Source organism: Callithrix jacchus, chromosome 1 (assembly GCF_049354715.1).
Source record: "Callithrix jacchus isolate 240 chromosome 1, calJac240_pri, whole genome shotgun sequence".
Classification (NCBI taxonomy): domain Eukaryota; kingdom Metazoa; phylum Chordata; class Mammalia; order Primates; family Cebidae; genus Callithrix; species Callithrix jacchus.
In genome coordinates this window covers 87,469,365-87,541,453 of record NC_133502.1, presented here as the reverse complement: position 1 = coordinate 87,541,453, position 72,089 = coordinate 87,469,365, and the positions used below count along the sequence as shown (strand labels likewise).

Below are 72,089 nucleotides of genomic sequence, written 5' to 3'. Positions count from 1 at the left end.
GGGAAATATTAATATATGCTCTTTGAGACAGATGGAGATAATAGGCTGCACTCTCCATTCCAGACAAGTTCTCATCCCTGAAAGAAGAATTCCAGGACAAGCGTAACATCTTGAATGATCTTACTGCAGGTTGCAGGAGAAAGTACTTGTGCAGTCTCTTCAAAGGGGCTCTAATGAATTTCCTGCAAAGACTCCTCCACTGTATCACTGCCAGAAGGAACATTTACTAATGGCTCTTCTCCAGATTGAGCCAGGCCATGCCTCCTCTGAGGGCTATGCGCTTTAGGCTAGTTGGTTAATGAACAAGCATTTAGTAAACATCTACCGTGTGTGGTGCAGTCTATATGCAATTCTGTGCTTTACTTCTGCAAAACCTACTCACACATCAAAACTTCAGTTCAAACCTTCCCTTCTTTGCCTTCAGTACTGATTCTAAATCAAGTTGACTTTTCCTATGAAGATGATCACCTGAACCATACTATTTGGCTTTTTAATATTTTGTCACTCTTTGATTATTTATTGATATCTAAGTGTAAACTTCACTTTCCTAGCATACTTGTAAGCATAAGGACTTTTTTTTCTCTTGTTATTTATTACACTTGAAGATTGTTATTTATTCTACTTGGAGACTTGGTGATTGATTTGTTGTCACTTAAATATACTATTTCCCAAAATATGTTTCAGAAAATGCTAGTCCTTAAAACATTTTGAGAAAGAGCAGAGGTGTTGGTAATCAATGTGGTTAAATCAGTTTGTGAAATGCTGTACACTGTTCTCTTCATTTTTAAAATACATGATGCAATTTTAAGATAATTAAGACCTTAAGACTTCATGCGTTAAAGAAAAAAATTTAACTAGGTAGGTGTTCCAGAAATTTAAACAATTCTTTCTTCAATGCAATCAGACATAGTCTTAATTGCATCTGAATTCAGATATTTGAATTAAGAATTATATATCAAAGGCGATGATTTAAATTTTGTTTTGTTTTTATAAGGACAGTCAAATATGTTATAGAACACCATTGAACATCTATTAAAACCACCATTCTACATAATAGTTTTGGGGAAACGCACATGTTATTGCAATGGCTATTGACAATAATATAATCAAGGTAGGTGCTATGTCATGGGAGATACTGTTTGTCTCATGGCGGTGGTGTTTGGAACTTACAGGAAGATGTTTAGTAACTTTGTGTAAGTAGTGGGTTAAGTTTTCTAACATGGCCTTTGAAACTATGATCTGAGAGATACAAGAAAAACAGGTGCAACATCCATCACCCTAATGATGTTCAGGGTTCCTTTAGTTGATCAGATTACCTGTCACATTCTTCTTCCTAAATAGGGAGGAACTGTCATGTGGTCAAACAGTCTAAATAACAGTTCCTATGCCAGAGCCTTCCAGTAAACTTAAAGGCATTAAACCAAACAGTTTCCATGTCACAGAACTGAAACTGCACACAAGTCCACAACATCATTTAGCCCCATTGGATACATTCTGTGGAATGTTATGCTTGAAAAGTCTAAAAGGGCCGGGTGTGGTGGCTCACGCCTATAATCCCAGCACTTTGGGAGGCCAAGGCGGGTGGATCGCGAGGTCAAGAGATCGAGACCATCCTGGTCAAAAAGATGCGGTGAAACCGCATCTCTACTAAAAATACAAAAATTAGCCGGGCATGGTGGTGCGCGCCTGTAGTTCCAGCTACTCGTGAGGCTGAGGCAGGAGAATTGCTTGAACCCAGAAGGCGGAAGTTGCGGTGAGCCAAGATCATGCCATTGCACTCCAGTCTGGGTAACAACAGCGAAACTCCGTCTCAAAGAAAAAAAAAAAGAAAAGTCTAAAAGGGAAAAATTACTCAATGGAAATAATGCTTCCATGTTGGTAAAGTTGTCAGATAAATTTTTACAGAGTTTAGGAAAACATTCAGTAAACCAAAGATTTTGCCAATTAATGGATAATATTTTAAGTTCCTGATGTGGTAGGTCAGTGAGTGGAAAAGTTGAATTAAATACTACATTTAATCAAATGATTTTCTGCTATACTACTTGGGCTGCTCATGCTATTGATGTCTACCATTTTTTGGCTTCTTATTTGAAAAAGAGCTTTAAACATTAAAATACTATAGAAGTAATACAAGGTGTTTGTAAACCCTACAGGTAGCTTTCTCTAGTGAAAATATTTTACGTAAACTTAATTATATAAATACAGAAACATCATTGATACAGAAGTGTTAACTGCTCTCTATACCTTAGAATTTTTCACGTATTCCCATAGTGTCCTTTTCCTGATTCAGGATCAATCTCCAAACCCCATATTGCATTTAGTTTTCAGGACTTCTAATTATCTTACAGTCTGGGATGCTTACTCAGTTATTTGTCTTACATGACCTTGAAATATATGAAAAGTATAATTTATTTGATTTTTAGCATTTTCTTAAAGTTGACTTTTTTTTCAGAGTTGGATTCAGATTATGCATATGTGACAGGTATACTCAGAAATGGTATTATGCCCTTCTCAATGTATCGTATGAAGAGGTACATGCATGATGATGATATGTCTTACTGTTAATGAGGTTAACTTGATAATTTTTGCCAGGTTTCCCTATTACAACATTTTTATTTTGCCTTTTGAAATTAGTAAATATTTTGTGGGGAGAGAACTAGAGACTGTGCAAATATTTTGTTTCTAATTATAACTTGATCTACTAATTTTAGCATTCATTGATGACTCTTGTCTGCAATGTGTGTGACTAAATTGTTTACTAAGTAGTGAATTTTTATCATTTCTCTTATATTTATTAATTTGAATTCTACTCTAAGAAAGAGATGTTTCTTTTATTCCATTTATTTACATATGCACTCAATTATTTCTTTCTATCAATATAGACTCATTTATTTTATTTGATGGGCTATAATTCACAGCTATCACTATTTAGTTTTTTCCTCAAATTAACCCAGTTTGGGCTATTGAGAGCTTCTTTACATTGGCTCCTGTGAACCCTGATCTTTTTTTTAAAAAAATTATGTCTTCATTTTCTTCCTTTCTGGCATTCTAAGATATTCCGGAATCATCTTATACTTCCTCAGCAATTGCCCAGTCCTGCAGTCAACCATTTTTTTTCCAGGATTCTTGTTTGTTTTTGTTAGAAAATTGCATTTAGAAACCAAAATCTAGGCATTTGGTGTTCTAACTGCTACTATTATTGCTGTTATGCCTTCGCTATAAATAGAACTTGAAAATATTTGTGTGTATACTAACATATACATACACGTGTCTACATCTATTTCTTATTTATTCATTTTATAATAAAAACCACAAATTTTGACAAGTACTTTCAATTCCAGTCCAACATCACAGAGTTCTTTCTAGCCTTCCCCTTTCCTTATTTGTAACTCCTTTCTCTGAAAGTGAGAAACTGTGTTGTTACCCACAGTCTACTTCTGTAAGACCCAATTATATAATGCATTTTTAGAATTACTAATATGAATACCAGTAAAAGCAAAATTTACTAATTAAAATGTATTATTATTTGTATGCAGTTACTTTTATCTCTATCCTTATGGTATCCTGTCAAAATACTCTTTTGGAAGTTACTTACTCTAGTTATTTTCCCCTGACCCCTTTAGTAGGGCTATATTATTAATGTATAATAGAGTAGGCTTATTCATTACTTTTTATTCCATTTTTGGTTCCTCTTGACACATCCAGCTTGAATTTATTAATATATTGGTTCTGTTTGTGAAATGTTGCTATCACCCTTAACTGTAGGACTATACTTAAAGGTATACTTAGAGTAATGTCTCTCTCTCCCCTTCTCTTCCTCTAACCCCCTTTCCCTTTTTCTTTTCACTCCATTTCCCCTTACTTCTCATTCGTTTATTATTTTTACTACTTGAATCACTTTATTCACAAACGAGTAGAGGTATTCATATTTTCTTATTTACTTTTTTTCTTACATGAAAGGCAATGCACTACAGGTATTCTTTTGCATTTTTGTATTTACACTTCAAATACATCCTGAAAATCTATCAGTTAATAAAAATCTTTTAAATTCATTCTTATAGCTGCAAATAGAGTACTAAATATTCTTAAGTGTCTATACATACAAACCAATAACTATTTTTATTCATTGATTTTGATGACTACTTAAACATTCAAATCAATATAAAATGCCACACAACTTGCTGCCTGCATTTTTATACCTTTCCTGGCTTCGTGAATTGGGCAAACATACATGTCTCTGTCTTAGACTCATGCACATGTTCTGGCTGGTGCTTATCACCCCCTTCCCATCTCTTCTTGCTTGAGTTGGCTTCTGCTTTATCTTGTGATCTCATATTTGGATCTGAGTCTGTGAGTCACTGACTCTCCAATCCTCTGTGTAGCTCTGGGCACCTTTCATCAGTATTGGTCCCACCCTGGCAGTAACATGACTCCCAGTCTGTGTTTCAGTTTCTTCGTGAACTCCTCCAGCCATGGTGATCTTACTTTTACACTAGGCCTAGTCTGCTTGGGTCCAATCCAGCTGATTCTACTCCAGCTTCTATCTTTTCTCTCTGACTTCTCTGCAGCACTCACACACTCTAAACAGGATACCTGGGATACTGTCCAACTTGCAGAATAAAGCTGGTCTTTAAAATTTATCACTTTTTTTCTAAAAAAAAAAAAAAAAAAGAGGATTACTTCTTTTTGACTATCTCTGTGCTATGCTTTTCCTTTGACTATTCATTTAGGACACTGTTGAAGGGGCTCCCTGACAAAATTTATCCATTTATAGTAAATGTTTCACTTCATGGAAACCTGCTGAAATGGAAAGTAGTTTGGAAATAAATGAAGCATAGACTATTTTTGAAAGCTGTGCATAGGCAGGTTCAGCAAATGTTGATAGCTTGGAAATTCCAGATACTTTAAAAGGAAGAGGGAAAATAAAAAGCTGTACTTCTTTGGTAGAAAGTTTTTAGTTTCCCACAGCTTACCTCATTTTTACAGATGCAAGTGTCCCAGCAAGTCTAATTTATCTGAAAAGAAAACTTTTCAGTTATTCAAATAACCCTGAACAGCACAAATCAAAATGCAGAAATAATATATCTACATTTAACATTCTTATTACTAAAATATTATGAGATCTTCTTTATTTCCTTTTTCTATCAACACATATAACAGTTTAGACATCAAATTTGAGCTATATAAAGAGCAGGGGACAGCCATTAGAAGAAATAAGTAAAAAACATATGCAGCAATATTTGTGATAAAGCAGGCCGTTTCATTATCCACACGTAGTTTGAGCCTCTTTACTACATTCTCATTTTTAGCAGAAATCAATTTGCCTTTTTCACATCAATAGAACATCTCCTAGATGAAGCGCTGAGGTGGGTATATAAAGGGTATCTGATTTTTTTCATCAATGCAAAGCTATTAAAGCCATAAATAGGAATTAACAGCATTCAACATTCACTGCAGAAGGACTTCTCTAGCCAATAGTACATAGAAAAAAAGAACAATTGTTCATTTAAGTCTTGCATTTATAGGTGGGAAGTGATCTTAAAATTGCAAGGTGGAAATCTAAGTTCTAAAGGTGAAAATGGCCCAATAGTGGTTAGAGCTGAATAACTCACTTTTCTCAGATCAGGTTTAATTTTGCTTGTACTATAAATGCATGCACAGATATTTGCTACTCTAAAAATACACTGTGTATATTTACTTACTACAGATGTCTGATGAGTCACTGCATATTATGTTTGAGATAGGTGAAAATTATTTGAATATCTAACAGAATTGCAACTAAAATAAACATAATATTTAAAAATAAACTACAGAGGTTAAATATGCTGAGACATTTTAAAGTTAGCATTGCCTGGTTGATGAACAGGGTATTCATGATCATCTGTCTGTTTCCCTCTGCATTTCTCATTGTTTGACATTCTTGTCTCAAACAGAGCAGATATTGGCTTGTTCTTACAAGCAGTTTCTTAGATATCCCATCTTATTTGCAGCCATCAACCATCAAGAGCTGGGGATCCTATTCATTATTAGTAGATAATCCTCTGCATTATACTTGGAGATCAGGAAATTTAGTGTCAAAAATGAAGTTCAAAGGGGGAGAGGTAAATGTAAATTGTGGAATTCGATTACATGGAGAATATGAATGGTCATCCAACTCAAAAGCATTTAACTCAGAGAAGAAATCTCACTACAACTCCCAGACGGATGAATGACCAACTTACAACTTCCCATTTTCACTTACTTATAAGGCGATTCATTCTACCATTCCATCGTTGGACATTCTGAACCATTAGAAAGTTCTTTAATTTTAGCTAATATGCCTCTTTGTGACTTCTTATGTTAATCCTGTATTTGCCCTCTGAAGCCACTAAACTAAACCTGATACTTTTTTTTTTTTGCAGGATAGATTGTAACTATTTGTTTAAAATATTCAATCATTAGCCATTCTTCAAATAATGTAACTATAAGATTATCTCTTCCTTTTCCAAGGTTTTGTAGCTATTTAGAGAAAAAGTGACTAAACAGGCCACTTAACATCCTTAACAACTCCAATTTAAAATACTGGCCTTGCCCACACTTTTGCCCAGGAAACCTATAATCTGCCTTCTATGGGCACTTCTGCCTCAGATCCACACCCTTTATCCACCAGTCCGATTCTTGAATACTTCCTGTCTCCTAACACAATGTGCTTCTCAAAGCCAGCTCTTCTGAAACATCAAGTTCACTTGGTCTCAAAAAACCCAGTTCTGACAAATCCTATCCCTAATCCAGCGCCGAAGAAGTCCAGCTTTGACAAGGATTCTAATTTCAGGAGGGTGGCTAGCCTAAATTCAGGTAAACAACCTAAATTAACACTGAGTTCTTAAGACTCCATAAACCATACTCAACAAAATTGATCAATTTAATTTGTTTTTGTTTTGTTTTTTATTGGGTGAGAACACTTTTGAAGGATCACATTTGCCATAAAAGTGAATATATATATATATATATTTTTTTTTTAAAAGCAACATTGTCTCCTACCAGGGCCATTAATCATCATCATGACTATACATGGTCATGGCATGGGTGCCCTTTTGACATCAACCTGACAGCTCCATGACTCCACGGAGCCAAGAGGAAGTATGCTGTTAAATTTAGGAGACTAATGTGGAGACTGACCTTGAGAGGTATGAAACTAAAGGCAGGGAGACCATCAAAAGGCCCTTGAAGTGAAAGACTGCCAGAGTAATTCTGGAGAGAAATAAAGCTTTGAACAATGGGAAATGTAGAACGTAAATTCCTTGAAGGCAAGGGTTTCTAGTTCTTTTGTTCATTTCTAAGTCCTAAGCACCTAGAATTGTGCCTGATACGTAGGAAGTTTAAGAATATTTGAAGAAAGAAGAAGGAAGGATAGAAAGAAGGAAGGACAATTGAAGACATATCAGAACTCATTGCCATATCTTGTAGACTCATTCATTAGAGTATTACTCCATGTTTCTATTTTGGTTACTTGAGTACTGTGTTGTTCCTTTCACTGAGAAATAAAGTATAGTAACAGTAACAGGTTTGTGTGAGAAATGTATAGTTGCATTGAGCATACTGACTGACCACTAGAAAAAGTCAGACATGCTAACTACTGGAAATATAATAATAAACAAAGCATTGTCCTTGCTTTCATAAACTTATAATCTTGGGTAGCCCAAATAAACAAATACATATATAAAATACATAGAGCTTATTAAATGAGGGCATCATTAAGATGCCAAGAAGATAGTTGAGTTAGTGGTCAACTAATACAGGTAGGTAGGTAGGTAGGTAGGTAGGTAGGTAGGTAGGTAGGTAGGCAGGTAGTCATGAAAAATGCTTCCAGTGTTAAAACTGATGCTAGGATTTGAAATGTTAAAAAGAAATCGTATGAAAGCTAGTAGAAGACAGCTCTGTGTAAAAAAAAAGTTTGTCATGATCTAGAACCTGAAAGGAGGCTAGTGTGTCTAGAGTATGTACAGTGCAAGGAAGTGCAGGCAGAACATTTTTAAAATGGGAGGGAACTGGGGGTTCTCAGTGAATAAAATATAAGAATAAAGCAAATGGCATCTGGAAAAACAGAAATTAGTTGTCAGAGATTGCAAGAGCAGAATTTAGGTTTTCAGATGCATAGCAGTTCCAAATGATGGCAAAGTTTAGGATGTGACCTTGAGGATACACATCTGAAGTGGAGACCTTGTGAAAGTTATCAAAAATGCAGAGGTCAAGGCATGTTAAAGACAGTTGTTAAGTGGATTGTCCTCATGGTCTTTGAGTTAGGTTAGGTATAATAGAAAGCAAAACTGCGCTCTATGACTGAACAGCTTAACTAACTTCTAAATGGGCAAAAAATTGCTTATTTAAAACATTGAAAATTTTTGGTTTATTCACATATACATGGGATAGTAAGAAATGTGTTATACTTTACCTAAAACTCTCATTTTTGCCAATAGCAACAAATAGTACATATTGTACCAGAAACAAATAATCCAGTCATTAAAATAATCTGAAGCAGTGATTCCTAAAATTGTTTGAGTATAAAAATCCTCTAGGATGATTGTTAAAAATGCATACTCTTGGGTCTAATTCCAGATTTACTGAATCACAATCTCCAGGAACAGTGTTTGGAAACTTTTATTTCTAAAAAAGTATCCTAAATAATTCTTAAAATCTAGCAAGACTGGGAAATGCTGATGTAGTAGAAATACATCATACTATGGGTCAGGAAACAGGGATTCCAGGTGCATTTCTCTGCTAACCAGCTTTAGGCTTTAGGTTCCATTGAATAGTCATCATTAAGTCCCAGTTTCTTCTTCTACTAAATAATTTTTTGTGGTCTTTCCATATACACTCATGTTGCTATCACTTCCACGGATATTTGTGTAGGAATTTTTCCATATACCACAAATCAAGTTATGATGTTTTAACATAAGGAAACATAAAAAACAAACAACAAATTACAAATACTTTGCTGAAGATTTCTTGAAACTGATGATGGCTCTTTTCTTTGTTTCTGATATTTTCACTTTACCCTACCCTTCTGGAAATAATCTAAGAGATTTTCAAACTCCCTTATTTTGAGTATCTTTTAAAATTTCAAATAAAATAGCTAATCAAAAGAAAAACAAACTCAATTAAATGAGCATTTCACAGTTAAATTATTTCTATTCAAAGGAAACCACAGTAGACTGCAAAAGAAATTTAATTTTTAACAATAACATTTTCTATTAAAATGTTTTATATTTTTTATTTCAAAGCCATGTTTGCAATTAGTTATATGATATAGTACAAATTCTTACACATCTGCTACAGTGTTTTCGAATCTGTGGGTTGCAATGTATGCATGAATTATGACTTAAAATATTTTTCTGATTAAATAGAACATAAAAAATAAAATATATCATATGTAATAGGTTAAGTATTATTTTGTGAAACTTTTGCTTCAATGTATATACTTATGCCTATATATATTTTTGTATATATTCTGAGATTTTATATAAAATTAATTTCTTATGTGGTCATACTACACTGTATAATATGTATTACTATCTAGCATTAATTACTTTGGAATATAAAATAAGGCCTGTGAATACTGTGCATATAAACATAAGAAAAGAATTTAGCTCAGGCTACAATGAAATATAAGCACTAACTGAGTGATCTCTGCACAATCCTGTTTATAAGTACCCACTTCATCCAGTTTGTGTAGCGCCTCCAGATATTCAGCTGGGAAGACCAATCAGCATTAATGCCTGGAATCAGAATTGAAATGAAGCACATACACCAGTGTCACAAGTGAAAGATTAACCCTATTCAAAATCATACTCAGTGCTATGTTTTCTACCTACATTATAGTCAGATTTGAAATGCCAAATGTATTTACTGTAAACACAGGAAAGAGTTCATGAGTTTCTGTTAAAGACAAAAATCAGTTTATTTTAATTGGCATAGAGAAAACCTGGGGATTTCAACGGTGTTTACTAATTTTCTTCAGTAAACCATGATTTTCAAAAGAGGAATTGACTAGAATATAACATATTTGGATGTTTATGAATTTGAGAAAAATCTTCATTTAGTTGAAAAAGTCTTGGCTTCTTTGTCATTTCTTTACCCAGAATCTGACACAATAGCTCCATGTCAGATCCAGAACACAGGACAAAAAAAGAAGTTGATGGGTCTCTAGTGATAACATGGAATTTGAAGTTCTTAAGAACTAAATGTTCATTGAAAAACTGAACTGCAATTTGCCAAGGTCAGAGACTGACATCTTCATAAATTAATGCTATCAGAAGCTGCTGGAATATTCACAATTGTCTCATTTGAAACCAGCAGAAATTCCAACAGAGGTCATGCTTATTATGCTGGGAGCACATCTGGACTCTCAATGCATGTAATGATAACACTCAAATAGACTTCTTTTTGTATGCTGAAAGGAAACATTCATGTATTTGTATGTTTAGTGTCTCTTTAGTTACTCTAAAGTATGTTTTCCTTTTTAAGTACTTAAGCTTACATACAATTTTTTCAGTAGTTTTTATATAGAAGTAACAAAAAATCTTAAAATAGAAGTTTCAATTTGATGGATATAGATTTGAATTGAAACTGGGCATTGGAATAAGAAATAATAAAAACACAATGAAGTGGTGTCAGAAGCTAAAGGAAAGAGTCAAACTAATTTTCTACTTACTTTGAAAACATGTTAACTTCAGAAAAGTTTATTCCTGGGTGAGCCCCAAGCACAGAAATTGATTGAAAATTATTAAATATTTATATGGCTTTTATCATTTGCCATTAGGTAATACATAAAGAATATTCCAAAACCATAATAAATATTATCATTTCAGGATATTCATTAAAACACTTCACTGCATTAAAAAAAATGGGAATGGGAATGGAAAAATGATGGCAACTGCTAAGAGACAAGACACATAACTGGGAAATAATAATAGGGAATTTTAATTTGGCTGTGATTTCTCTAATCATGTCTTTATCTACCAGTATTTATATAATCTTATTTAACTCCCTTCTTTTGACTTTAACTCTCTGCAAAAAAAAAAAAAAATGGTTGTTATCAAACCAAGCCCATCTTTCCCACTGCACACACACACACACAGTATGCCAATCACTGAGATGACCAGTTTGGCTGCAAAGGATTTATTCATGGGGTGGCAAAGCAAGGAGATGGGAAAACAAGTCTAATCTCTGCCCCCCAAAGATGGGGTTTAGGGATACTTATGGGATAGAGAAACAGGGTGATTTGAGGCACAGAAAAAAAATGATTGACAGTAAGATAAAGTGAGGTAGTCCATGCTCTGCACAAATGTAGTTCAGCTTCACGGTGCTTCGAAGGATGCATATTTGAAAATTCACAGCATTAGAATGATATAAGAGTGGAGCTGTCAGGTTGATGTCAAAAAGGCACCCATTGGACATTCGCACAGGCTCACTTGAAGGGTCAGTTGTCTCGCCCAGTTTGAACTGGAGAAGAGTTGACTCTAAATTTCTGAAAAACAACTTAGGCAGCTGTTACCATAATGATCCATACATCAGCTATATTATCTATACTGAGGTGGAAGAGTCTTTTTTTGAGAAAAACAGCTAAAAGCAAGCAAAGCAGGTTCAAGTTTGGAAACCCCAGTCAGATTTGCTTTTGTCTTCTTGGTTAGTCCCAGTTCATTATCACTAATTAGAGAGCTAAAGTTTCCCCAGCAAGGGGGTTTGAAGCCAGGAGTCCCCAATCCTTTTTAACCGCAAGCAACCGCATCATTTCCCTAAGATGCAAAGCAATACTGGGTTAGAGTTGTACTTACTAACAGTGTAAGGTTCAGCTTGGATAGTGTCTTCTAACAGGGCAGAGAAAACATTGCCTGTGGGTGGCTCCCATACCTGGCCAGAAAGGCCTGGGAGCCTCAGAGTGTCTTGCCACATAGGCCCTCAGTCCTGCCAGAGGCCATGAACATGCCTTCCACTGTCTTGGGGAGTAGCACTCAATGTACAATAAAATGGGAAAGAACAACTGAAATGATAACCACAAAGTTGTCACAAAATAAATTTAAAAATAAGCAGACAAACAAATCAAGCAGTACATGCCCTGAGAAAGCAACGTGAAGCACATCTGCACTTGCAGATACTCTCCATTGAGTCCTGAGTCCTGTTATCCCCGTTAGCATATAGAATGTCTGTCCCTACTCTTCATGCTAAAGACTTCAATTATTTTATTTTTCTCAGTATGAACAGTCTTTTCCCTTAAGTCACATTCTGGTGGATAGCTTTGTCTGACACCCCTTTTTCTCATCCCTAGATAGATCTCTTCTGCTTGTGAGGTGGCTGAGAAAAAAAAAATCTTTTTTTCAAGTCAGAGCTGTTAAAAGCAGACAGTGTTCCTTCTCTGGACTCTCCCCTGAAACCTGTAAATCTCTAAGCAACAATAGGCTTAGCTGACAGTCCTGATCTGAGATGTTTAAGAGGATTTTAGAAAAGATTTGTCTTTTGTTTGTTGTTTGCTGATATCTGGAATATGCAAAGAGTATTTATTTCTAGCCTTTCAAACAAAGAATTTCGGAGCTCACTTTGAGACTAGGACTGGTGATTGGGATGCTTCCAGCTCATCCCAATCATTGAATCATCATTAATATTACATTATAGAGCTTGCCAAATTGTGGTCTATCTCTCAGTACCAAGTAAATAAAGGGAAGTAAATGACCAATAATTTATCTTGCATTTGTTATAAGTCACTCAAATTACCCTGCACAAACAAATATGTTTCTATTACTATTATATGTCATACAAAGATAAAGGTATATGGAAATAATTACTTTTAAATGTACACATAAGTGCATTCGTGTTTCATATACATAATATTTCATCCATTGAAACAGTAACAGGCTGGGTGCAGTGGTTCATGCCTGTAATCCCAGCACTTTGGGTGGCCAAGGCAGGCGGATCACTTGAGGGCAGGAGTTCAAGACCAGCCTGGCCAACATGGTGAAATCTCATCTCTAGTAAAAATACAAAAAATTAACTGGGAGTGGTGACACACACCTGTAGTCAAAGTTACTCAGGAGGCTGAGGCAGGAGAATCACTTGAACTTGGGAGGCAGAGGTTGCAAGGAGCCAAGATCAAGCGACTGTACTCCAGCCTGCATGACAGAGCAAGACTCCATCTCAAACAATAAATAAATAATAAAAATAAAACAGATCTAAAACTTAAATGTCTCACACAGATGTCAAAAGATAAAATTAAAACACATTTAGTTATAGATCCAATTGAATGAGAATTCCCACTTATCAATAGCAGAACAGTGGGTTTTGAAAGGTGGGAACATATAAAATAAATATATTTTTTAAGGTGAATGGTAAACATCAGGTTGCTTCAGGTTACATTTTTGTAAGAGTTAAAGCAATGGGGACTTAATATGTTGACTCGGGTAGATTGGAGTCTTCTGTTTCCAGAAAAAAAAACAGTCTGTTTTGGGATCTGTCTGCTTCCTTAAAGTTTCATTTTGATGGTATGGCATTTAGCATGAGTGACTCCTTTCGGTTTGCTCTGGGCTGTTGGGCCCTAGTGCAGGAGTTCAATCCAAAACAGTGACTTCTCATAATTTTTGTTTTGCAGAGTTTAAAGTAGCTCATAACGTTATAAATGTGGGAAAATATAGCCAATGATTTTATACAAAGTTAGTTGAAATTTTCATCTCGAGGTATTATAATCTCTTTCTCCTCATTTGAGTTAAAATACTGAGTAGCAGCTATGAGTGGTGGCTCAAGCCTGTAATCCCAGCACTTTGGAGGGCCAAGGCAAATGGATGTTCTGAGACCAGCCTGACCAACATGGAGAAACCCCGTCTCTACCAAAAATTCAAAATTAGCTAGGCATGGTAGTGCATGCCTGTAGTCTCAGCTACTCAGGAGACCGAGGCAGGAGAACCACTTGAACCCGGGAGGCAGAGGTTGCAGTGAGCCGAGATCATGCCACTATACTCCGGCCTGGGCAAGAAGACTGAGACTTTGTCTCAAAATAAATAAATAATAAAAATAAAATAAAATAAAATTTTGAGTAACAACACTCAAACACCATAATTTCAAAGTATACAAATAGTGCAGCCCTTGAAGGGCCAGGGCCAACCTCTACTCTGCTTTCCCAGTTACTTCTGGAAGAAGCTGAAATTAGATCTCCCACACATTAGTAGGGTAGCTTTAGCTCCCCCACATTAGGGGAACTTGATCTCCCATACATTAGTGGGGGATGCCTGATTTCCCACACAGTAGTGGAAGTGCTTGAAACACTGTTGAGAAGGTTATAAAAATGGAATCCAATGCCAAGCCTGGCAGAAACACATAGCATAAATGATCAGTTATATTTGTGTCAATACTGGAAAGGAAAGTAATAATAGTCCTTGTGCCACATGTTTGTCATCTCTGGTGCAACCACTGATATTTATTTTGTCATTCAACTATCTATCATTCTGTTTTAAAATGGTTTATTGACCTCCAACTATATGAACTTCTGGGTTATAGCCTAGAAAATAAAAATCTATATCTCTAGCCAAAATGTATTAGAGAAACATTAAACCTGATAGTTTACAGTTCTCACTTCTAATTCCCGCTCTCACCTGTGTGTCCTCACTTTACATGCATTTTTTTTTTTAGATATCCTTTCTCTGCTCTATTACAGTTTTTTAAAGGAACATGTCCCTATACCATGTCTTACTCTGCTTCTTCTATATAATCACATACATACAAATACTTTTCTCTTAGCTTGTAAGTAATCACTGGTAAACTCCTGCATATGGTTTTTCTTAACTGTAAAGTGGTCACTGAGTTACCCAGTGTCCTTACAGACACTTAAAAGTAATTAACTCCACCTATTAAATTTGCCACATCTTCATCTACTTCTCAATCTCCAGACTTTTTTTTTTTGTTTAGTTTGTTTCTAAAATTTTTCGAATTGCTTCCTCACTAAATACCTAGTTGGCCAAAGTTCCCCTCATCTGATATCTTAGGTTGTATCATAGGAAGAATCCAATGATACAGCATATGATTAGAAAAATATATAAGGATTTTGTGTTTTTTTGTTTTGTTTTGTTTTGCTTAAGACTGAAGTTGCTTTTGAACTAGAAAAACACCATGTAGAATCAGTTCCCTATGCTCAAACATTATAAACTTCTTAGTCATCACCATCATATTTTCTTCCAAGCCTTGTCATTTCAGCATAATCAAGATGCTGCTAATATATGAATGGTTATCTCTTCTTGCTCAGTCTGTCTTTAAATCTGGATATTTTCTATAGATATGATTAAACTAAGTCAGTGTTTATGAACACTTGAACTCCAATGTCCTTTTGTTTTCCTAATATTTAAAAAATAATAATCTTTGAGATTGGGTATGGTGGCTCACACCTGTGATCCCAGCAGTTTTGGAGGCCAAGGCAGGCAGATGGCTTGAGGTCAGGAGTTGGAGACCAGCATGGCCAACATGGCGAAACGTCATCTCTACTAAAAATACAAAAGATTAGCTAGGCATGGTGGTGAGCACCTGTAATCCCTCCAATCCCCATGGTGGTGGGTGCCAGTAATCTCTACTTGGGAGGCTGAGGTAAGAGAATCACTTGAACCTGAGAGGTAGAGGCTACAGTGAGTTGAGATTGCGCCATTGTACTCCAGCTGAGCCACAGGAGTGAAACTCCATCAGAAAAGAAAGAAGGAAGGAACGAAGGAAGGAAGGAAGGAAGGAAGGAAGGAAGGAAGGAAGGAAGGAAGGAAGGAAGGAAGGAAGGAAGGAAGGGAGGGGAAAGAAAGGGAAAGGGAAAAGGAAAGGAAAGGAGAAAAGAAGGAAAGAGAAAGAAGGAAGGAAGGAGGGAAGGAAGGAAACATTAAGCTTGGCAAAGAATCAGTAAAAATTTTGATTTTAATAATCAAGGATTTTTAAACATTAATAGCTGAAAACAAAGTGATTGGTTACTCCAAAATTTATTTATTCAGTGAATATTTATTGGGAACCTATATTGTCCTAGATAGTATAAAGAGTTAAGCAAACCAAATACGGTCTCTGTTTCATGTAACTTGCAGACTATTAGATGAGATCAACAGGATATCATGTTAAATGCAACTCACAGATTAATGAAACAGATCATAAAAATATAATTATAAGTAAATTTTAACATTCTGAAACAAATGAACAGAGTGAAAGAATAAATAATTAAATGGTTAAGTCATCAAGGAAGAAAATGATGAAAACGATGTTTAAATTGAGATCTAAAGGACTGAAAAAGAAAGAAAAAGTTAGTCACACACAGAATGGAGGGAGAATATATTCTACTTAGATGGAGAAGAATGCTCAAAATCTTCAAGGTGAGAAACAATTTAGAGAGCCGTAAGAATTCAAAGAAATCAGCATGGTTAGACTATAGAGGACAAGGAGACAACAAAAATAGATGAGGCTTAAGAAGCAGACAAGAGTCAGGAGTCAGAAATTTTTCAGGAATTTGTAGGCCAAGGTAAACCATGATATTATTTTTGATTTTATTAGGAGTCTAATTGGAAGCCTTTGAAGCAGGCTCCTTCAAGGGCAGGAACAGGGACAAAAGGTCACACTGGACACTCTGTGTGCCATGGATTTGACAGGGTAATGATTAAGATCAATAAAGCAGTTACCACATAAACCAGATGGTAGATGGTAATAGTTTGGGTTAATATGTTATCAGAGGAGATGTTGAGAAAGATCCAGAAAATTTTAGAGGAAGGAATGAACAACTTGATTTGGGTTGAGTACTAGGTATGAGAATGATAAGGAAAAAGGAAGAATTAAAGAAGACATCTGGCTTAAACAATAAGATGTATGGTGGGACTAGCTGTTGAGATGCAGAAGTCTGGGAGAGGAACAGGATAGGGAGGCAGTGTTTTAAGATTTTCATTTTGAAAATATTATGTGAAACATCTGTGAGAGAGTCAAAAAGTCATGTCGTGTGAGATCTGACATATGAAGCTGGAACTCAGAGTAAAATTTTTGGATTGAGATATACATTTAGAAATCACTAACATCAAAAACATATTTAAGGTCATTGGGTTGAATGGAATATTTAGTGAAAATGTAAAGAGAGAATATAGGAAACCAGCACAACCTAAAGGTTTGCAATTTTAGGGTTTACAATTGTAATGGCAATAAATGTTATTATGCTCCTAAACTGTGCTGGGCACTTTATGTATTTTAAATATTTCAGTAGGGTGTGGATGGTCATGGAAGTGAGGAGACTTCATCTCTATTACACAGATGAAGCCAACTTCTCATAATAAGAATGGGGCTGGGAAGGGGGCTTATTTGATGAGATTGCATGTTTGGCTCCAAACACCATACTGTTTTAGCTACCAGTGAAAAAAAATTGCTATCTCATAAGAACAATGCGCATATCTATTTTTCTCACCACTGTATACCTAGGCTTTAATTAGTATCTGGCTAACAGTTGAATTTCAATAAATACTACTTGAATGAATTAATGTGCAGGCTTCCCTAGAAATAACATTTTATAAATATGATAGAACTTTTCCTCATCTCAGTTGAAGTGACAAAGCTAAAGATATGGATTATAGGTGCTATAATTTTTATTTTTTTGAGACAGAGTCTTTTTCTATAACCCAGGCTAGAATCCAGTGGTGCGATCATTGCTTGCTGCAACTTCTGCTTCTGGGTTCAAGCAATTCTCCTGCCTCAGCCTCCCGAGTAGCTGGGATTACAAGCATGCACCACCACACTTGGTTAATTTTTGTATTTTTAGTAGAGAAGGGGTTTCACCACAGTGGCCAGGCTGGTCTCAAACTCCTGACCTCAGGTGATCTGCCTGCCTCGGCCTCTCAAAGTGCTGGGATAACAGGAGTGAGTTACTGCACCTGACCAGGGGCTATTTTTACTAAAAGGGGCCAAATCATACCCAGAACTGAAACAGAAACTATATTTTTTGGCATATGATTCCACAAGGTGGAGTGAGATGAAAGTGGTTCTGAAACAAAGCCTGGATAAATCTGGAAGTTAAAGTTAGCTGAGGCTGACTGATAAAAGAGCAAAAGACAAGGCTGTAGTTGGAGCCACTTACACTTCCTGAGTTTGGACTAAAGTGGGAAGCCAAGAATGTAACTGGCTTTAACATTTTCCAAAAGATCGTGCCTAAAAGGATTACCCATGGAAGGTGAAGCAACCCCACAGAAAGGCTGTGCACAGTATACCACCAAAGCAAGGACTGAAAAGGACTCATTACCGGAAAAGAAGAGGGTATGGTCTCTGTCAGAAGACCGGTGTGGAATGGCCAAAGAACCACAAAGGTACCTACAGAGAGCAAAAGCCTGAAGACAGGATCTACCATTAGGGCCTCAATGCAAAAAACTGTAGCCCAGCCATGATTTTTCCTCTTTTCCTTTAATTCCACTTTCACATTGTCCTTGTTCCTGCCCTGAAAGTAGCTAGAAATAGCAGTTAATGGAGAGCAAAGAAGTGAAGTATGGAAGAAAATACACATGAGTTTCCCCCTTCCCCCTTCTTTTGAATTCCAAGCTAGTTAATCCCCATCTAAGGTATGGAGAGTGGTACCGCCCTGAGGAAGGGAGAAGGCATGAATTGAATGAGAACTTGAGGTTTTGAATTATATTGCAGCAGACCTTTAATATCCAAAAGTAAGGATTATTCATTAATGCCCAGAAGTAACTGTATATTAACGGTTCTTTTTGGGGTATTATCTAGGGGAATGCAAGAAAGAGCTGACGCAACGGGTTTCAGGAACAGTGGTAGGAGAAAAAATTAAATTACTTGTTTTTTGTACCATTTTGAAATTAGCTCATGAATAACTTAATTTTAATTAAAAATTATTCTACAACTCATTACTACCCTCATGATATGAATGGGACTGTAGAAATCAGATTGAGACAAATCACTACTGTACGTTACACATATTTAAGAATAAGGCCGGGCACAGTGGCTCAAGCCTGTAATCCCAGCACTTTGGGAGGCCGAGACGGGTGGATCACGAGGTCAAGAGATCAAGACCATCCTGGTCAACATGGTGAAACCCCATCTCTACTAAAAATACAAAAAATTAGCTGGGCATGGTGGCACGTGCCTGTAATCCCAACTACTCAGGAGGCTGAGGCAGGAGAATTGCCTGAACCCAGGAGGCGGAGGTTGCGGTGAGCCGAGATTGCGCCATTGCACTCCAGCCTGGGTAACAAGAGCAAAACTCCATCTCAAAAAAAAAAAAAAAAGAATAAGATGACCCTATACTTACAAGGTTGTTGAAAGAACTGTTTCATTGACAAAAAATCATGCATAAGGAAATGCTGAAAATATACAAAAAGATATCTTTTATTTTATTTTATTTTGATTATTAATATCAACATGGCTTTTTGAAGGCTGAGACCAATAATTAGAATGTGGAGTGGGATATACAAATTGTCTCAATGCAGCCCAGTAGATCTTTCTGTGAGAACTGAAATGCTCTATATCTGTACCATCCAGCACCTTAGCCATTAAGCCACATGTGACTAGTGACTGCTTGAAATGTGGATGAACTAATTTTTAAATATTTAATTTTAATTAACTTAAATTTAAGTAGACATACATGGCTAGTGGACAGCGCAGGTCCAGACTCCTTAAAGAATAATGCTAATCTACAAACATGTATCATAAAACAGCAGTATTATAGAACTAAGGAAAACATTTCCCTCATTAAAAAGTCTGTTTTGGACTCTTCTTTTGGCCAAGTATCCTGTGTGGATACTTTTTGCTTTCCACTACATTACTTTCTGTTAATGTTTAATGCACATGCTCTCTTTCATTTCTCTAGCTAGTGCTTTTATAGTGAAGGAAGGTGGGTATATCCCCTACTGATTCTAATTAAGATAAGTCATGCTGCTTTTGTTTGTGTCACAATTTTCCCTGTAGCTAGAATTAAATGATGCTGTCAAAGGACCATGCTAATGTTTGATGGCTTTTAATATTTTTGTCCATATCAAAAGACTAAATAAATGCAATCAATATTCCCGATTCCTAGCTCTCTAGTAATTATTCTAATAAAGAGATAGTCATGCCACCAAGCGTCAATACTTGTTCTTCATAGCCCTAATAAATCTGCTCCCAGAAAATAAACCACGTTCAGCTACGTCTTTATAGAGAATGTTAGCAAACACAAAGATCAGAATGTGATTAACCAACTCTTCAGCACATGGGACTAATAAAATATGGATTTTAAAATTCAAACACTTAATGAAAGTTACCCAGAAGTAAGAATCAAATTCTTAAAGGGGCCATGTATTATATTTGGGGTAGCTTTTCAGGCAAATAACTCAAATTGGGATTTTAAATAGCAGTGGCTATTCAAAAGAACTCATCCTATAAATGTCTACCTTATAAAATAAAAACTACAAAATAATAATAATACCCTAATGTAACAGTCCATTTAGTTTTGTTATAAAGGAATACCTGAGACTGGATAATTTATAAAGAAAATAGGTTTCTAAGGCTGTATGAGAAGCATGGCACTAATAACTGCTTCTGGTGAGGACTTGGGCTGCTTCCACTCATGGTGGATGACAAAAGGGAGTCAGTGTGTACAGAGATCACATGGCAAGAGGCAAAGCAAGAGAGAGTGTGGGAAGGTGCCATGCTCTTTTTATCTACCATCTCTTTCAGTAACTAGTAAAGCTGGAATTCACTCCTTATTTTGAGGATGGCACCAAGCATTCATGGGGGTTCTGCTTGTGATGCAAACACCTTCCATTAAGTCTCACCTCCAACACCTGTTCCATTAAGCCTCACCTCCAACGCTGGGGATCAAGTTTCAACATGAGATTTGGAGGGGTCAAACAAACCAAACTATAGCACCAAGAGTTATTGAGTATTGTAATATATACCCAAATATTCACTATGATCCCATGAAGTAGATACTGCTTTTATTTCCATTTGACAAATGAGGAAACTGTGGCTTCAGGAGGATGTTCAAGGTCATATATCCGGAACAAAAAGAGTGTGGTATTTGTCTAACTTCAAAACTAATCTTATTTATTAATTTTTTAAAAAGTATCCACCGCTATATCTTAAAACAAGTCATTGGCAAGGTTTACTGTTACTAAAGCAGTGCTACCTCCTATCTATCACACTACAATAATTTCAGCATTCTACAAACCTTTCTTGGTGAGTTTCAATTAGGTAGGCATGTTGGATAGTCTAACTTTGACTATTAGTTTTACTTGGTAAAATCTTTATTTAAGATTATATAAGTAAAGGAAGAATAAATAATTACAACATCCCAGTTATCCAAGAGTCATTTTTATTACACCACAAACACACAGAGAGCGACACAGACATACAATACAAACTGTTCCTTAAGTCTGAAAGTTCATACCCTATTTGCAGATCCATTTGCACAAGAAATGTTAACATAGGAAACAACTTCAGCATTAAATTATCAATTACTGATAAGGCATTATTTTACCAATGTTTACTTTTTTCTTCAGCTTTATTGATGTATAATTGATACATCAATTATTGTATATGCAGGTTATATTGTATTGCAGTTTATACAAAGAAATGTTTACAACTTTTATTTGTATAACCTGCATATACATTGTGATATTTTGGTATACTTATGCAATGTGAAAAAACTATCACAATCAAGCTAACTGTAATAACATATTCATCATATCAATGTTTAAAAGAGAGGAAAAGCACCTTGACATGCAGGGTGCTAAGACAGATTTATGAAATGGTGGGGTATAACTTTGCCTTGATGAATTCTTTACAATCCAGATAATTGAGGGAAAAAACTGAAAGGTACTGTATTAGGCCTCTTGGGCTGCTGTAACAATATGTCATATACTGGGTGGCTTAAACAACAGAAATTTATTCTTTATAGTTCTGGAGGCTGAGAAGTCCAAGATCAAGGTACTGGCCAACTCAATTTCCTGGTGACGTTATCTTGCTGGCTTGCAGATGGTACCTTCTTGTTTTTTTCTCACATGGAGAAAAGGAGAGCAAGAGCAAGCAAAAGAGACAGAGAGAAAGTGCTCTGGTGCCTTTTCTTTCTTTTGGATGAGTTAATTTCATCTAAATGTAATCATTAATACTTCTTGTATTAGGTTCTTCTTGCACTAGTATAAAGAAATACCTGAAACTGGATAATTTATAAGAAAAGTGGTTTAATTGGCTCACAGTTGTTCAGGCTACACAGGAAGCATGGTGCTAGCATCTGCTTCCAGGGAGGTCTCAGGAAGCTTTTACTCATGGAAGGCAAAGGGGGAGTTGTCAATTCACATGGCAAAAACAGGAGCAAGGCAGGGGAGGTGCTACAGACTTTTAAACAGCCAGATTTCAGGAGAACTCACACTTGTAAGAACACCACCAAAAGGATGGTACTAAACCATTCATTATAAATCTGTCTACCCTCATGATCCAATCACCTCTTACCAGACCTCATTTTCAATATTGGGGATTACAATTCCAACATGAGATTTGGCAGGGAAATATATACAAACGATATCATTCCAGCACTGGCCTCCATAATATCATTGCACATTCTTCTCACATTGCAAACTATAATCATGCCTTCCCAAGAGTCCCCCATAGTCTTAACTTATTCCATCACTAACTCAAAAATCTAAAGTCTCATCTGAGACAAGACAAATCCCTTCCACCTGTGAGCCTGTGAAATCCAAAACAAGTTAGTTACTTCCATAATACAATAAAGGTATAGGCATTGGGTGAACGTTATCAATCTAGAAGGGAGAAATCTGCCAAAACAAAGTGGCTACAGGCCCCATGCAAGTTTGAAACTCAGCAGGGCAGTCATTAAATCTTAAAGCTTCAAAATAATCTCCTCTGACCCCATGTCCTACATCCAGGGCACACTGGCACAAGGTGTAGACTCAAAAGGCCTTGGCCAGCTCTGCTCCTATGGCATTGTAAGGTACAACCCCCATGACTGCTCTCACAAGTTGTTCTGTGCCTGCAGGTTTTCCACACTGAAGGTGCAAATTGCCAGTGGATCTACCATTCTGGGGCCTGGATAACTGTGTTCTTCTTTCCACAGCTCCATTAGACAGTGCCTCAGTAGGGACTCTGTGTGGGGGCTCCAGCTCCACATTCACCCACCACACTGCTCTAGCAGAGGTCCCCCATGAGAGTTCTGCCCCTGCTTACACATACTCTGAAATCAGGTAGAGGCTGCCAAGCCTCCTTAACTGTTGCATTCTGTGTGCCTGCAGGCCTAACATCACGTGGAAACCATTTTTTATGGTTTTATGGCTTGAGCCCTCTCAAGTGGCAGCCTGAGCTGTACCTGGGGCGCTCTGAGTCAAGGCTGGAGCTGCAGCAGCCACAACGTGCAGAGTAGTGTCTTGAGGTTGCACAGGGCAGTGGGGCCATTCTCTGTAGGAGGAAGGAAACCATTCTTGCCTCCGAGGTTTCTGGGCGCATGATGGGAGGTGCTGCTAGGAAGGTCTCTGAAGTACCTTCCAGGCCTTTTCCCTATTTTCTTGAATATTAGCCCTTGTTTTATTTTTAGTTATGGAAATTTTGGCCAGCAAGTGGTTGCTTCACATCCCACTTGAATTCATCTCCTGAAAAAGCTTTTCTTTCTCTGCCACATGGCAGACAAGACATTTGGTGGGGACATATATCCAAACTACATAATAAATTCAACAGCTATTATTCAAAGATGGTTGTAAGAAATACTAAATATCTGCATGAAGTGCAAGGCAAAAACAGTCTCAACTCCAGTGTGCTGACAGCGTTTTTTTAACTACAGCATTTAAAAAAATGTTGTTTTGAGGCATTATTTTAAGAAGTGCGATAATTGTAACCCTATCTCTACTTTATTATTTTGCCTAAGATAGGAGGCAGATCAGTTTTAGAATATGATATTTAAGTTATTAAATAATTAGAGAATGGGCATAGGGTATGTGTTAGAGGGCATGGAGACTAAATACTTACAAAAATGTCACTTTTTAAAAAGAAAAAAGGGGTTGTTTTGGGGAAACAGAAAAACTAAGTACCCTACATGACTTACAGTAGTCTCCCCTTATCTGAGGTTTCTCTTTCCACGGTTTGAGTTACTTGCAGTCATCCCTAGCTAAAAAATATTACATGGAAAATCCCAGGAAAGAAAAACATTTCATAAGTTTTAAAGTGTGTCTATTCTGAGTATTATAATGAAATCTCTCACTATCTCCATCCTGATAGGAATATAAATTATCTTTGCCCGCTGCATCCATGCTGTTGACCCTACCCACCCATTGGTCACTCAGTGGCTATGTTAGTTATCAACTGGAAAAAACATGGTGCAATTGTCCCTCAGCATCCTTGGCGGATTGTATCAAGGACTCTTGAGGATATGCTCAAGGACCTTATATAAAATGTCATAGTATTTGCTTATTACCTAAACAGTATATCCTCCCATATACTTTAAATCACCTCTAGTGTACTAACCAAAGCCATGTGAATTCCATGTAAATAGTTGTTACAGTGTATTTTTTTAATTGTATTTTTATTTTAAAAATATTTTATCAGTGGCTGATTGAATCTACCAGTGTGGAACCCACCAATACAGAAGGAAAACCTTATATATATATATATATATATATATATATGTATATATACAGGGTTCATTACCATCCAAGGTTTCAGGCATTCACTGAGGATCTCGGAAGGTATCCCTACAAATAAAAGGGACTGCTGTACTTGCATTATTCTATTATTTTACTTCAAACTTCATAAACTTAGTCAAGAAATAATCTTTGATCTTAGAGTTTCCTAAATGCAAAGTGCTAGTAGTCCATGAAGTTTTCTTTTTTATTTCTAAAACTGTTTAATTACAGTAGAATTCTTTTTCTTGAGCAAGAGAAGCTTAAGGAACAATGATGAACAAGTTGTCAGAAAAGAGTGACCTATGTCCTTTGAGACTTTCTTCTATCTAGCAAGCAAGCAATTTTACTGTTCAGAAGCCCTCAGTCTTATAAAGAAGAACAGGTATCTATCTACCTTTTATTTTTCTAATCAAGCACTTATATACTTATTCTATATTTTTCTTTTAAGTATTATTGTAGTCTCACATTTCTTTTAAATTTGATCAGTTCCATATATTTTCCAATTCTTTGCCATTTTATTTTCATATATAGGCACATATTATTTTCCCAGTAATAATTTTATATGTAGATCATTAACAAACCATAGTGTGGAGAAAGTTTTACTGTTTGTGCTACCATCTTTAGAAAAGTTATAATGTCCATTTTCAAGTATCTAATCTTCACATATTATCATAAGTAAATTAAAATAAATACAAGTATATACTTTTGGTAGTAATCATTTTAATCACTCTTGTCTCAACTCCACTTTCAACTTAGAAATTACATTGTCTATATGTCATATTTGAAAGATTGGTGGAATCTCCATTAACAAAATCATAAGACAAATGTTTGCTACTGTGTAAGACAATCTTGATGACTGTTAACACCTTTTGGTTGGATGGATTTTTTCCACATTTTTTTCTTTCCTGTCCTCCAAACTTCCCTTTCTACCCCCTTCATCCCTTCTCCCTTCCTTGTTTTTTGAAACAGGTGTGCTTTAGTTGCCCAGAATGCAGTGCAACGATGGTATGATAGCTCACAGCAGCCTCAACCTTAATGTAAATTAAGAATGACATGGTCCTTCTTGAATCACTCAAACCCAGGAGGTGGAGGTTGCAGTAAGACGAGATTCTGGCATCGCACTCCAGCCTGGGCAGCAAGAGTGAAACTCTGTTTAAAAAAAAAAAAAAATGACCTAGTTCTTACAACTAAATTTATATTTGTATCTTTCCTACTTTTTAATAAAATAATTGAGAATACCTTTGGTGTTTGCAGTCTCTTAAGATCTTGCCTAACAAAATAAAAGTACATAAAAATTGAGTAACTGTATTTTCCCATTATTTGTACTGATCAATGAAAACCCCAAATCTGTGAGCCATATGTTTCTGCACATACTTATATGTTCTTGCTCCAGTGGTTTGGCAATTTTGGTTACCCTGAGAATTCTCTGGGACCTTGATAAATATGCAGATTCTTATTAGGTCATCTTGCTCCCAAGAGATTCTGGCATCAGTACCTAATCCTTAAGTTACTATGTAGGTTGACACCCTACAACAAGGAATGATTCATTCAATGAGATGTAAATACTTGTCCCCAGAAACTTTGGAACTAAGTATTCAGTTTCTTCAATAAACAGAGCACAGCTTGTTTCACAGGTTTTTGGGGGCTGACCTGAACAAATGGACTAAGTGTGACGTAGTCTACAGAGTTCCGAACAATTTACAAACTACGTTCCTGGCTGTTCACAAACTGGGAATTGACTGCATTCTTTGGAGAGCTACGTGTTTCCACTGGGGAGCCCCATGACAGGTGCTCGACCTCATTCTGTTGAATGTTTTATTAAACATAGGGGTGGGTTAAACCGCTAGGTTTTAAATAAGTACTTAGAGCTTTTCAACTTGCCCCAGACCTTATCATTCAGTGTATTATCATTAGCTTTGTGATTGCCATGTAAAGAGCAAAGTAACCGCTGGTGATTGCGTTCCCGAGCCGGAGAGGAAGACTGGTTTTTGCAGTGCCCAGGCCTGCACGGAAGCGCCCTGGCAGAACCCAGCTAAGGATACACTCTTTCTCCCGCGCGGACGGAGGGCTGAGCGCTCCCGGGGGAACTGTGTGTCAGCAGAGCCAGGAGATAGCAGGGCCAGGGGGCAGCTCCACCACAGGAGACAGGACACGCCTCATTCTGGGCAAATTCCCGGCCTCCTTTGGCTCTAAGCCAGCAGCCGCCGCCCGCCACCTACTCTCCTCCGCCGTCACCCCGGCCGCCCTGCCGGGCCCCGAACTCGCCCGCGCCAGGGCGCGCGGTCCCTCGGCCCGCGGGGCTGGAGGCGCGGTTGGGACAGCGACGGGACGCCTGCCGAGGCGCTCCCGGTCCCTGAAGAGGCCGGTACCAACTGGAGGGCTGAAGACAGCTGCCGTGAGGACTAGCCGGGCAGCCCCGGGGCCCTGAGGGCCCGACTTGAGAAGCTGGAGGCCATGTACCGCCGGGCCCTGCTGCAGCTGCACCTCGAGCAGCGGGGACCACGTCCGCATGAGGACAAGGAGGAGCAGCCTCTACGGGAACCCGACTCCGGCCTCCGCTCCCTGCACTCGGAGCCCTCGCGGCCCTGTCTGTAGCCGAGGCCGCAGCCAGAGAGGGGCGGGGCCTCCCTCAGGTCCTTCCTCCTTCGTTCCCAGCTCCCCGCCTCTCGCGCACACCCTGGCCCGCGCCCTGCCCGCGGATACCTAGGACAGCGGTGCCCTCCCACCCGGCCAGCGGACACTTCCGGGTGGTACTCAGCCATTGGCTTGGCGGAGGTCGAGTGGGTGTAAGGACCCTGGGGACTTCCCACAGGTACTCGTCCCCTGCCTCGTGCCCCGGCTAGTTTCCCTGGAGAGAGGCCTAGCCAACTACGGAAGGACGGATTTTAAAACTGCAAGAACTGGGTGCCAAGAAACACTTCCTACTCCCTGAACTTTTCTAGGTGTTGTGAGAACCTGTTGCATTTTTTTTTCTCTGTTTTGGTTCTGAAGGAGGAGTAATGAGCTTTTAGTTGGTTGAGTCTGTCCATTCTTCAGTCCCCTAAATCCAGTTATTCTCTCTTACATGGCCAACATTTAAGTTTGTTTTTATAAGTTGGTGTTACTTGAATGTCCAATAAAATACCCCATTTTTATAAAGATGATATTTATAACTTAAGTATTCATGCCTGTCCTGGCTGCAGTCCCCTTACATCTAATATATACTGATTTATTTGCCCCGCGAAGACTTTAAAGTATCTGCCTATAGCGTGATCTTTTGAAATGGTAAATAAATCTGTTGCATTAAAAATCATCTGAAAGGTTCCAACGAGTATTATTTGAAGGGTTACATTTTTACATTTTAAAAAAGATACCTGTATGAATATAATAATTTAAATCTGGCTTTGGTTGACCTTTGTAACTATCATGTTCTTTTCACTTTATGTAACAGTGATCTTTTAAAATAATCTAAGGATTAGTCTAACCATTATTTTAATCTTTAATGTTTAATTAGCTTAATTAGTAAATAGACAATTTACCTTAATTTGACTAAGGACTTTTAAGAAATTGTAAATTGTATATCAAAACTCCCCAAAGTGATTTAAGTCTCAATAGTTACTTCAATGGCACAAAAAAGTGACTGTCTTCAGCCCTCTGGTTGGGACCGGCCTCTTCAGGGAGCGGAGGCCAGAGTCGGGTTCCCGCAGAGGCTGCTCCTCCTTGTCCTCATGCGGACGTGGTCCCCGCTGCTCGAGGTGCAGCTGCAGCAGGGCCCGGCGGTACATGGCCTCCAGCTTCTCAAGTCGGGCCCTCAGGGCCCCGGGGCTGCCCGGCTAGTCCTCACGGCAGCTGTCTTCAGCCCTCGGGTTGGTACCGGCCTCTTCAGGGACCGGGAGCGCCTCTGCAGGCGTCCAGTCGCCGCCTCCACCCGGCAGCCGCAAAGCCTGACGGAAGAGGCCACATCGGTCCTGTCCCAACCGCTCCTCCAGCCCCGCGGGCCGAGGGACCGCGCGCCCTGGCGCGGGCGAGTTCGGGGCCCGGCAGGGCGGCCGGGGTGACGGCGGAGGAGGAGAGTAGGTGGCGGGCGGCGGCTGCTGGCTTAGAGCCCAAGGAGGCCGGGAATTTGCCCAGACTGAGGCGTGTCCTGTCTCCTGTGGTGGAGCTGCCCCCTGGGCATAAAATTGGGGCTTTTGCATAAATGTATTATTCTAGCCCACTTAAAATATAACTTCTGCCTGAATTCTACTATTCTTTGAGTTGTCTTATAATATCCAAAATTTGTACCATAATTTTTTCACTCAAGAAAATATGTAACAGTGATCTTTTAAAATAATCTAAGGATTACTCTAAACATTATTTTAATCGTTAATGTTTAATTAGCTTAATTAGTGAGTAGATAATTTACCTTATTTTGATTAAGGACTTTTAAGAAATTGTAAATTGTATATCAAAAACTCCCCAAAGTGATTTAAGTCTCAATAGTTACTTCAATGGCACAAAAAAGTGACTAGTTTTAGCTATAAACGTCCTAAAGTTACTTTTATTGCGCTTCGTTAATGAATAACACTTTTGCCAACTAAATAATGAAGAGGAATACCATTGTGCCTGATAAAAAATCATGGGTCTAAGAGTGTTTCAGTGATGGAAAACATTTCAGGGGAAAAATCATGAACAGAATTGTCAGGGGATTCAAATACATTATTGCATAGTCCAAAAGTTTTAAATATATATTACAAAATAATATGCCAGGGAGACAAGTTTTGTGATTTTTCTGGTTCTGGGTTTTAAAGACTGCATTTTGCTTAAAGATAATTAATATTCAGATGTGAATATTAGAATCTTCCCCTATGGTCAAAAAATAGAAGGAACTTGATGAGAAGAGTTAGGTAGTATATGAAAATAAATTCCATTCTCCTTCACTTCATTTCTAAGAGTGAAAGAAATACAGTGATGTACTGCCTAACTGACATTTAGCCAAGATGGACTGCTGATATGATGACGGTCCCACACGATTACAATACTGTATTTTTATTATGCCTTTTCTATGTGTAGATATATTTAAATACACAACTACCACTGCATTATTAATTGCCTGCAGTATTCAGTACAATAACATGTTTCCAAATTTGTAGCCTATCAGGAATAGGCTCTACCGTATAGCCCAGGTATGTAATACCATATACCTTCTAAGTTTGTGTAGGTACACTCTAATGTTCACATAACAAATACATTGCCTAGTGATGCATTTCTCAGAACATGTCCCATTGTTAAGAGACCCATGTTTCGGAGGCAGTAGGAATTGGAAAATGGAATCAAGTTTGTTCATCTCACTGCTATTAAATTGTAACTTTAGGCTTAAGTTGGTTAAGCTCGCCAAACCCTAGAATTCTCATTAGTAAAATGAACATAAGATCTACCTCAAAATGTTATGAAAATGTTATTGAGATAATATAAGCAAAATGCCCGCTTCAAAGTAAGTGCAATATCTGTGAGAATTATAATCCAAAGCATGAAAATAGCAGATGCATATTTTGCTTACACTTTCCCTTGCATTTTATATCTTGCTTCTATATGACTTTACAAGTATTAGCAAAGATACATAAATTTGGAATAAATGGACATTTTTTACTTTTTAGAAGCAAATAGAAGAGAGAAAACTCTATATAATAGGAATAATGAAATATAAGTTTAAAAAAATACCAGTTGTGGCAAATTTGGGGATATTTAACAACAAACCAAATTATTTAGTTTGCAGAGTTATTAAGCACTTTTTGTCTTAAAATTATGTACATATGAATGAATGCTAAAAATTGTAAATGCACTGGTGAAAACATTTTTGTCATGGGACGTAAGTGTGCATGCACACAGACATACACAAATAATGGTAACTTGAACATAATTCCTAAAAGGCATTGCAAATTCTGAAAACAAAATGCTCCATAAGATGGGTTAAAGCTAATGTCTATTTCAAGCTCCATGAATTTCCCACTGATAAGTGATAAAGCATCATTCAGTAATATGAGGTTTTGTAATATCACAATATATAGCAATTAAGAAATGGTTAAAGTTGATTTTAGAAAAGCCTCCCATAGAGGAGGCTTTAAAATCTAAAGTTGATTTTGTAAGAGGATATCATATAAAATGATATCAGGGTATTTAACAAATTCAATTAACAGTATATACTGAAAAATTATAAGCAGCATGCTCTTGATCCCAGTGCCAAAAGACCATTTTCTCTTTTGCTAGATTTTTAGCAAAGGGATAGATTTTTACTGTGAATTTGTCACAAAATGTTTGGAAAATCTCCATGAATGGCAAAATTTATTTATATTTCTATTTAGTGATGAATTGATAATTTAAAAATCCTAATTTTTTCTAATAAAACTTTTTGAGTATCTATGTATCATCAGATACGCAGGTAGTATATAATGTATTTATGCAATGGAAATATTAAAAATCAAGGAAAACAGACTATACTCACATCTGACTTTATAAGAATTATGCTCAAATTTCTAGTTTTAATTATTAAATTAAGGTGATTATAATACCTCAATTATCAGAATTAAACTACATTGTGTTTAATCCACAGCAGATAGTGCTTTGTATAAAATTCATACTGAGAATCTATTTAATTGTCGGTATAGTTTTTGTGTATTTCTTAAAAATTTATTAGTAAGGAAGTATGTTTTTAAACCAACATTCTCAAACATCTATTGTGCTTGAGAGAGAAGAATAGTGAATTTGTTGCTTCTTAATTATTGCCTGAATGATAAGTATTCTACTCTAAAAATTGAGTTATTTGAGGGAGGAAGTTTAACAACAATCTATCTCATATTCACCAGGGTCTCTATAATGTTTTCTATTTTTTTCTATTTGTACTGGATTCCTGAAATGTCAGGTAGAAAATACTCAGATGTAAAATCAAAAGATACATACATATGTGCATATACACTCAGACACACACACACACATGAATTTTCAACGCATTTTCCTTTTCCATTGGTGTAAAAGTGATCATATATATTTAAAAGCTTTAAAAAGTCATTTAATTATGGTATTTAATAAGCTAATCTTATTCTTGATAATTGGGTAAAGCCTAACATTTCCTTAAATCATTTAAGTCTCTTATCCAATACATTATTTATCCGTATTAGAATTGATAAACAATTTCCTTGGCCTTTCATTTTTCCTTATTTTCTTACTTTAATTTTATTACTTTAATTGTTATCATTTTAAAGCATATAACCTCCATTGTATTTTAAACTTAATGGCTCTGCCATTAGTTATGGTGAAGATTCTGTGGCTATAACAAACCCAACAATTCAGTAGGTATAAAAAAACAAATATTTTTTCTTTAACAAAATACTCTAATTAGAGTGCTTCAGGATGTCAGGAAGCTGTGCCCAGGTAATCATTTGAGGTCTCAGACTCCTTTTACGGTATGCCTCTGCCTTGCCATTGCTTCATCTAGGTAGTAGAAACAGATTACCATACTCAGGTTTCAGTTTATAAGAATGGTAACTAGAACTAGGAGGCAGCAAACCCAGATTTGAAAATGACATAAATCTCTCTGCTCACATTTCATCTGTACAGCATCATTGAATCACCACTTAACTTCTAAGGAGGCTAAAAAATGTATTTAAGTTGCATAATCTTTGGCCTAGCTGTAATTTCATTACAATGGAAGAATGGGAGAACAGATTTTTTATGAATAACCACCTTAAATTGAGGCTGTCATCTATTTAAAATTTTAAAATATTTTATGTCTTAGTATAGTATTTTTGAAACTACATAATATAGTTAAAAATAGAAATATAATGTGCTTTCCTTGCAGACTGAAAAAAGTCTGACTTTTTATTCACTATTCTTATGAATACAAAATTAGATGTTGCTTTAACTTTATATTTAAAATAAGCAAGGAAATATAGCTGGTAAATTTTGTATAGGACATTGCTATAAGTATGAACAGTGTGTAAGAATTATATATATTATAAAAATATGGGTTTAGAGCCTATAAGTAGTAAGCATTATTCTATTCTATGTGTAAATATAAATACAGAACTTGAGGGAAAATATATTTTATTCATCTTATCTATTATGTACCACAATTCTACAAGTTTTAGAGCTGAAAGAGACCTTACAGGGTTTTAGCCCAGCATCCTTTAGACATTTTTCTTGTCAGCAACTTAACTTTGAAGAGACTCACATTTTACATAACATGCTAATTGAGCATTCTTCATTCATTTATCAAGAATAGTTAATCAAAATTGAATGTGAATGCTCAATAATTAAAAGTCTAATAGAACCATTTAACTCTAAAACTTAAACATCTGGCTTATGAGTTGATTGAAAATCAATTTGTTGGTCAACCCTAAAAAAAATGTAAATTTTACTAAAGACTGATCTATAAAGAAGGTTTTGACCTCTTCACTTGCCCTCTTGCTTCAGTTATTCCAAGAGTATAACTAAAACACTTAAATATACTTGATGATAAAATAATATAGTTTCTACCTATTCATTTGTGCTATCCTCAGTATCAGCCTGTTAATTACAATTTCTCTAAACATAACTAATTTCTATATGTTAACTTTCACTGTGCTACATTTCAGGATTCAACCAATTCCAAGATTAAATTTGGTCTTCAAAAGTTCTGAAGGCTTTATTGGCTGATAGCAGAATACTATTACAATCCTATTATATTTAAACTTTTAAAATACTTCAAATAGCTTGCAATTATCACATATTAATGTTAATGATACTAAGTTCTATTAATATATCATTTGCTGATGCTTCACATTTCTAAGTACGTTGTTTAAAATAAAAGAAAAGGCATATGCTTAGAAATAGAATGAGCATAAAAACAAATTGTTGAAGAAGGCTGGTTCAAAACAGAAAGGAGATAATATAGGATAACAAAATAGGATATCTTAATCAGATAGGGCCGCTATAACAAAATATTATAAACATGGTGGCTTATAAGCAAGAGAAATTTATTTCTCATTGTTTTGGTGGCTGGAAGTATGAGATGAGCATGCCAGTATGCTGGAGTTCCGGTGATGGCCCTCTACCTGGTTGCAGACTGCAGACTGTTTTTACCTTCAAATGTCTGAAAGAGAGAGCTCTGGTCTCTTAATTCCATGTATGGTCACTAATCTCATTCTTAGGGCTCTACTCTCATGACCTAGTTATCTCCTAAGGGTTACATCTCCAAATACCATCGCATGGGAATAGGGTTTCAACATACGAACTTTGATGGCGCCATAAACACTTAGTCCACTGTGTAAGGTAATGCTGAGGAAATGTACCGGGGTTTTCTTTACTCCAAAATATCTTCATTGAAATGCTGTCTTAATTTTCCCATTAAGATACCAACATATATGCAATACAATTACACTATCTTATATGGCTAAACTAAGAAAATATTAAAATCTATCTCAGCAGCTATCTATGAAAATCTATATCCCCATATCTTTAAACCTGCACCGTAAACTAATGTTCTTGGATAGTGGCCAGAACTAACATATTTTCAGTTGTCCAAGCCAGACAGCTGGGACTATCGATACCACTATCTTGTATATTCTTTTAAAAATTCTACGTGTTTGTGTATGTGTGCATGCCTGGATATGAGTGATCGCTTGTGCAAACACACAAGAATTTATACACACTGTGTAGATTCCCCCCACACCCACGAGCAGAAAATATTACTTGGACATTATTCCAAATCAGGACCTTCCTAGGTACTTCATTCCTCTTATTCGTTTGGACTAGCTTTTGCTCTTAGTAGTAATGCTACATTAAATATGTATGTGTTTCTTTTTTCGTATTTGTACAAATGTCTCTGCAATACATTTATATAAATGTGTTTTTATTTTTAAAAGCTTGTGAATCTTTAATGCCAAAGAGACTACCAAACGTCTCTCTGCAGAGTTTGTACCAATTACATTTCACCCCAAATCTTCAAGACCTCCAGTTCCGCTATTCTTGCCACTTGGTTTAGTACCAAATGTTCATCTTTGCCTATATGACAGATGGAAAACTTAAATCATGTTGTAAGTTTTAAATTACATGTCTTCTATGACAACTGAGATTAGGCTAGGATGATCATTTGGTAAACTTTTAGAAGTTAAGATTCATGTAGATTATACTTAAGGAAATTTATATTTCTTTTAATGTGAACTTATTTTTTGTAAGAGTGATATGTAAATTTTTTTCTAAAATCTTCTGAATTTATGCTGTTTTTAATCTATAAATATCAACGTGGTCACATTTTCAGTCTTTCATTACTTGTGGATTTTTGTCATAGTTATCGTTACATATATACTACATATATATATATATATATCTTTAAATATTTGATTTAATCTGGAATTATTTTGATGTCAATTTTGGTATAGGGATCCAAATGTATTTTTATTTTGGAACGATACCTGTTGATCATCATTAATTTATCCTTTCCTTAACAAAATGTAATGTTGCCTTAGTCATATGCTTATTTTCTGGGTGTAATTATTTATTATTTCTGTTTATTTTGTTCTATAAATCTATTCATGTGGCTGTACCATATTGCTTAATCAGTATAACTTTATAAAATATTTTATTGTATAGTAATGTTAATGTCCCTCAGTACTCTTGATTAGTAAACTTTTCTTAATTTTGCATGTTTTTAAATGAACGCTTTACAATATTTTAAAACAAAATGTCTTAAGGTGGGTGTGGTGGCCCATGCCTATAATCTCAGCACGTTGAGAGGCCAAAACAAGAGCATTGCTTGAACAAAGGAGTTTGAGAACAGCCTGGGGCACATAGTGAGACCCTATCTCTACAGAAAAAAATTTAAAAATTAGCTGGGCATGGTGGTATGCACCTGTGCTCTCAGCTATTCAGGAGGCTGAGGTGGGAGAACTGCTTGAGCCTGGGAGGTTGAGGCTGCAGTGAGCTGTGATGGCACCACTACACTCTAGCCTGGGTCACAGAGTGAAACCCTTTTTCAAACACACAAACAAAACTCCAAGTCTTGTTGATATTTTTATCTGGATTCAATTAAATGTAAAGAAAGATTTAGAGACAACTGACATTCATAGTGGTGAATCTATCCATTCAAAAACAGGTTTTGTTTCTTTATTTGTTCAAGTCTTCTTTTCTTCCTCTCACAACCTTGTGAAATTTTCTTCATATGGATCATGAGCATTTTAATTAATTTTATGACTAAATATTCTAACATTCTTGTTGCTAATACAAATGGTGTCTTTTCTCTATTACAGCTTCTAATTCATTGTTTAAATATAGCACCATAGAAGGAAACTATTTTAAACATGCACATTCAGTCAAATTGCTGAATTCTCTTATTGTTTCAGGTAATTATTTAAATTATCTTTAATTTTTTTCAGGCCTATAATTACAACTTTTTCCAGTATAAATGTTTTACTTTATTTTTTTCCAGGTTTTAGACCTTTTTGTTCTGTGATCTTATGATTGGCATTTTCAATTTCACTGGCTCACATGTCCAGAAAAAAATAAAATTAAGTAATGGTGGTGAATAACAAAAAATTTTTCTGACATTAATAGGAAAGCTTTTGGCTTTCTCTATTAAGAATGATGTGATTGCTCTGTTATTTCCTAATTTTGTAGTCTTTATAGTTATTCCATAAAAGGGCTTTTTTGTTTTATTTTGTTTTTTCTTACAGAATAGTTTAAATAGTAATGGAGTATATATTTTGGTAAATTTCATATGTGGGGCATTTGGGATAGGCAGATTGATTACTCTGGGAGACACGGAGTAGATCTTTCAAAACTTACCTACTTATTTGATGGAAATTTTCCTCTTTACAAACTTGGCTTAAGTTGACTAAAGACAGCAATGTACAAGTAGGCCCTCTTTATCTGCAGGTTGCACATCCATGAATTCAAAAAACACAAATTGAAAATATTTGGAGAAAATAATAAAAAAACAATGAAACTAATACAAATAAAAACAATACAGTATAATATCTATTTACATAGCATTTACATTGTACTAGGAAGTAATTTAGAGATGATTTAAAGTATACAGGAGGATATGTGTAGGTTAAATGCAAATAGTACGTCATTTTACATAAGGAACTTGAGCATCACAGATTTTGGTATCCTGGCATGCGGGTGGGGAAGTCCTGCAACCAGTCCCCTGTGGATGTTGGAGAACAATTGTATGTTCTTCAATCAAGAGAGAAGTTCTCCCTCTATGTTGCTAAACTCAGTAGTGCCCTGGGCAGTTTTCATGTGATCTTAGGAATGGTAGCACAGAGAGATGAAAGAAAACTTACTTCTTAAAAACATCATTGCAGCTTTGTTTATGCCTGGAGTTTATTCTACCTGGACTTCCAGTTATGTGACAGAATACATTTCCTTATTGTTTAAGCTAATCTGAGTTAGGGAATTTTCTTAATATGAGTCAAAATGGAGTATTATATAGCAATGAGAATGAACACTAGAATGACACAACAAAATACAAGTGTTTCACAAACACAAAGTTGAAGAAAATAAGCCAGACACAAAATAACTATACTGTTATTTAATTTATAGAGTACAAAACAGTTCACACTTATCTATGATATGAAAAATCAGGATAGTAGATGTTCTTTGGTAGTCAGAGACACTGACAAGAAAGGTGGATAAGAGTGATTTCCAAAAAAAAAAAAAAAAGAACCTACGGAAGAAAAAGTATGTCTGAGACGTATCTTATTATAATGTATTGGTAACTATTCATTATCTTTTGGTGCAGGGCTAGGTGAGAAGACCAAAGGAATGGGATGGAGCACTCAGAACTAGGCCCACATATATTTGAAAGTTTAATTTATAAAAGAATTGGCTTTGAGGTTTAGAGGAATAAAGATGGACTTGTCAATAGAAGTGCTTTAAAACTATATTATTCTTACAGAAAAATTATTTTTGCCCTTTACCTCATATCAAATACATAATTTTTAACTTGTAGATTAAAGTCTTAAATTTGAAGGATAATATTTGATAAAATTCTAGAAAACAATATTGGAGAATATCTTTATGATCCAAAATAATAAAACATTCCTTAAACAATACATATCTGAAACCAAGAGGATATGAATTCAACCAATAAAAATAAATTATTTCCTCAAAATCCACCACAAATTAAGTGCCATGTGAACTAGAAGATCATTGAAAAATATAAAATGGGCAAAAAGCTATTATATAGAAATGTTGAGAACTAGTGTAATCAAATAAAAAAATAGAAAGTCATCCCAGTACAGAAAAAGACAAAAGAATTAACAAGTCTCTTATATTAGAGGATAACTAAATAGCCAATAAACCTCTATAAAAAGTTTCAAATTAATATTCATATAACACTAAACTTAGGTATCCCATCTCTTGTAGTGGATAACTTAAATACTCAGCATTTGCCTAATGACTGAAGATAAAACAGAACCTAAATGTCATTCTGATATGGTTTGGCAGTGTCCCCACCTGAATTCTATCTTGAATTGTAACACCCACAATTCCCATGTGCCCTGGGAGAGACCCAGTGGAAGAAGGTAATTGAATCATGGAACCAGGTCTTTCTCATGCTGTTCTCACAATCAATAGTGAATAAGTCTCAGGAGATCTGATAGTTTAAAAAGAGGAGTTCCCCTGCACATACTCTTTCTTTTTGCCTGCCACCATCCATGTAAGATGTGACTTGCTCTTCCTTGCCTCCCCAGCCATGTGGAACTGTAAATCCATTAAATTCTTTTCTTCCCAGTCTCAGGTATGTCTTTATCAGCAGCATGAAAATGGACTAATACACATTCTGAACATTTTTTCTAATGGTTATCAAATCCTATAATTTTTGACTCAAAAAATGTATATACTTTGGGGTTTTCTTTTCTGTAAGGTGAGCATTGAGGAAGACCAATTTATTTTAGTTCAGAGGATAAACTGAGGTATATGCTACCGACCAATAATCTTTAGGTCAGGGAGGGCCTGGCATGGGGGCTTATGCCTTTAACCCCAGCACTTTGGGAGGCAGAGGCAGGAGGATTGCTTGATCTCATGAGTTCCAGACCAGCCTGAGCAACACAGGGAGATCCTGTCTCTACAAAATACTAAAAAAGTAGCTGGGTGTGGTTGTGCACACCTGTAGTCTCAGCTACTGAACAGGCTGAGGTGGAAGGACAGCTTGAGCCTGGCAGATTGAGGCTGTAGTGAGCAGTGATCACACCATGGCACTCCTACCTGGGTAACACAGCAAGACCCTGTCTCAAAAAAAAATTTTTTTTAAAGGTGGGCAGGCAGGTATGTTGGGGCTCAAGTGAAAAAAATTTAGATCTTCTATTTACATTTATTTTTATCTTATTCATTTAAAATGAATTCTTTCTCTTTATGTTCTTAGTATAGTAAATGATAGACACATTTTGGTATTGTTACCCACACAACAGGTGGTTTTGGCATCCTGATGATCACAACCAAGGAGGATTTAGCAAGGAGATTTTATAATTTGCAACAAGTAAGAAAACACCAGGGAGAGCTTCCAAATCAGTGCCTCCCAGAGCAGAGAAGGGCAGTCAGGATTTTATGAGCATAGTGTAATATGGCATGATCTGACTGGATAATGCAATGAAGTGATTCTGGTAGACATGAATGACTGGATTCTGCTAGAGTTGGATGCCATATGATTGGATCCTAAATCCTGCCCTACAGTGTCTGCTTCTTAATTCAATTATTAATTCAGTTCCTGCTCTTTGGTTAGAGCACTTAGATTCTTCCTGTCCTCGACCCGCTGCCTGCGTGCTTGGGTTCATCTAGGCATGCTCACCTTACATACCTTAAGCCTGAGGGTCTATAGCAACTGAAAAACAATTCTGAGCTTTGTTACCTAAAAGCTAAATAAGATTGGTTTAATGTGGCTACAGTATGTGCTCACAAATATTTTATAGAGTCAAAAGAACGCTACACTGGGAATTAGAAAGCTCAGGTGATATGTTTTTCATTTATTAGGGTTAGACCTTAGGAATGTTATTTAATCTCTTTATACAACTTTTTAGTATAAGAATTGGAAAACAATGTATCCCAAATATATATACAATTAGGTTTGTTATGAGACTTAAATTAGATATTATATCTGTACTCGTACTTTGGTTTTTAAAGTATAATACCAAGGAAAGAAAATTATTATTTCTAAGGGATAATTTATTCATGTCCCTTGGTTTTTAGGACAGACAGTATCAGTCATTATAATTATATTGGATTTTTTGTTTGATTTGTCTTCCTGACTGTTTCTTAAGGTTGAGAATGAATTTCTCAGAATTTTTGGGTGAATATTTCTTTGCTCAGCCTTTTGTGTATTTCAGGTGAGAACCTAGGGCAAGTTTGTGTCTGTCAAGTACAAGAAGGCTACCAAATTAACTTGCAAATCTCAAAGGTTATATTATTGAATCTATGCACTTCACAACATTTTCTGAGAAGAATAAAAGTACTTTTATGCTTTTAATAAAGCACATCAGTAATATTAATATTTCTAAGACTTGAAAACATCTGACTGTGAAGTCGATTATGTACTCAAGCAGAAAGCTGTAATCAAAAAGGTTTCGGAATCCACTTTCTTCTACAGTGTTTTTAAAAATATTATTGATCCAGATGTTGAATTTCTTTAAAAAATGCAAAATAATTCGTTCTGAGGACTCCCTTTAACTAAAAAGGAGTTTTCACATTTTTACAAAACCAATATCTCTCTTGATAAATTCTTATAAATTATTCTTCTGAAGCTGAGGTTTAGCAGTCTAAAAGCAAAGCCAAATGAAAATAAAATGTCCAAGATATAACTACCAGATATCAAACCTTTGCCTTCCACATTCAGTCTCATCCTCTTTACCCTACTCTGCATTGATATATTACTGACCGCCCTTGCTTCTTGAGTTCCAGGGCAGGGTTGACTTCTGGTTAGTTGAGGCCATTTGGAAGACTGAACAGAGATGTAACGGCCCAATGGGTTCACCTTGCCTGCTGCCTAAATAGTACCGATTTATCAAAGACACGGAAACTGCAATGGAAAAGAGTAATTCACGCAGAGCCAGCTGTGTGGGAGACCGGATTTTATTATTACTCAAATAAGTCTCCCTGAGCATTCAGGGATCAGACTTTTTAAAGATAATTTGGCAGGTAGGGGCTTGGAAAGTGGGAGTGCTGATTGGTCAGGTTGGAAATGAAATCATAGGGGGTTGAAGTTAGGTTTTCTTAATGTCTTCTATTCCTAGGTGCGACGGCAGAACTGATTGAGTCAGATTACCAATCTGGGTGGTGTCAGCTGATCCATGGAATACAGGGTCTGCAAGTTATCTCAAGTACACATCTTAAATTTTACAATAATGATTTTTTCCCCAGGAGCAATTTGAGAAGGTCCAGACTCTTGAAGCCAGAGGCTGCATGATCCCTAAATTGTAATTTCTAATCTTGTAGCTAATTTGTTAGTCCTGCAAAGGCAGACTGGATCTCAGGCAAGAAGCGGGTATTTTGGGAAAATTCTGTTGTCAATTTTGTTTCAGAGTCAAGCCATGAACTGAATTTGTTCCCATAGTTTAGCCTACACCCAGGAATGAAAAGGACAGCTTAACAGTTAGAAGTAACATAGAATCGGTTCGGTGTGACTTCTTTCACTCTCATAATTTCCTCAGTTGTAATTTTGAAAAGGCATTTTCAAAGACAGGAAGGTAAGAGTGTTAAGCTGGGTTTGCCCTGGGTTGGCTATGCTATTCTACCAAAGGTCCCAGCACCTGCAAATCTGCCTTGTCTATGAAGCCCTCTGTCTCCAGATTCTGATAAAGGCTCTAGCCCCTTAACATTTCTAGCCAAAGAGTTGCAAATTTCTTCACTGCAGATAATATTGGCTTTGGGATACTGCTCTACCTTTTCTGGTTTCCCTAAATCCTACCCAATTATTTGTAAATAGCCCTTTATTAAGCTATTTTAAAATAGCTCACTTTGAGCGTGCCATATGCTTCCTCTGGAGAAATTGATTGATTCAATATATAAACAGTGACGACTGATAGTGACATTTGTTGGTATGCTTTAATTTATATTATATTTAATTAATTTGGAATATTTCATTGAACAGAAGGATAATCTCAGACTTTGATCTCCTTTGAGTAATCCAGCTTTATGCTTTCTTGATTTAACTAACTCCAAATATATATATTTAAACTTAGGTTTTGATAATTGGAAATACACTAAGATACTACTTTTTAAGTTAAAAAAAAGCATATTTAAAGTGATTCAATGCTATTCTACAGATTTATTTCATTTTTAAATAATTTCAACCTTTTTTTAGATTTGGAGGTCTATATGCAGGTTTGTTACCTGGCTATATTGTGTTATGCTGAGGTTTGGGGTATGACAGATCCTATCACCAAGGCACTGAGCATAGTATCCGGTAGTGTTTTAACCTTTATCCCCCTCCCTTTCTCTCTCCTTCTTCTAGTAGTCCCAGTTTTTGTTAATGGGTATTATTTTAATAAATCATGCACAAAATTCATGACCATTGGTAATACCATCTATAAGACCATTTATTTCAATGCAGAGATACAGACCTATAACATAAAATAGGAAATCAGGGAGAAAATATTAACTTTCCTAACTAGGAAGAAAAGTTATTTTGGATGATTCTTAAAAGACAGGAAAAGGGTCAAGTAGGTGGGTCTCATCAAATGTTTCTTGAAGCCTAAGGGAACATGAGTAAGAGATATGAATAGAGATGTATAGGGGATGCTCTAGGATTAAAGAGACTGTTATATGACTGAAATAAAAGATATATAGGATCTTATGTGAGATACATAAGGTAGACTGGGTCAAAGAGTAGAAGGCCATAAATTCCAAAATTTTATCATTCAATGGAGAAAAATCAAAGTTTCTTGAGCAGGTGATTAACTTAGAATTGTATATAAACAAAGGTGCCATGATCAGATGTAGTTTTAAGAAAGATTACAAAGGCAGCAGATAAAAATAATTCAAGATGATCAAAGTAAGTAATTTAAAACATTTGTTTAAAGAGATTGAAATAATGCATTGAGTGTTAAATGTGTGAAAAGAAAATAAAGTTTGGGACCCCAAAATCACTAAGCCAAAGAAAAATGTCAAGCTGGGAACTGTACCAGGCAAACCTGCCTCCTATTTTATTTCTAAATAAGATAGCTAAAATGATAAAAAGCTACCTAATTCCCTCACAATTAGTCCACAGGAAAATTCCTCATGGGCCTCAGATCTTTGCCCTAAAACAGTTCTGCTGGATTTTACCCTGGCAAGGTAAATTGTTAGCTTATCCTCACAGATGCTGGGCAAAGGACAGAACTCAGTCATCCTTCTGCTCACCTGAGACAAACGCCTATCTGAGTGATTCCTCTGCCCTACTGTTTAGGCAGAAATGCAGATTCACTGAGCCTGACTAAGGCATAAATGACTATTCCTCCACCTTCCTCACACATATAAATTGTGTATTCAGTAAAAGGCTGATCAAAGGCTCAAAATAATGCAACTATTTGTCTCTTATGTACCTATGACCTGGAAGCCTCTGCTTGGTTTGGTCGAGAAAGGAGTTGTCCTCTCTTTCTGGACTGAACCAATGTACACCTTATAACATATTGATTGATATGTCATCTCCCCAAAATGTATAAAATCAAGCTATGCCCAACAACCTTAGACACAGGTCACCAGGACCACATGAGGCGGTATCACTGATGCATCCTTAAGCTTGGCAAAATAAACTTTCTAAATTGATTGAGATCTGTCGCAAATATTTTGGGTTCCCACAGGTCATAAAATCTGTGGATATATTATTTCATTGTATGTATTCAACATTCACCAAAGAAAACTAAATTCAATTACTTTTAACTCTACCAGCTCTACACTGGAGGAAAGGAGAAAGAAGCTGGAGATGAAAATACCAGGAAAGGAAACAGAACAATAGTTCAGTTAAGAGGTAATAAGGCCTGAATACATCTAAAACTGTTGGAAAACAGTAGGTTTCTTAATTCGTTTTCTCTGAAAGCAGTGCCTAAAGCAAGGGGGTAGATAAGATGACACAATCATGGGGTAAACGTACTCAGTTATAAGAGATAAAAGCCAAATAATGAATGAGCACAAAATGTATATCTAAAGAACAATCAAACCCAAGTAAGGACGTTGGAAAGAGTAGGGTAGAAATGTAAGGGAATATCTAGGAAATCGTAATTCTTAAAGACCCAGGGAAGATAGATTTGATGAAAGAATGAACAATTTAATACTACAAAGAGATTAAGCAAAATATGATAGAATCCAATAAGAAAATGGTTCAATTCTTCAACCATCCCTATATCCATGGTCTCTGTAAAGTAACTTTGCAATCCCGCCTCTAAAGAGGTGAAGCCGTTTTCCCTACTCCTTGTTGTGACTTGCTTCTACCAATTAAATGCAGAGAAATGATGATGCCCCAGTTGGTGTCTAAGCCTCAAGAGACCATGCACACTTCTACTCTTTATTGGAGTCCTGTCCTCACCATATGAACAAGCTTATATGGCTAGCATGCTGGATGAAAGAAGTGTAAACTGATCACTTCTGCTGTGCCAACCAATAACCAACCAACTATCCTCAAGCAGCCAGTACCTAGACAACCAGTCAATTGATCACATAGATAAAAGCAAGCCCTGCAGAGATCAGCTCTGTAAGGCACTGTTCAGAAGACCTAACCACTGATAATTAAACTCGTGAGCATGTTTATTTGAAGTCATTATGTTTTGGTGATGTTTATTATGCAGCAATATATAAATGATACAGGGAATGTTATTTTCAGGGGCAGGTTCAATGAAATGATGTAAGATGTAAGGCAAGCTAATAGATATAAATTCTTAAGGAATTACCAGAAATTGGAAAAAGAATATTTTAAAATAAATATCTCTTTGAAGACAAAAACAGAGTTGTAAATGGTGTTGAAGGAATAATAATTGTTACTGTTGTGTATATAAATTATTAATTTTCTATGACTAGATTTGCCTATGTTTTAAGGAGATGAGAACAATGCAATGGAGATTGAAATAACACAGTCTCGGGAATGGGTGAACTCATATGCACAAATAATTAGAATAGGCTGGTAAAAGAAGAGGTTAAATTATTCTTAAAGGAGAAATAAGGAAAAAGGGATAATTAATAATTTAGAAAAAAAATGAGTTTAAACGAGATAGACTTGGTGAAGTCATTTCTCCTCAATAAAGGAGTAAAATCATGAATTAGTTAGCTGACTTTCTGTTTTAAAAGTGCAAATACCAGTGAAAATTATTTAAAATGTAGTCAACTGGGGGATAAATAAAAAGGATGGCCCAATAATCCTGAAAGTTCAGGATAGTCTGAAAAAAAAATTACTAACAGAAAAAAAATCATATTGGGCCTGAGGATATAAAGCATGAAAAAGACAGCCCTGAAGAAAACAATTCTCTCTTTTTTCATATCAGGCTTAACATCAGGATTGTTAAGCTGATGAGAAAGAATTCTGGGTTTTCTGTAGGGAAGACAAACTATCCCTATCTCTGCAAGATGCTGATCAGAGAGGGTGTACATTTCACAAAAAGACTGGATTTTTAAGAGTCTTATGATTTCCTCTCTTTATTGTGGAGTAAGAAAAATCAGCTGAACTTAGTAACTTTACATATAGCATAGTAACATCAACTCACAGTACTGTTGAGAAAATAAAATGAAATGCATGAACATGAAGGTGCACTGAAAATCTACAACTCCATAAAAATGAAAAGGACTTGCTAAGCTAAGGGAAAAAAATAAAAATAGCTTTTATTAAAACTGATTTTTAAATTATACAAGAAATAAGCCTTATATTGTTTAAAAATAACTGGTTCTCTCTCAAGATGATCAAAGCAGTTAATCTAAAACACTTCTCTAAAGGATTAAAATAATATCTTGAGTGTTACATGGTATAAAATGTGGATATACTTTTTAATTGTATATATTCACCAAGGAAAACTACATTCAATTACTTCTAACTCCACCAAACCTACATAGCTCACTGTTTCTATCATGTACAATTTATACGAGCTATTTTTCTTATAACCTTTTGTGCCACTTGAAAGTAAGTCTCTCATGATGAGAATTATTTGCTCGATTGATCTACACGGATATTGGTGAAGCATAAAGTCCAGTTGACACATAATTTTTAAAGATGGATGTGTTCCTCCTGCTGTCTTAAGCAGGAAAAGAAATAACATAGTTTGCCTTAATAGTCTGTAGTTTAGTATTATGGAAAACAGGTCTCAGTAAATATGACAAGAGATGGAAAATATTTTTTTAAATCCATTATTCTATTAACAAAAGCAGCAATCATTAATATGTGAAATGTATGTTGAGTACTTGCTCTGGGATAAGCATTGTGGTTAGTGTTAGTATCCACAAAATAGTCTGTCACTACCTGAATCTCAGAAATAATTGAATGAAGGTAAATTATATATAGATAGATACTTAAAATACAGACACACACACACACACACTTTAAATCCAGCGTAATTTACTATTTTTTGTTTTGTTTTGTTTCATAAAATGTCTTTTCATGTTCTGGCATGATTAATTGAGAGGACGAAAAGAAATAAGAAGACTACACTTAAAGAGGCAACTGAGTCATAGTATAGGCATGCCATGATGAGACACTGCTTTTGGGCCTTTCCAGTTTACATGCACAAAACTCTTCCTCCATTTAATTCTCCTGATGTATACAAATTTTCACCAACTCATTTAATTTTAGAGATAATGTAAAAGTAAAGATTCATAAATTCAACTCTGAATGGAAACATTATTTTTCTCTTCTTCCAAAAATATATTCTGAAAAAAAAAACAGATCAGTTTTCCTAGAGATGTACTTAATTGTTTGGCAATAATCTGTGGTCCTTCAAAAATAGGACTAATTATCATGAAGGCAGGGAGGCTTAGATGGCAGTTTGTAATTTCTAGCAGGTTTCTACTTGCAGCATTTTAAAGTTGTTGCAGCAGGAGGTAAAGTACAAAGTCATTCTTATTTGAATAGAAATATTAAAAATGCTATATTGTAAAATCACTAGAATTCAGAGGAAATGAATACATCTCCCTTCGGTTTTTATTATTTAAACTTTCCGTGTATTTCACATCATGGTAATTTGTGGTTTGCTTCCTCTACAACTCTTTTAAATGTACTCATGACTTAGATTGTTATGTACTTATTAATATGTCTAATACTACACTGGCCAATACAGTAGCCACTAGCCAGATGGGGCTTTTTAGTATTTGAAATATAGCTAGTCTGAATTCAGGTGTGCTGTAAGTACAAAATACACAGAAGATTTAAAATACTTAGGAAGAAAAAGAAAAATATCACATTAATCATGTAATATTAATTATATGTTGAAATTACCTTTGGGGATATATTGGATTAAAAATATATTAATATAATTAAGTTTATCTGTTTCTTTTACTTTCTTAATGTGGCTACAAGAATATTTAAAAGCATACATGTGGCCTGCCTTATGTTTCTACTGAACAGTGCTTTCTAGTAAGTACAGAATACATTGGGATTGTTTTTTTATGCTTAAAACACCACTTCTGTTAATAGAGCTTTAGATTAAAATGGTTTTTTTAAAAAAGTCACATAGCTTAGGTACACAGTGAACTTTTCATCTACTAAAACTATGAGCTATATTTTAAGAGAGCTGCTAAGTAGCTCAACACTGTCTTGCAGTTTACTTTATATACTAAAAATGTATATATCCAATTTACTTGCAAAAGTCTTTACAAAGATTACCATAAAGATAATTAAATGCAGCAGTTACCAAAATGTTAAATAGAAACAAAACAAGATAGACAGAAAATAGGTATCATTATGAAACAAAATGTTTATTGCAATTGATCAGTCAATTAACTCAAAGTTTCTTACAAGGAGAAAAGAAAGACACAAACATCATCTTGGTTTATGGTACAGTAAAACCAAAATTTAAATTCATCCATTATTGGAAACTATAGTGCTTATAAGGCTTTCCCTAAATTTTCATGTATAGTAGGAAAAAAATGGCAGAGAAATCCTGGAGAGGTGATGGAAATCAGGATACCTGAAGAACATACTGCCACTATATCCACTTACCACACTGACAGCCCTGCATGGTCTCAACAGATTTGAATATTTGATCTAAAATAATGGTGATGTGAGTAGTAGTAATAAAAATCCCCTTCATGCTGGGTAAGGTGGCTCATGCCTGTAATCCCAGCACTTTGGAAAGTAGAGGCAGGAGGATTTCTTGAGCCCAGGAGTTTGAAACCAGGCTGGGCAACCTAAAAAGATCTTCTTCATAAAAAGAGTTAAAACAAACAAACAAAAAAAACTGAACCCCCTTCATCAAATTCCAAAGAACATTTAAAGAATCAGTGATGAGAATATGCAACGATATTAAGAGTGATAAATAATAAAATATAGCAATGAAGTTAAAAATATAATGTGAGGGCAATTAAAAATTGTGCAGTTTTAAGGAAAATCTGAAGGATACATGAACAGATCAGTATAAGAAATTTAAAAAATTATGACTGCTTTTTATCAAATCTGAAAAAAATATAAAAGTGAGCAGAAGGAAGAAAAAAAGATGTTGGAAATGATGTAGGAGAGATAGCTGAGAACCAGATCTGCCTCGTAAACTATAGGAAGTTTTAATTTTAGTCTAATATGATATCAAGCCATTGGTTTTGAGCACTGAAAATACATAATGTAATTTTCTTTTTTAAACCAACAGTCTGACTGCTCTCTGGCAAATAAGCAGTAGAGGACCAAGATAAAAAATCAAGATGATGCCTTTAGACATAGACATAGAGATATATCATGCATACTTACATAGATACAGAAGTTTGAGGCTCAGGGAATAGATCAGGGTAGATATGTAAATTTGTGCATCAGCATGTAGAGGGTAGAAGAAATCTTCTAGGGAGTAAATACAAATATAAAAGAGAAGGGGCCCTGAACTCTCAAATATTTTTATTTTGCCTAGAGATGCCAAAACCAGAAAAGTTAGAAGATACATCTTGTGAGATAGAACAAAAACCAGGAGTGTGATACTTCATGAATGTCAAGATCCTGTAAGAGGAATGGGGAATTATCAATGTGCCAAATACTATGAAGAAGCTAAGAAGAGAACACAGAAGCAGCCATGATATGTCATCACAGAGGTCATTGGTAACATTGACAAAAAATTATCTCACTGGCTCAGGTGAAAAGAAAGATTGGAAGTGAGACAATGGACCCTGGATGCCACAATTATGAACAACTTTAAAGAACTTTCTAACTACCTGAGAAACAACAGCAACAAAATAAGGTACTATTTTATGGTGGATAAAGGGTCAAAGGAAAATTACTTTTGTGTTGTGTTGTTTTGTTTTGCTTTTTAAAATGATGAGAATGACACAATGATGAGGGACAGACTGATGATCCTGGAGGAAGAGCTTATGAATAGAAAACTAAAGTTCTTCAAAAGAGGGCATTGGAAAAAGAGTATGGAAACCTGTACATAGAGTGGATTGGCCTCAGGAGGAAGCAGGGACATTTCAGTCTTTGACCTAAGAAGGAGAGCAGGTAGTATGTAAAGAAATACAAGTGGGTAGGCAGATTTATTGGAGGGACTCTGAAGTCATTCATTATTTCCCGTATTTTCTTGACAAAGTGTGAAGAAAAATCATCAGCTGAGAAGAAAGGAAGTGGTCTCTCTCATTACAAAAACAATGAAGTCATCGACTTTAATGAAGAGCAGAGGTCTGACTGCTTTGAAGGCTGAAAACTACATTTTCCTTCCAAGTAAACTTGAAGCTGTGTACATGATTCTAAATGACTGAAGGATTATCTATAACCCAGATGCTTGATAGTTTTGTGTCACTTCCTACTGTAGGGTTTAGGGGTGGTCTGTGGAAGCTGGAATATACACCAAGTGACTTTACTCACACTTTTCTTATTTTTTTTAATCATTGGTATTCATAGCAAATTTGGAGGACAATCAAGAGATAGTTCATATAAAGGTAGGCTGAGGTTTAAAATCAAAAAGGTTAATATTTATGTTTTCCTGAACAATGTTTATGTACAAATTGAACAAAGAATCTATTTCTGTCTATAGACATAAAAGATAAAAGAGAAAAGTCAAATAGAGTAGGCTAGATTCATAGCATCTATTTTATTTCCTTGCAGCTACAGAAATCTGATTTCCAAAGACAAAGATGAACACTGCTACTTGAATTGTGATGATTATATCTTGATGCAATTTACTTTTAAGGATAGTTCCACCTTGAAATGACAATTTCAGACTGAATTACAGCCTGTGTGGTAGAATGGTCATGCCTTACCTGCTGGAAATTAAGATGGTATTAAATTCTTGTCTTAGGACTCTGGTGAATCTTTAAACATCAGTGTTATCTGAGGAAAACTACAGAGTTCTGTTAAAAAAAAAAAAAAAAAAAACCTGGGTGGGGCGCGGTGGCTCACGCCTGGAATCCCAGCACTTTGGGAGGCCGAGGCGGGTGGATCACGAGGTCAAGAGATTGAGATCATCCTGGTCAACATGGTGAAACCCCATCTCTACTAAAAATACAAAAAAATAGCTGGGCGTGGTGGCGCGTGCCTGTAATCCCAGCTACTCAGGAGGCTGAGGCAGGAGAATTGCCTGAACCCAGGAGGCAGAGGTTGCAGTGAGCCAAGATCGCGCCATTGCACTCCAGCCTGGGTAACGAGCGAAACTCCGTCTCAATAAAAAAAAATAAAAAAAAAAACTAAACTGCATTATTTTTTGCAAGATTTCATATTGCTCAGTTTAGTGAATTGGTATTAAAGATCTGTTCTTGGTTCGGTGCAGTGGCTCACGTCTACAATCTCAGCACTTTGGGAGGCCAAGGGGGGCAGATTGTCTGAGCTCAGGAGCTTGCCACCAGCCTGGCCAACATGGTGAAACCCCATCTCTACTAAATTACACAAAATTAGCCAGGCGTGGCGTCATGCACCTATAGTCCCAGCTACTCGTAGGCTGAGGCAGGAGAATTGCTTGAACCTGGGAGGTGAACAGGTTGCAGTGAGCCGAGATTGTGCCACTGAACTCTATCCATCAATTCATCTTATCTTCCAATTGTTCTAACTCAGTTGAAGATATCAGTACATTTTGACACCAGAAACCTCAGATAATTATTATTATCAGCTAGATTAATGTTTGAGTTCAAAATAAATTTAGGTAAGTTTTTCTAAGTAAAAATTTGCAGTGAGTGCACAAACCATATGTGTACCGCTTCATGAGTTTTACTATACCCATACACCTGTTGCATGACTCAAATGGCTATCAACTTATAGAACATCACCATCCTTCCAGAAAGTTCTCTGATGCTTTCCTCCATGTTAATTTGTGCATCATTCCATGAGGCAGCCAATGTTCTAATTTTTTCACCATGGATTAACTTCCATGTAGATAAATTATTTTGTTTAAGTCCCATTTTTGGCCTTTTTTAAGGAATAAATTTCAGAATTAACTTGTCAGTTTCTAAAAAAGTTTAACTTTGATTCATATATTGAATCTATACATAAACTTATAGATCTCACAGTCCATGAGAATGAGCTATCATTTGAGACATTTTAAATGTATTTTAATAAAATTTTATATTTTTAAATAGCAATTACATGTTTTCTTAGAAATTTCTCAAGTGCTTTACACTTGATAGTGATGATATATGATAGATATGGTGATGATGAAGAATAATTATTATACTCTGTGTTTCCTACTTGTATTCAGAATTTAACTTTTTTGGAGTATATTGATGTTACGTATTTAGGCATATTGTTAAACTTATTTCTACATTATTTTCTATAATGATTTTGATGCTTCAAAGTAGCAATTCTAGCATCTAGAATTATTATTATGTGGATAATAATTCTTATACTGTTTAACAATTCTAATAATTTTATTTTATTCTTTCTTTACCGTGGTAAGACTTCCAAACATATGTTAAATAGAAGCAATTATAATGTACGTCTTTACCATATTTTGTTTTAAAAGGTCTGCTTTTAGGAAGATAACACTTTCTCTAAGCTCTTTTTCATTATTGCTAGTTTATACTTTGTGAAAACTTTCATAATGAATTGGTATTGAATTGTATTATTTTTTATAAAGATTGAGATGATCATTCAATATTCTTCTTTAATTTGCTAAGAAGCTAAAAAACCACTACATATTAAACCACCCTTGTATTACTGAATTGATCATGGTGTACTATATTTCCTATGTAATGAATTTAGCTCTCTAAAACCTTGACATTTGCATCTATGCTCATGAGTAAGCTTGGCATGCCGTCTATTGCTTTAATGAAATGTATCATTTTATGTTAAAATCTGCTTTTACTTTCTCATGCTCCCTTCATACTCCACTTAAACTGGTCTCCTAATTTCAATTAGTTTATACTTGTCAGCACTTCAGAGTTAAAGAAATAATCCTTTGATTTTATCAATTTAACCCATCATAATGGATTTGGAATCTCTTTAGTTAGTTTGACCTTTTTCTTAGAAATAATGACCTTTTGTGGATACTAAAGAAACCTAGAACAGACCAAGACAAAGCTTTCTTATTTACTTGGGGAATTTTAATAAATTCTATATAGGACCCATAAAATGTTGGAGGACTCTATAAAACACAACTTGGCTCTTTAAGCAATCTCAACACAGGTACAGTTTGACTAAGATGTGTTTAAATACAACACAAAAACAAACAACATGTTTTCTATAATTTTCAGTATGGTAGGAGGTTTATATATTCATCTTTTCTAATGTCTTATTTTTATTCAGGTGTCTGAGGCCAGCAGAATGCCTAAGATGTATTCTAGTGTTTCTAATTATATTTCTGTTCTACACAACTATTACTTTTGTGAGGAGTATAATTTTACTCCCCTTCCCTGCCCTGAAATTCAATATGTTAACTTTAATTTTGCTTGGTTAGTTGTAAAAAAGAATGACAGGAAACATTTTTCTTTACGATTCCTGACTACTGACTCTTTCCTCCACTGCATTATTTGAGGGTAGTAAAATAGTGCCATCTATATATAGTGACAAACTAATAAATAGAAATTTTATTTATTATCAATCCATGCATTTTCATTGCAGATTGACTATGAAATAGGAAGCCACATATATTTCTAAGGAGAAATATGCCTCATAATTAGCAGTGACAAAAATATTACTTCTATTATGTAGCTAACTATACCAATTTTAAAGGTTCATTTTAGAAGATATTATTAATTACCATTAGTGTTTAGCTGACCTCTGTTAAAAATGAAGAGTCTAAATTTCATTTTAGCTTTCGTAATTCTAAGAAATTTTTTGAAATAATGTTCTATTTTTCCCACAAATTTAGTCCTGACTCTCCTTACCTTGGTGATATTTCAGTAACATTGCTTCAGCATTGTTATTTATAGGTATATGCCATTGTAATATTATTTACTTGTTTTGTTTCCATGTGAAACTTTATTGTCTCTGTGAAAAAAAAAACATAAAATGCAGGACCAAATCTTATCTTCTTTTCTTATTCCAAACTCCTTGTACTATACATGTGACTTACATAGGAATCACGAAGTGTGAACTCAATATATTGTGTCTGTGTGGTTCAGTGTTCTACTATGAAAGTTAAATCTGGTAATCAGTTAAATGTAGTCATTTCATCCAGTGCCAGGTACTGTGTTAGGTATTAGGAGTGCTGCTATCAATAAACCAACAGGTGCTACTAGTAATATATTTACGAAATGTGTTTGTATTAGTTTCTTCTTGCTGCTGTAACAAACTACCACAAACCTGGGGACTTAACACAAATTTATCTTATAGTTCTTGATGTTAGAAGTATGAAATGTGTGTCAGTGTATTAAAATTGAGTGGGTGGGAGGAATGTGTTTCTTCTGAAGGCTGTAGGGCAGGGGTCCCCAACTCCGGCCACATATAAGAGGTGAGTGGCAGGCCAGCCAGCATTAATGCCTGAGCTCTAGCTCCTGTCAGATCAGTAGCAGCATTTGATTCTCATAGGAGTGTGAACCCTATTGTGAATTGCACATGTGAGGGATCTAGGTTGCACGCTCCACATAACAATCTAAGTAATGCCTGATGATCTGAGGTGGAACTGTTTCAACCAGAAACCATACCCCCACCCCCGTTTGTGGAAAAGTTGTCTTCCATGAAACTTGTCCATGGTGCAGAAAAGTCTGGAGACTGCTGATCGAGGTAATAATTCATTTCTTTGACTTTTTCAGCACCTAGAGGCAGCTCAGTTTCTTGGATCATAGTGACCCAAGAGCTCAATAGCCACTCAATAGCTAATGGAGTCTTTCTTATGCTATAAAACTTTGACATTGACTCTCCTGCTCTTTTCTTTTATACATAAGGAACCTTGATTTTACATTGGGTCAGAATAATCTTAGTTATTACCAGAATAAGCTCCTTATTTTAAGGTCATCTGATTGGTTACCTTAATTCCAGCTGCAGCCTTAAATACCCCTTGCTATGTAACATAATGTATTTACAGGTTCCAGGGATTAAAAGATGGACATCTGTTGGGGGGCATTATTCTACCTACCCTCCTACTTGATTCTAAGCACCATACCAAGTTTTAGACCTTTGAAATAAGAACTGAAAGTATCACCTATACATTATACATTTTTTTGTCTGAAACTTCTTTTTCGCTTATTCATTAGATAAAAGTTTTGAAAACTGATTTTGCTTTATTTGTTTGGATAGTTAGCTATATAGTTCTCCACTTGATTTTGCAAAAGTTAAAATAACACAGATTTAAACTCTTAGGCAAACATAAGAGTTCCAGTTTTAGAATTATATTAATTTTAGAAACAAAAGACAAAAAGAGATGCTTATGAATATTAATTAAGTAGGTTCTAAAATAAATTATAAGTCAATATGATTTCAAAACCTAATGATTCAGCTTCTGTCAAAGACATATTAAAAATGACAGCACAATTTAACACTACTATGTTTACTTTAATTCTTTATGACCTTATTTATTTAACTTTTCAGGGTCAACAAAAAGAATTAAGTATTTGATTTGAGTGTATGAATTTTTGACTTCAAGATTCCTGACTCCAACTCTGTCAAGACCTCCTGACCTTACAGCCTGAAGTGATTTGATTTAGTCAGCAGACAGGATGGTCATTGTTTCATATATAAGCAAAAGCCATTTTTTTTAATCTTTCAAGGTAGATTTAAAATGTATTGACATGATGAAAATAGAATTTAGACTGAATATCATGAAATGATTAAGAGTATATTTATGTTGTGATAAAAATTACCATTTTCATTGATACTGAGCCAGGATAACTTGCAGAATGAGTACCCAATAGGTCTTAGGAGTTCCATCTTGTTTATCTTCAAGATCTCTGAATATATTTTACCTAACTCAATGGCTTGGAGGATGTATTACATGAGGCCTAAATGCTTAAAGGCATAGGTCAATGAATTATAATGCATAAAAGAATTTTTATTTTATGTTGGACATAAATTTGGAGCAAGAGTAATTATAGTAAAAGCTTGCTGTTTAAATTCTTAAGCAAATAAGGAAGCTTTGGAGCATCAGGAGTTTAGATGCTTCTTAAAGCTGTGTTTATTGCCATTGCTATTTCTGATATGACACAAAATTCACATTTGTCATTTCTTCCTATATAATGAAATTTTAGGTAGCATCCTTTAATTGAAATTGCATGGCTAACTACTGAATCTCAAACACCTGTTACTATATAGATTTGTGTACTCAACTAATATTTGATTACTGACAACTCTTTATCTGCTTTGAAGGGAGGTATTTGGTCATCATATTAAAAGTCACATCTTATGTATTTAATCCAGACATTGCAAAGAGGTTAAAAAGTCCAGGATTTTTATTATGTTGTACATTAATTACATAAATAAATTTTTGTATTAAATTTTTTTTTTTTTTTTTGGAAATGGAGTTTTGCTCATCACCCAGGCTGGAGTGCAATGGTGTGAACTTCAGCTCACTGCAACCTCCACCTCCCAGGATTCCAGTGATTCTCCTGCCTCAGCCTCCCGAGTAGCTGGGATTACAATCACATGCCACCATGCCCAGCTAATTTTTTGTATCTTTAGTAGAGATGGAGTTTTACCATGTTGGCCAGGCTGGTGTGGAACTCCTGACCTCAAGTGATCTGCCCAACTCAGCCTCCCAAAGTGCTGGGATTACAGGTGTGAGCCACCGCGTCTGGCCTACATTTTAATTTTTATGTTAGCTTTAATTTTGTTTTGCTTAACATTTGGTTTCTTTGGCCACTGAGGATTTAGAGAGAATTAAAAACTAAACTTTGGCCGGGCGCGGTGGTTCATGCCTGTAATCCCAGCACTTTGGGAGGCCGAGGCGGGTGGATCACAAGGTCAAGAGATCGAGACCATCCTGGTCAACGAGGTGAAACCCCGTCTCTACTAAAAGTACAAAAAATTAGCTGGGCATGGTGACACGTGCCTGTAATTCCAGCTACTCGGGAGGCTGAGGTAGGAGAATTGCCTGAACCCAGGAGGTGGAGGTGAGCGGAGATCACACCATTGCACTCCAGCCTGGGTAACAAGAGCGAAATTCCATCTCAAAAAAAAAAAACTAAACTTTAATTTGAATGTAGCTCCAAATGTTTAAAATTTTTGATGTTTTTTGTTTCCTTGGATACAAACAGAAAACAATAACACCTATCTTTCTAAATGGTAAGACATAACATTAACACAGTCTTATTTGTACTGTACTTATTTGACTGTAGTTTCAAATGAGTAATTTTTTTTTTTTTACTAACTCAGGCTCAGTGGGAGGATTTGAGGGCTTATAAAAAGGTTATAAGGAGATTTTTACTTTTATTTATGTTATTATACCTGAATTAGTATACCTTCACCTTAGGTGACTTGTTAGAGAAATTTAGAAGAGAAAATTTACACACGTCAAGGAGTATTGGCAAAGAATTACTGAAAATTAAGCCATGTTTACAAATCCTATCAGAAAGCTCATAAGCATGTTTTTTCCATACTCGTTTTTGTGAAATTTAAACACCTTAAATTCAGGAAACATTTTATTATTACATATTTCTAAGTACCTAGGCTATTCTTCATCTCTGAAAAATGAATAATCTGATTAAAAATGTTAATAAGTAACATTTTTACCCAAAATGTTACCCTTTTTAACAAGTAAACATTTGAAAATTCTTTGAAAGACCTATAAACAAGCAAATGAAAGGCATATGATAATAATGATGAATGTGATGACGATCATGATGATGGTGGTGCTGATGGTGATGATAATTATTATGAGGAAGACGATGATAATATAAAAATAATTTAGTGTTCACTGTTTGGTGTTACTGTGGTAGATACTCAGATGAAGAAGGTGCCATTATTATCTCCAGAAGAATAAAATTTAAGAATATAATACTTGAAGACAAATAATAATAAAGGATCTTGTTTGGTGAGGTTTAGAGGAAGGAAAAGGCATCTTCTGCTTGAGAAAGAGGATATGAAATTTCAAAAGCAAGTATCCAATCAGATGATTTTTCAGGTGAAAAGCTATCATTTTAAGTACATAACTAAATGTGAAGATAAGGAAGAGGAATAAAAAACATGTTTATTCAAAGTTGTGAAGTTGGAAGATGAGGAAATGGGTGCTATAAATAGAAATAAGAAAATTAAGAGGAAACTTATGTAGACAAATAGTGATAATATAGCCTGGTTTTGAAGGGCTTTGAGGGAAGAGGGTCTTTACTTCTTCTTTGAGGGTACAATTAGGTGATTTTTAAAAAGGCATCAAACCTGAGCTTTTGTGGCAGAGCAATAGGGACACTGAATGATACTGAGGCATGAGAAGAAAGCATAAAAAGTAAGGAACTCTTAAAGAGAGACATTGAATAAGGTTTGTCTAAGAATTGTTAAGTACAGGTAGAGATGTCTAGGGGCCAGAGTGAAAGGGAGGCAAAATATCAATTTAATGCTTGGGAGAGGACACAGAGTTGGAAATAGAGGATTGTGCCCATTTGTGAATAGATGATAATTGATTCTTTATAAAAGTTATGGACAGAATAATAGGAAATAAGACAAGGACTGCAGAAGCTTACAGATGGCCTTCATTGAAGGTTTGAGAGTATCAAGGAGACAAGCGCTTAAGTAGAAGAAACAGAGTAAGCAGGATCAGAGGTGGTAGAGAAGCTAAAAGAGTATTGTGATATAGAATTCATGGTTCATTAATCTGAAATGTATGAGATCAAGACTTGTTTTTTGAATTAATGAATGTAGTTGGACTGGAAGTAGATAAGAGCTCTGTGCAAATAGTGCACCGACTACTTTCGGCCTCTGTGGAGCTAAATCATAAAGTCAATGTTTTAACATACCTTTTTATTTTTTATACACATTTGTTCATGTCATTTGTGGTTATTTCAGGAAAAACTCAGAGCATATGTGCCCTTTTAGATTGTCTGAATCTTTGTAGATACTTTCCCAAGTGCCTTGTATAAAATTTTATATTCTATTGTAACTACAATTGTGCTTTACACAAAAGATGTGCTAAAAAGAGCTCTGATTTCTCAAATGAACCAACATTTCTAATTAAATGAGTATATAGTATCATTCAGAAAAAAGTTCCTAAGGCTTCTAATAAAGTTAGTAAGTAGTAGGTGTCTACAATAAAAATACACTTTGGTAACTTTAATATTTGAATGGGAGGCTACCTGTGTGAATTAACTAAGAAAGTCTTATACTAGCAAACAGAATCTAACAGTACATCAAAAAGCTTATCCATCACGATCAAGTCGGCCTCATCCCTGGGATGCAAGGCTGGTTTAATCTATAAACGTAATCCATCAATCCATCACATAAACAGAACCAAAGAAAAAAAACCACATGATTATCTCAATAAATTCAGAGAAGGCCTTTGACAAAATTCAACAGCCCTTTATGCTAAAAATTCTCTCTCTCTCTTTTTTTTTTGAGATGGAGTTTGCTCTTGTTACCCAGGCTGGAGTGCAATGCGCGATCTTGGCTCACCACAACCTCTGCCTCCTGGGTTCAGGCAATTCTCCTGCCTCAGCCTCCTGAGTAGCTGGGATTACAGGCACATGCCATCGTGCCCAGCTAATTTTTTTGTATTTTGAGTAGAGATGGGGTTTCACCTTGTTGACCAGGATGGTCTCGATCTCTTGACCTCATGATCCACCCGCCTCGGCCTCCCAAAGTGCTGGGATTACAGGCTTGAGCCACTATATTGATTTTATAAACATCAATCTTTGCCTCTGACATTTGCAACAGAATGGCTGAGCTCAGGCCTTGTGGTCTAATGAGACATTGTATGAGTAGACATTGTGTGCCTCCTAGTTCCTTCTCTGCACAATAACTGTATGACTTCATTTACCTCTGCTAACTCAATCATATTGTTTGCATATGATCCTATATGAATAGGCAAAGTTAGAATGACATTTAGAAAGGTCCAGCTATACCTTATTAACAATCTTACTTGCTTGCTTAACTGATTTTAGAAAAACACATGTTTAGATTTATGATCCCCTTTTTGCAAGCTTTATTGTCCCTGTGCTGTACACCCTTTGATTAAGAGTCATACTTTCTGTACCCCTTTTCTTGTAATGTTTTGTTCTTGATTTTATTTCAAGATACAATAGAATGTACGTCACTCCTCAAACCCTGAAGGGTATATAACCTGTAGTTTGCACAATAAACTTGCTGTCTTGGCACTTCTTGCTCCAGCATTGCCTAGCAGTCCTCCAGACCTTGCTCTCTATCTATCTTTTCTTCCGCGCACTCCCTCTTCCAAGTTAAGAACACTTGAGTGGGGCTGAGGCTCTCCGCTGGTCGGAAACCCCCCGGCAGACGTGCCGGACCCCCACATATACCTATGTAAAAATCCTGCATGATCTGCACATGTACTCTAGAAATTAAAGTGTAATAAAAGGTAAATAAATAAAAAATAAGAAAATAAAACCTTTTATTATTTCAAAAAAAGGAAGTCCTGCAGAATTGGTGTGCTTCAGATTTCTTAATACTATTTTCAGTGATTTGTTAGTGATTAAAATAATTCTTTTCATAGCTATAAATAAAAAGTCAGGAACAAAGTTTGCCTCTAATTTAAATTACTAGGTTTGTGCTGCTTTTAAATACTTTAGCTGATTCCCTAGTTCAGTATATATATGTTGTTTACCCAATTAACAATAAGATTATTGAGAACAGAGACCTTTTAAAAAAAAAATTAGCCATGTTGCTGCCTAATACCTTACATATGAGATATAATAATAAACTGAATTGTGATTATGTACACAATGCTGAATGGATGTAAAATAATCCTCAACTTAGATGTACCCTTTAATTTATCTTAATTCTCTGTCACTGAAGCATAATTCACAATTCATCACAACTCAATTTATGTAACATTTGGTCAGATAAATCTCAAAATGGCTATATTACAGAAGGCCTAAAAGGAAACTTTTCAGTATGTTGTCAAGTAGATAAATATTTTGAACTCAAAACTATGGAAATTAGATACAAATAGAACACTACAAGTGAGAACAAAATTTGGTACATTGCAAATGCCTTCCATACCAAAAAGAAGTAAAAGGTCAAGACATAGAAAATAAGAGTGGAATATGGGAGCACTTCTGATTTTTTGTTTATTTTTCATAACTAGCAAATAACTCATTGTTTTTACCTTTGACAGTAACATTTGTACATAAAGGTCATTTTTATTAATCTTAGATTTGTAATTTTCAGCCTCTTTGCCCAAAGGCATTGCTGTTATTTACAATTTTTCTTAGTCCTATGCAAAACCAAACAACCATCAGTGTAATGTTAAGTGCCTCCGGCACATTTTAATTAAGTATTAACACAGATTGGAAAATTTCCAAAACATTTAGTGAATATTACTTTCAATCATTTTCATTAAAATTAACAGCAAGTGTTAAAAAGTAATATACCAGGGAGCTGGAGGAATTAAATCCTTAGCGTTTAAAGGGCTACTGTACTAATGTAGAAAGAATTTTAGTCCAATTCGGCCACCTATTATTACCTAGTACCATCAATTTCTGCACTTTGTGGGGGTAGAAAGATGGGAGTTATGTGTAAATTAATTTTGTTTTAATACTTTGTCATTGAGACGTCAAAATTTGATGAGTGTATTTAATAGATACCAAAAATTAAGGACTGCCATATGACTAAATTTAAAACCTCAAACTGTCTGCCTCCATCATTTGTCAAATATTCTAGGAGTACTAATTAGACATGTTTGAAAAACTAGTTTACAGGAATAAGAAAAAGAACTGTCCAAGGTAGAGATTAATATGCCAATATACAAATACTAAAATCATCATAAGAGAAAATGACGGAGAATTATGTCTATGAAAAATAAAACATATTTTATTTATAAAAATAAATTAGAAATCATAATAGCCAAAATTCACCTCTCAAAATATATAGACTACGACCTTTAAAATTAAAAAAAAATCACTGGCCAGCTCGGGCCCGCAGCTCCGGGAGCAGCCCGGTGGCCGAGCGAGCAGGGACCGGGCCGGTGCCTGGGACCGCCGCCCCCGGGAGTCTCTGCGGCCCCTGAGGAGCGAGGGCGATGGCGAGGCTCACCGGGGCCGAAACCATGAACTGGAGTTTTCACCACAAGTCTCAGACCTTGCGATTCTACGACTGCAGCGCGGTGGAAGTCAAGAGCAAGTTTGGGGCGGAATTCCGAAGGTTCTCTCTGGACAGTCATAAGCCCTGGAAGTTTGAAGATTTCTACAAGCTGGTTGTGCACACCCACCATATCTCCAACAGTGATGCGACTATTGGCTATGCAGATGTGCACGGAGACCTGCTGCCCATCAACAACGATGACAACTTCTGCAAGGCAGTTTCTAGTGCAAATCCCCTGCACAGGGTCTTCATCCAGAAACGAGAGGGGGCCAGGCGTGGCAGCCTTGGCGTGGGCTCACTCTGCAGGCGGAGGCGGGCCCTGGGCGCGCTGCGCCACGAGGGACCCCGGCGGCGCACACCTGGACATTGGCCTCCCGCTCGACTTCCGCCCGGTGTCGTCCATCATCGACGTGGACCTGGTCCCCGAGACGCACCGGCGAGTGCGGCTGCACCGGGACGGCTGTGAGAAGCCACTGGGTTTCTGCATCCGCGATGGTGCGTGCGCGTGACCCCGCATGTGCTGGAGAAGGTGCCGGGCATCTTCATCTCACGCGTGGTACCCGGGGGCCTGGCGGAGAGTACTGGGCTGCTGGCCGTGAATGAGAGGTCCTGGAGGTGAACGGCATTGAGGTGGCCGGGAAGACGCTGGACCAGGTCACGGACATGATGATCGCCAACAGCCACAACCTCATCGTCACCTTCAAGCCCGCCAACCAGCGCAACAACGTGGTGCGTGTCGGCCGCGCCCTGGGCAGCTCGGGGCCGCCCTCGGACAGCATCGCAGGCCTCGGAGGTCCCCCTACCCCGCGCATCCTGCAGAACTTCCACCCCGACGAGGCGGAGAGCGACGAGGACAATGACGTCGTCATCGAGGGCATGCTGGAGCCTGCGCGGTCCGCCCAGGCCCCAGGCGCGCCTGCAGGCAGCCTCTCCCGGGTCAATGGAGCGGGCCTGGCACAGCGGTTGCAGCGGGACCTGGCCCTGGATGGCAGCCTCCAGCGGCTGCTCAGCTCCCTGTGGACCGACCCGCGTCACAGCCTGGCATTGCCGCCAGGCGTTGTGGAGGAGCAAGGGCCCGCAGTCACGCTCTAGACTCCGGAGAGGCCCCCCCCAAATCTTAGCTCCTCTTCCCAGGTAAGGACAGGGACAGGACCTGCAGACTGCGTCACCTCCTATTTTGTTTTTGTGACCACAAAAACGCTGCTCTTTATTTCCACTTCTGGATAGAAAACACAAATATTGCCTATTTTTATAGAATTTCTTCACAGAACTTAAAATGAACGCCTGCAGACACACTCTGTACCAGGCCTGAGTGCAGGTCCTAGCGCCTCTGCAAAGCGATAGGAAAGGTCTGACCAAACGCAAAAAATGCTTTTAAAATTTTACAAAAATACTTTGTTTTTAAAATGAAGCTTTAAAATTAATTTTTTAAAGTATCAAATTCACATTTTAACTTAGCCCATGCAAAATATGCCTCAGCATTCTCACTGTGCTTTCTGCTCTGACTTGCAGGTGAGGACTGTGCTGATAACCCCTTCTCTACTGGAGGTACGGAAATTGGCCAGGTGTGGTGGAGGATGTCTGTAAATCCCAGCTAGTCAGGAGGCGGAGGTTGCAGTGAGCTGAGATTGTGCCACTGCATTCCAGCCTGGGTGACAGAGCGAGACTGTCTCAAGAGGAAAAAAAAAAAAAAATGAATGAATGCACGCAAACCTGTCATAGGTACAACCATGGAGATGAATTCCAGATTTTCACACTGTTCATAGTCATAATTCAGCTGGGGCAGGAGATCTCCAACAGCTGTGATATTATCCCCAGGGCTGTTTTTTGTTTTGTTTTGAGACACAAAGTCTTGCTCTGTCCAGGCTGGAGTGCAGTGGCGCAGTCTCGACTCACTGCAACCTCCTCCTCCTGGGTTCCAGTGATTCTCCTGCCTCAGCCTCTGGAGGAGCTGGGACCACGGACACGTGCCACCACACCCAGCTAATTTTTGTATTTTTAGTAGAGATGGGGTTTCACCATGTTGGCCAGGCTCTTCTCCAACTCCTGACTTAAGGTGATCCACCCACCTTGGCCTCCCAAAGTGCTAGGATTACAGGTGTGAGCCACCACACCCGGCCAGGGGCTGTTTTTGTGACTCACACAGGTGACCCATTCAGCCTCAAGGGGGAATCCATGTTGGAAAGCAGTGGCTCTGCTGGACTGGAAGGCAGGGCCCAGCCGTCCCATTCGGGATCAAAGCCTCTGTCGCCTCTGAGATGACAACCAGTCTTTTTCTGTGGATTGACTGACTCTGAGGGCAATTTCTGAAATGTTTTCAGTGGAAATGAAGGATAAGCATCACACACCTCCAGCAAGGGCTTTGATCAGCGCAGTCCTTTGCATGTGAGTTCTCATCTTTGTTTTTGAAACAGACATTGCTTTTTGGAAGTCACAATTAAAACATGCTAATTTTCATTTCTAGATTAGATGGTCACTGGCAGTTCTTATTTTTAACTATAATAAGTCATGTGGAACTCAGTGATTTTTAACAAATACTAAATTCATCCTCACTCTATGTTCTTCCAGCAACATTTATACATTTAGTAATTTCAAAAGTTCATATTTGATAAAATTAAATTTTATATAATGTGTTTTGCTTGAATGTTGGGAATGAAATGTTACATTCATAATTCGAGAACTTTGACCAAATCTTTCATACAGATACAGGTAAAAATATTTTTCTAGGTTGTCGGAGCCACGCACATCCTGCTGTTTCTCCTTGTGGCCCAGCACCACCTGCTGGTCAGTGGCAGAACTGTCCTGACTTCGTCAACATGAGGCTGCTAACAGGGAAAACTGCATCTCAGCATTTTCATTGTTTCTGATTATTAAGTGAAAAGCAAATTATTTTCTTCTTGAATGCTACTTATTTGTAAGAAATAGCTGTTTCTAAGGACTTGTGAATTCCCGCATCTGTGTTTGATGTTATTTGTATGCAATGGATTGCTGGCCCTTTGTTCTTAAGTACAGAGAAGACCAAAGATGCCTCCGGTGACCTCTCCAGTGAGGATCCACATCCTGCCAGACTTGCTCTCTGACAAACTGGAAAGGCATGTTGTTCGGTGCTCCAGCAGCCAGAAGTGTTTTTTGTGGAACTAAAACTAATGCTGTTACTCTCACAAAGGAAATGTTCTTTTACTAAGTTATTGCTGATTACTGAATGTCTGTTATATAAAGGTTTGCTGTCAAGAAGGAAAGTTATATTTTTTATCACATTTTAAGTTTTTAAGCAAATGTGATTTTTTTTTTTAAAGAAATAAGGCTTTCTCTGAGAATTGTGTGCTATTCATAATTTTAGAAATTACAAACTGCTTGGAACAACTACTTGAGTGTATTTTTCTACACAGGACTGTACTTCTGCCACTTCTTCCTTTTAAACAAAACTGTCATATCATGTATTAAAATTTCCTTGGTTTTATATATCAGAGAATAAAAACTTTTTTGACTTTTGAGTAAACAAACAAAAAAATCACTGGCCTTACTCACTTAATAATTCTTCATCTTCTTACCAACAAAAAGGTCTCTAGCTGTTCATAATATTACCAACAAAAAGGTCTCTAGCAATTTATAATATTATTGGTACCATGAACTGCATTTTAAAAATGTGATGTTGTGTCAGTTTTGGTCTATGATATACATACATACATATATGTGACACATGTACATTATTTCCAGTTTTAGTGATTTAAAAAATTTTTTTAAGATATTAGACATGAACACTGATTTTCCTTCATTTCAAGTCAATGTCATATAACCTCCACGAAAATGGAATATGAACCAGTTAAGGACCTAAATAGCTTGCTTCTGTAACAGAAGCACCATTTTGGATGTTAATAACTTTTGTTTTAAAGCTTGACTTCTTGTTCCAAGTTCCTTTCAAATGTAAGAGAAGAAAAATGGTATTATAGAAAGGACATAAAAGATCATAAACATAAAACTCTTTTCTTTGCCATGAGAATGACCTTTCCATTGTCAGTTTTACAGATGCTCACCTTTGCAAAAAAGCCATTGAATGCAATTGTCACTCTAAAGAGGGCAGAATCCTAAGACCAGAATAATTAGCTGAGAAAAAAAGAAAAAGGATAATTGTAGCAGGGCCTTTGAGTTAGCCGTGATGGTCAAGGTGAGGCACCATTGGCCATGAGTCCGGAGTAGTGACTGACTGCTGCTTTGCAGAATTAGAAAGGTTGGTAAGATCATGAAGCAGCTTAGTAACTTGGACAGCCATGGAAGGACTAAGAGTGTGGGCTCTGAGACAACTCCTTAGGAGACTGTGGTTATGAGACAACAATCTTGAGAAACTACTAAAAAATGTGGCACAAGAATAGAATCCAGGTTTATGTTTCCCACCGGTTAATATTGCATATTAATCCCAAAATACACACAGTACAAATAGGAGGGATTCAGACTGAAAATGTTATTTCCCATCTCTGGGATAACTTCTTTCCTCGTCCCCCTTGTCTACTCTGGAAACTCTTTTTTTAATTTAAATTTGAAGGAAAATGTTTTGCTTTAACATTTTTCATTCCCAATTTTAAAGTACAGTCATTCCTTCCTTTGGCTTCCAAGACTTCACACACACACCCACACCCACACACCCCCACACCCACACACACGCTCTCTCTCTCTCTCCTCTCTCAGGCATCCTTCTCTGTCACTGTTTCCTTTAAGCAATAGATTAAGCATCTCAAGGAAAGGATATGTATTTAATTTAACTTTATATGTTTGGCCCCCAGTACACTGAATGACATGTTACAGGCACTCAAATGTATTTAACTAATAAATTAATAATTTTAACCTTGTAACCAAATAGACCAAGATAAAGGGTAACACATTCAGTACACTATCACAAATTTTTATGGCAAAATGCTTCCCACATTGCAAAGTGATTCTATGTAAATTCTAACACAATTTGAAAAGCTTCTGGATTCATTATGCTTCCAGGAGTATTACTACAAATGGAAAAAGATGAGTGACTCATATGAGGTTCAGTGAGAAACACATAGAATTGGTATTTTTCTACATTTGTTACTATTTTACTAACTTAATTGGGAGGAATTGGTAAAGACATACAAATTACATTTGTGCTAAATATAATGCAATTAGTTATAAAGGCATGTAAGTTATAGTTTGGTAAATTATTATAAAACTCTTCCATAGTAGTTTGGTTATTCTCAATTAAATCGTTTCTACATTCCAAATTGAAAAACTGGTATTTTTAGGCTGGGCGCGGTGCCTGTAATCTCAGCATTTTGGGAGGCCAAGGTGGGTGGATGGCTTAAGGTCAGGAGTCTGACACCAGCCTGGCCAACATGGTGAAACCCTGTCTCTACTAAAAACACAAAAATTAGCTGAGCATGATGGTGGGTGCCTGTAATCCCAGCTATTCCAGAGGCTGAGGCAGGAGAATCATCTGAACCCAGGAGGTGGAAGCTACAGTGAGCTGAGATTGTGCCATTGCACTCCAGTCTGGGAGACAAGAGTAAAACACTAGTTCAAGAAAAAAAATTATATTTTTAGAACCATTTACTTGGTTATAAACCTTATCTCTTGATAAACTCCAGAGTAACCGAATCTGCCAACATGATTGTTTCCTGACAGATGACCCAAGAGAGGTAGTTTCCAACTGAATTGTTTCCAGGGACTCATATCCTATGGCATATTGTATATTTTTTTAAAAAAAATATGTATTTGAAATGGAGAAACAATGTATGTTTGCAATACTAGTTATTAATAGTTTAGTGTAGGTTAAATATCATAGTAAAAGTTAAATACCTTCCATCTGAAGCTGTGTATTGATAACATTAAGTAAAATGATTCATCTTTATATAAATAGACAGTGAGAGGTTGACCATTGTTGTTTTTTTCTACACTGGTCTCTAATTTGATCTCTCTAAGGCTTTGGCCACTATTTCAATGAAAACTTTTAGCTATGTTATATTAGGCAATTTTTACTGATAAACAGAAAACCTCTATAACATTTTTTTTCCTTGAAACTAGCATCAAACTGTCAAATTCTTTCTCGTGACCTTCAAAGTATAACGTTAATACATCATTACTAACCTATATTGGAGTTGAACTTGTAACCTTTAGGTCGAGAATTGTATATTAGAAATCTATATTCACAATTCCTGTATCTTACAGAACACTTACCTTTTGGATTATCTGTGAGGAAATATGGAGAATTCATATGAACATAGCTGTAGGTGGTTAAATATTTAGGGAAATAATTACATGCAATTCAATTATTTTAAGATTGATGATGTCCACAAGAAAACGTGATACACATATTGCACAGGACTGGTCTGAAGCTCTTTTATTGAGTAATTATGGTGTATGACCCATTCAGCAGCTAACCCTTCATTTGAAATTTTACTTTTATATTTGATTCTTAGTAACCTAAATAAACCAGGTAAACATCTATAGTCCTGTGGAAAAGGATTATCTATAGTTCACTTAGCAATATTCTGTATTATTAATGGCTTAAAAATTGAAAATATAAAATAGATAACATAGCCATAAGTTCCTTATGCCTTTATAAGTAAAACCTAACTACTATCTGAAAAAGCAGCTATAGAAGTACATACCAAAATGCCATAATAATCTCATTCACACTTCTGATATAATTTTGGGAAACTCAAGCCCACCAATTAAAAAAAAAATCTACCAGAAAAAACAATTTCAATCCTCTGCCTCTCTAACCTCTTCACTAGATTATTATGCATTGTATTACAGATGCACAGAACACTTCCTGGAAGTTAGTAAGCATTGCATAAATATATGTTGAATAAACTGCAAAAAAGAATTAAAAAGAATCTATTAGATCTGACAATAAGAGGCAATCAGTGACTATTACTAGAATATTTTATTATGAGAGTAAAAATGCAGGGTTGCAGTGGGGTAATGAGTGTATGGGAAAGGAGAAATCACTTTGATTTTATAAGGGTTTGCTATATATCTTCAGAATAAGCTTTCCCACAGCCTTTGACTTTAAGTCCTATGCAAGGTCATTGTAATGGTTTCTCCCCTCTTCTGCTGACTTACTACCTCTCTGTTAAGTGACATATCTGGAAAGACTTTCCAAACATGTCTTCGTTGTTTCTTCCAAAGAGGGAAACATCTATTCTCGATGGTAATGCCTCCTAGATACCTGTACTCCCTCATTCCCTCTCCAGCATTTATTCCTCTTTCCAATCCAAAAGGAAATGACTTTCTGATATGGTGTTGAGCTCCTTTGAAACAGGGTGACACAAGAACAGAAAACCAAAAGCCACATGTTTTCACTCGTTAAGTGGTTGTTGAACAATGAGAACATACAGACACAGGGAGGGGAACATCACACACCGGGGCCTGCTGGGGGGCGGGAGAGCTAGGGGAGGGATAGCAGGGGGTGGGAGGATTGGGGATGGATACTATTAGGAGAAATACCTAATGTGGATGATGGGGGGATGAATGCAGAAAATCACCATGGCACCTGTATACCTATGTAGCAATCCTGCATGAGCTGCACATGTACCCTAGAACTTAAAAGTATAAGTAAAAAAAAAAAAAAAAGAAAGGGAGTACAACATTAGAAAGCCAGTGCCTCTAGTTACACAGGCCTTTAAGTTGTATCACGTATCTCTCTTCTCAGGACATCTAGGTGCTCCCTGAGGACTGAGTTGAGAGCTTTCAAAGATAGTTCATACTTTACCTAGAATCCACTCCTCTCCAGAACCGCCAAGGCTAGGCAAATGTCACTAGCTCATTACAAAAGTGTACTTTCCAACTTAGCCAGAGTTTTCCTTTGGGACCCAGTGCTCTTTCCTATGTTCTGGCTTCTTTTAGGGATACAACATATCAAATATATATAGTCTTCATCCTGTTTATCATGTTATATGTATTTTTTTTTCTCATGAGACTCCTGGTTATTGAAAAAAATCCTTTTTGCCTTTTTTCCTATTAGTTGTCCTTGAGCATTCTATACTAATTTCAGAATCATCATCTGCCTGGAGCACAGAGAAGGCCACTATGGAGCTGTCACATAACCTTTTCTTCAATCAGTCGTGTGTCTCAGTTTTGATCCATGCAAGACTCCCTCTTGGACTTTAAAAAGTCAAATATATTTGCTTGCAATTTACCTCTTCTGCAAAGAATTTCAGCTAGCTTGAACAAAAGGCAAATTTGATAAACTAGTAAAATATGTGACATCAGAACCAAGTACAGAGATTTCAAAGTAGGTCAACACAAGAAATGCTATTCATATTTTTCTCTAAGCTTTCAGGAAGCCAGAATCAAAGGGAAACAAAAATAATTTAAATTATTAGAAAGTAGAAACACTAACTACTCTTTAGGTTAAACAAATATATAAATAATTATAAACTCAACTGTAAATAGGATGCCCTGTGGGACAAAAGAATTCTGAATAATTTTTTAAAATTTTTTAAATATAGATTTTATTGGACTTTAGGTTCTGGGGTACAAGTGAAGAACATGCAGGATTGTTGCACAGGTACATACATAGCAATGTGGTTTGCTGCCTCCATCCCCATCACCTATATCTGGCATTTCTCTCCATGTTATCCCTCCCCAACTCCCTACCCCAAACTGTCCCTCCCCTGCTCCCCCGCAACAGACCTCAGTGCATGATGCTCCCCTCCCTGTGTCCATGTGTTCTCATTGTTCAGCACCCGCCTATGAGTGGGAACATGTGGTGTTTGATTTTCTGTTCTTGTGTCAGTTTGCTGAGAATGATGGTTTCCAGGTTCATCCATGCCCCTAAAAAGGACATGAACTTCATGAGTTCCACTGCAGCAGACTTAAATGTACCTGCCCAGGAGCTCTGAATGGAACAACGGAGCTCACAGCTCAGCACTTGAGCTCCTATAAGGGACAGACAATCTCCTCAAGCAGCTCCCCAACCCCCGTATATCCAAAGAGACACCTCATAAAGGAGAGCTCAGGCTGACATCTGGAAGGTATCTTTCTGGGACATAGATAACAGAAGAAACTGGCAGCAACCCTAACTGTTCTGTAGCCATTGCAGGCAATCCCCAGGCAAGCAGGGTCTGGAATGGACCTCCAGCAGTCCTAGAGCAGAGGGGTCTGACTGTTAGAAGTAAATCTAAACGACAGAAAGAAATAACTTTGACATCAACAAAAAGGATATCCACTCAGAGACCCCACCCAAAAGTCACTAACTACAAAGACCACAGTTAGATAAATCCACAAAGATGGGAAGAAACCAGCACAGAAAGGATGAAAATACCCAAAACCAGAATGCCTCTTCTCCTACAAGGGATCACAGCTCCTCACCAGCAAGGGAACAAGGCTAAATGGAGAATGAGTCTGATGAATTGACAGAAACAGGCTTCAGAAGGTGGGTAATAACAACTTCTCTGAGCTAAAAGAACATGTTCTAACCCAATGCAAAGAAACTGAGAATCTTGAAAAAAGGTTTGACAAAATCCTAACGAGAATAAACAGCATAGAGAGGAACATAAATGAATTGATGGAGCTGAAAAACACAACAGGATAACTTCATGAAGCATACACAAGTTTCAACAGCCAAATCGACCAAGTGGAAGGATATCAGAGACTGAAGATCAACTCAATGAAATAAAACGAGAAGGCAAGATTAGAGAAAAAAGAGTAAAAAGAAATAAACCAAGAAATATGGGATTATGTGGGAAAAAAACATAATGTACATTTGATAGATGTACCTGAATGCAATGGAGAGAATGAATCCAAGCTGGAAAACACTCTTCAGGATATTATCCAGGAGAACTTCCCCAACCTGGAAAGCAGGCCAATAATTAAGTCCAGGGAATAGAGAGGACACCAGAGAGATAGTCCTCAAGAAGAGCAAACCCAAGGCACATAATCATCAGATTCACCAGGGTTGAAATGAAGGAGAAAATGCTAAGGGCAGCCAGAGACAAAGGTTGGGTTGCTCACAAAGGGAAGCCCATCAGACTCATAGTGTATCTCTCAGCAGAAACCCTATAAGCCAGAAGAGAGTGGGGGCCAATATTCAACATCCTTAAAGAAGAGAACTTTCAACCTAGAATTTCATATCCAGCCAAACTAAGCTTCATAAGTGAAGGAGAAATAAAATCCTTTATAAACAAGCAATTGCTCAGAGATTACATCATCACCAGGCCTGCCTTACAAGACCTCCTGAAAGAAGCACTAAATATGGAAAGGAACAACCAGTACCAGCCACTCCAAAAACATACCAAATAGTAAAGAGCATCAACACAATGAGGAAACTGAGTCAACTAATGGGCAAAACAACCAGCTAGCATCAAAATGACAGGATCAAATTCACACATAACAATATTAACCTTAAATGTAAATGGGCTAAATGCCCCAATCAAAAGACACAGACTGGCAAGTTGGATAAAAAGTCAGAACCCATTGGTGTGCTGTATCCAGGGAACCCATCTCACATGCAAGGATAAACATAGGCTCAAAATAAAGGGATGGAGATTTATCAAGTAAATTGAAATCAATAAAATGTTTACACAATGTAACAATTAATTGAGATGCTTAAGAAGCATGTTGTTATGTCAAAGTATTTTTTTATAATTGTTTAGCATTACTGTAAATTCAGAAATACTGCTTTGCCAAAATTAACTAGCCTATAAAGATTTTATATCTCCTCATCATTATGAGATATATTGATTAATTTAATTTAAGTATTTCCAAGATGCTTATTAATAGCTTAGAACTATGTTACATGCTATGAAGTCAGGAACACATCTTCAGTT

The 72,089-nt window shown here is 36.5% G+C and overlaps 1 long non-coding RNA gene and 2 pseudogenes across 1 annotated transcript; 2 read left to right on the top strand and 1 right to left on the bottom strand.

Annotated features, from left to right (window-relative positions):
* The first annotated feature begins 26,353 nt into the window (after positions 1-26,353).
* LOC144579240 (uncharacterized) lies at positions 26,354-49,953 on the top strand. The gene is made up of 4 exons (XR_013526390.1): positions 26,354-26,411; positions 43,479-43,557; positions 48,614-48,937; positions 49,283-49,953. It is a non-coding gene; the product is annotated as an uncharacterized LOC144579240 (long non-coding RNA).
* LOC118145527 (tumor suppressor candidate gene 1 protein homolog) lies at positions 28,223-28,798 on the bottom strand (annotated as a pseudogene).
* Positions 49,954-61,172: 11,219 nt separating the features above from the next.
* Positions 61,173-64,727, top strand: LOC100414873 (partitioning defective 6 homolog gamma pseudogene; annotated as a pseudogene).
* The last annotated feature ends 7,362 nt before the right edge of the window (positions 64,728-72,089 follow it).